This window comes from Rutidosis leptorrhynchoides, unplaced genomic scaffold, assembly GCF_046630445.1.
Source record: "Rutidosis leptorrhynchoides isolate AG116_Rl617_1_P2 unplaced genomic scaffold, CSIRO_AGI_Rlap_v1 contig109, whole genome shotgun sequence".
Lineage (NCBI taxonomy): Eukaryota > Viridiplantae > Streptophyta > Magnoliopsida > Asterales > Asteraceae > Rutidosis > Rutidosis leptorrhynchoides.
In genome coordinates this window covers 1-71,141 of record NW_027266365.1, presented here as the reverse complement: position 1 = coordinate 71,141, position 71,141 = coordinate 1, and the positions used below count along the sequence as shown (strand labels likewise).

The window sequence follows — 71,141 nt, the reverse complement described above, 5'->3', positions numbered from 1 at the left end:
TGACAAAGATATCAGAAGAAAATCAAAAATAAATAATGTGGATTGGAATTCATCAGGCAGAGAGCTCACCATTTTCATAAATGTAAACAGGATGGTTTCCGTAAGCTTCCTTAAAATACTCGAGAGCTTCTTCTAAACCCTCAGGATCGATGGGCGGCTGAATCAAACCAAACCGAATTATTAGCAAAACAGAAAATACAAGTTATAAGAGACCATAAAATTTTATTTCAAACTCACCCATACAGCTGACTTGACTGCCACCAGGAATAAGAAAAATAGTTAGACATGTGAATGAAAGAACATTTATTAATTGTTACTTAGTTTTGTAATACATATATGAAGAAGATATATATAGAACAACATACAGCTTAGCTCAACTCCCATATCCCTATAAAAATCTCTCACTTCCATATCCCAAGTGCTCGATTTGTCTTTGACATAAGTAGCAAAGTAATGTATGAATCCTATGAAGTCGCTCGAACCCTTAACGGATTGAGATTCTTCGTCGGTAAAAGAAGGAAGTCGTGAGCCCACAATTTTCTTCATAACGGTTGGATAATCCCCATATATCATTGGATGAGCAATCCTGCAAGTCAAGGTACAAAATCGCACAACATTATGATCCTATCCCATTTCACAGCCAAACAAAGGATAATACTAACTTACCATCCAGTAAAGAAATCCTTAGCTCGTTGAACTGCAATCAAATCCTCTTCAGAATCTGTTAAGGGGTAAAATCCAAATGCAAACATGCCGATTCCTATCAATCCATGTTGTACGCTCTGTTTCACCATTTTTCTTTAGATGAAATGATACAACGTAATTGGTTGAATTATATTAAAATGTATTTATTGGGAGAATGAATACCTGATATTGCTTCTTGTACAAGCTAGCAGCCGAAGCATGAGATAACAATACATTATGAACTACCAAGTATGGCTCGGATGAAGAGTTCCCTCTCGTACAGTTAAATCTTCCAAATGGAGCTGAACAATGGGTAGGTGGCACAAATCCTTGGTCATAACCTCCAACAGAAAATACATTTGGCTCATTCACAGTTGTCCAATGTGAAACTCGATCTCCAAACTCTCGGAAGCACGTATCGGCATAAGCTGTGAAGTCTTTTCTGCATCCAAATTTTGAGAAATGAAGATTTGCCTTGGTGATTACATAATTTAATTTGAAAAGAGAGAAGCATACATAATTTTTCTGTCAATCCATCCTCCATATTCATCTTCTAATGCTTGTGGTATATCATAATTTGTTAGTGTGACATGTGATTGAATTCCTGGATAATTAATGTATATATGCATATATATAATGTCAGTTTTAAAACAGAATGGTAAAAAGGATTTACTTGAAGAAGAAGCTATCTTCTAGCTAGTTGGTTCTAGGAACTAACCGTGGCTGATTAGTTCGTTAATGAGATTGTTGTAATATGCTACTCCCTTCGGATTGACAGGTCCTCGTCCATCTGAGTACGTGCAGAAAGTTAGAAGTGTATCGACTTCTTAATCACTACTTGAATATTACTCGATTGAATCCACACACGTGCTTGTAAATAGATAACATATACTTGGGATAAGCCTAGACCATGAGATGGAAAATCTACAGCCTTCTAAGCCTGTATCGACCATCAATTGCACATCTTCCTGCACAAAAGATATATAAAATGAATCATTAATTCTAGGGGATTAATTCATCTTGCTAGATGCATGATTTAAAGTTTCTTTGCGTAACTTGAATGATATTGATAAGATAATGTGACCTCGATCAAATTCATAGCTTTGTAAGAGTAATGCAGAAAGTATCATCAGAACTCAGAAACATATCTATGTACCTTGTATTTGTGATACTGATCACATGTTATGTCTCCAGTTGCTCCTTGTGAATATCCTAAATTAAGTTCCAAATAAAATAAGCATGTCAAGGAAAAGTATCTATCAGCATGAATCTCACTAAGAAAAGTAAAAGTAAAATTAAAATTAAAAAAGCGCAAGGGAAGCTAACAAACCAGCATGAACAAAAGTATCCCATATGCTCGGAGTCCGGCCATCTTCGTTGGCTGCTCCTTCCACCTTGCATATTCCCATTTTTTATCCATGAGATTATCATAACAGCATGAATGTACGTGTGTACTTACAAAAAGCATAGTTTTCAGGCCAAGAACAAAAGAAAACAAAATAACTAAGTAAATCATGCTATCGTGAAGAGACCTGATAAGCAGTAGTGCCGGCCCCAAAAACAAAATTGGAAGGGAAGTCGGCCCTCATGTACTCATCGGAGTAATGGACGAAACTTAAAAAAAGGATAAACAAAAAAGAGTGGTTCTGTTTCTTCTCCATTTTCTTCTTTTTCTTTATGATAATTAGCCACAACGATATCTTGACTTTTCGGATATACGTACTATACTATACTTTTCCTTGGAGAATGGCAGATAGAATTCCCACGTAAAAGCTACGTATGGAAAAAATATACTACAAGGGATTAAGGGAAATCATTAATTTCTTGGTATCTCATACAACTTTTTACAGGGGATTGTGTTTTTGTGGTGGCAGTTACAATTCAGTGTCACAGACTTATCATCATTAACGAGTGCGGGGGACCATTGAAATCTTGTATTTTGCTTTTGATCTAAATGAATGACACCAGACAGAGGCCTAGACATTTTTTCACTAAAAGACATCATATATATGTCACAAGTTTGTTGTCTTATTAAATTTTTCAATCTTTCCAATTTAAGGAAAATTCTCGTGAATTTGCCTAAACAGTAACGCCAATTCGCCAAGCAAATTAAGCATAATCCAATGATTACTATCAGTACGTTCTACCTCTCTCTTTTGGGAGCTTTGAATCTCGAAAAGTAACTACAATTCTGATCTATTTCTTCCATGCATGCATATTGAAGAGCTCAAGTAATTAGATGAAACTCTACGCGCCGAATTTTGATGTTTCTCATCTCAGCCTCTACTTGCAATTTCACGGATAAAAAATGTACTGAAATTTACAGTTTTTCCTTTTTACATTGCTCGAGTAAAATGGAATTGTAAACTTATCTATTTGCATAAAGGGGAGCAATTCGTATGTGACTGAATTTTGCAACGGGAACATTCCAAACTATTATACTTATTGAATTATATACATCCACACAGCTGAGGTATATTATTTTGTACCTATTTCCAGGAAAACAAGAATCTCGATTCACCAAATGAGAAAATATGGTTAAGAAAGATAGGCACATGTTGGTTCTCTCATCGATTAGAGGTAATTGAATTACTCAAGAAGCTCCGGTCAGCTTTGTTTTTCTCAAGTTCGACAGCTTTTTCCTCCCTACAGGAAATGAGAATACCAGTATTGCGAGAGCTTTGGGTATCTTGTTACGTCAAATCTGCATAGTAGAGGCCAAATCCTGAAAGAAAGTAAATCTACACCACAAATCGGACCTTAGGACTTTGATAATCGTGGAAAATTGAGTTTCAACATACACAAGCAAAGTCTTGAAAACTAAATATAATCATCAATGAATGTCACGAAATATTTATATTGAGCGTGAGAAATTACAGGTGTATTTCCACAAACATCACTATGAATTATTTTACAGCATCTTGTTGCTACCAACCATAGGAAATGGAAGAATTTTACTTTTTCCTAATTTGCAAGTAGAGCAATCAAAAGAGGAACCATATACAACAATTTGATCTGAGTTGCCAAGTAATCCGGATTTTATTAAATGATATAAAATAGTAGAATTCGGATGACCTAGATTTTATGCAACATTTGACTTTTATTGACAACAATAGAAGAGTTCAAAGAAAAATGGCTGGAATAGAAAAAACAGAGAGGAAACAAACGCCCTACTTTAGCCCCTTCACGATCACCGTCCCCACCACCTGATCCTTGTATCCCTAAAGCTGAGAGAGCTTAAATCATCATTTGTTGTACCATTTCAACTGTGAGGGTTGGTGTAGGGTTTTGATTATTTGGCGATGTAGTTGCAGTTTCAGTTGCAATTTGATCACCAGAACTATTGCTAATCGGTATGAAAGGCAGCACTCCCACAATTTTGTGGCCTAGTTGAGCAATCTTTGATAATGTGTCTTGGCTTCTTACAAAATTTGCAAAATTTCTTGATATAATTCGCAGCAATATGTGCAAAACTCTTGCAACTAAAGCACTATACTTTACTCATATCTCTGCCCTTGCCTTTCTCTTACGCCATAAAAGCCATGATATTGCTCGCTGATTTTTCTTGGTCAAGAGCCATCTGGGTGAGAAGACGTTGATTGTCATGAATCATGCAATACACTAAAACAGTCATCTAAGGTGGGAGATGGATTCCGGCCCATGAGGTTAGGCTAAGTATTCTTAATATCTCGAACAGTGTGCAATCTCAGAATATTCAGGCCATATTGTGTGAAACTAGAGAAATATTCTTGACTAACAAACTTCCTTGAGTATAATTAGCAATTTCACATTCCAATTGAAATCTTCTAGCCGAATTTGCTTGATTTTTCAAATAATCACATATAGTCTTAATTAGCATTCTATATGGATGTAGGTTAAGAACATGTTGAGGATCACATGATGAAATTATCGGTGATTTTCCACAGGGGAAATTATGTAGCTTCAGTAGGAGCGCCATAAGATAGAGTAAAGACAATTGCAGAAAGGTTCACTATGCTAAACTGAATGTTAATGCAATACTACTTCTTCTCTTCTTAAACTGGAAATCGAAAATGACTATGAGACTTGGTTTGACTATAACTAAAATAAGCTTCTTCAATAGACAATACTCATATTCTCAGGCTACACCTTCATAATAACTTACTAAAACATAATGTGATTAATCTGAACTGAAAAGAACAACAAAAGTACACTGCAACAATTTCCCCAACTTACATCACCATTTCCAGTTTTCCATCAACTTCAACACACATTTTATTCTCTAGTAGATAGATCTGCTCATGGGCCGATTCGGACCCTGAACCGAATCGGAACCGGCCCTGGTCAAACCTTGAATCGAATCTGTCAACTCTGTCCGGTTCGTTGAACCGGCCCGGAACCGGTGACACCAAGGGTCAAGGCCGGTTCGTTAATTATGGAACCGCTGAACCGGCAGTTCATACTCGGGTCGGGCCAGTTCACGAACCGCATTTTCGATAACATCGATTCATAGAAATAAAAAATATTTTTATCATTAGTTTGATCAAGTATTTATAATTTCTAATAAATATTTTCTTAAATTTTATTTAAATATATTAAAAATGTTAAAAGTTAACTTAAAATAAAAAAAATAACTAAAAAAATTAAGTTTGAACCTGAACCGATCATGAACCGACACTGAACCGACCCTAAATCGGACCTGAACCGTATGCGGATGGTTCATGTACGGTTCAAATTTTTCACGAACTGAAAGCGGCCCGAAACCGTCTTAAAATCCGGTTCATAGAACCGGCCCGGAACCATCTAAGAACCGGTTCATGACGGGTCATTGAAAACTTTACCCTGAACCGGAACGGGCCCAAACCGGTACGTGAGCAGGCCTACTAGTAGATAATAGATAAAATTGACTTCACTAATTGATTTACATCATCATTTCTAAACTAAATACCCTTTTGAATCAACCAAATCCATCAAGAACATCATAAATTAGATAATACCTAAAATGCAGAAATGACGAGCCAATGAAAAGCTAGCAAATTAGGAACTTCTTCTTGAAGAAAATTCAGTCTAATTGGGGATTATGGTGGTGTAGGTGACTTCATTTTGAGTCTATTCTGCGGTCTCCAATACTCCGCCAATTCCGATTTCGGCGTCAGGCAAAGAAGATTCGATTTCGTCCAGAAAAGTGGACGCATCATCAAAGGAATTTTCTTTTACTCATTTTCAGCAGACACAATGAGGTCCTTCAACTCTCCTCAATGTGAAATTTCATCATTCCCTGCAAAAATTGCACCAGTCTCACTAGAAAAGCCTCAATCGATCCTGGCCCTACTTCCTGCACACTGTTTGTTAAAATTTGGGTTTGGGCCCTTGGTAGCCTCGGCCCGATTAACACTCCGGCCCACTACTCCAATGCTGCTTCTTCTCTGTCTAATCGGCAACCACCACCAATCTCTCCACCTGCAACACCATTCCTCTGCTCCTCTTGTTTTTTTTTTTTGCACGGCATCTCCACCATGCCTCAGATTTCATGGAATTCACGCCACCACCATACTGTCTCTGATCCTCACCATACTTCAAGTTGTCTTCACTACACTCAATCTTCTATATATAATCTTGTATTTTAGTGTGTTAATCAATAAGTTCAATTTATTTCTCTGTATTGTATTTCCACAAATGTGTTGAATCAAAATTGTTCTTCAATTCTGTTCGTATTCTTCATTTCCGCTCCACAAATTTCAATATGGTATCTTGAGCTTTAGGTTCATCTTTTGATTGATCCTGATTTGTTTTTCTCTTCGCCAAAATTATGGCTTTTGATGTCAATATCTCAGTCAATTAGTCCTCGATTTCTTTAGATTTCACTTTCATTTTCGTAGCTCAGCTCTCTCAATCTTATTTTTTGCTTCAAAAAAAACCAGCAAACCTTCTCTTTGTTCTCCGTCGAGCTCTCTCTGTGCAACAGAGAGCTCCGACGCTCAACTTGTCGGAATCCAAGCTCTTCACTTTCAATTCATTAGCAGTCGCACTATGGCCGAGAGCTCTAAATGGCGGCGTAACACATCCACCGCCTCCGGCTCCAAAACCCTAGCACTCTCTGGCTTGTCTCTATCTGAAGCCTGCCGTGAGGTCGCCGACCTCCCTCTTACTTCCATCCAATCTGCAATTGAATCCCTCGTCCTTCAAGCTACTCACTTAATCCTTTCTGGTAACGGCTTTTCCTTCCAAGTCCCCTCTCGCTCCGTCGCCAATCAGCTCCACCGTGCGCAAAACCACCATCACCACCAAGATTCTCTTGCTTATCCATCAGCTCTATTGAAGAACATCCATGTCACTAAGCGTGACTTGTTCTATACTGACGATAAGCTCTTTAAGCAACAGAGAGAATCGGATACAGTGTTGGATGATGTTTCCTGTCTGCTTGGCTGGACTCGGTCTAGTCTCATTGTGGTTGCTGCGGAGAAAGGAGTTGTCGTTGGGAGGTTGATTTTCAGCGACAATGGTGACATAATTGATTGCACGAAAATGGGTATGGGAGATCAGGATATGAAGAATGGGAAAGATATGCTGGAAGAGGATTTCGTGAAGAAGAATCCAGGGTGGGTGGAGGAGTTAACGATAATGGTAAAGACAAAAAAAAAGGCTGAGATTCAGTCGCTGAGTTTGGAAAATCATTTGTTCAGGAGAGGTTCTTATTTCCAATCATTGTCATGGAACTTGCGGATGAAAGTTGCTCTAGGTGCTGCAAAGGGACTTTCCTTTCTTCATTGTGCCGCTGCTGTTTGGGACGATCTCTCGTCAGCTAGTGATTGATGCTTGAGCAGCTTTCTTGTTCAGGTCGAAGTATCTTCTCGACTCTATCTATTATTTTCCAATATTAGCTATGTGTTCTAGCTTAGTGCTATTAGCAGTATTTGCTTTCTATAGATTTGTTGTGCTGTGAATGATTCTTATGCTAAGAATCCAGCTATGTTATCACTCGTTTCCGAGTTTTTGTATGTTGCTATGATCCTTGTGTTTAGGCATAGTATGTTTTGATTTGAGTAGTATAGCTTGCTAAAATAGAGCGATAGGCTTTAATAGTCTCTATTTAGGATTAGCTGGTTTGTGGACTGGTTTTGTTGCCGATTTCCAAATGTTTGGACGGCCTGTTATTGGCTTGTTTGGATACTGCTGCACCTGCCTGGATCAGTTGTTGCTGCTTCGACTCTTTATCTGCGTTCTATGTGGACTGTTGGCTGGTTATTCTGTCTGATCTTCCAAGCAGATGTAGTGTTATTTGTGGATTGGGTTTGTTTGTCGTTTGGGTTTGAAGTGTATGCAAAATACTCGATGAATGGTGTCTATCGGCTTCACTGGATTGCATCTTGCCGCCTCATGTGTTAGGTAATTATTTGATAGTAGTGTTTTAGGCATCGAATGGATGGTTTAGTAAAACAAGATAATGTGATCATCAAAGAATGACACCCTTGTTGTTCAACTTCCTGATGCAATTTCCGCTACTACAATAATTGAAGCAAGTGCCCAAGTGTTTGTTTGAAGCCTTTTCACAACCTTTGGTCAGTTTCGTTCCTCGACTTCTTCATGTCCAAGCTCGACACCTACGATTACTCTCCGTTGCCGGCTTGAGGGCGGGTGTTAAAATTTGGGTTTGGGCCCTTGGTAGCCTCGGCCCGATTAACACTCCGGCCCACTACTCCAATGCTGCTTCTTCTCTGTCTAATCGGCAACCACCACCAATCTCTCCACCTGCAACACCATTCCTCTGCTCCTCTTGTTTTTTTTTTTTTTTGCACGCCATCTCCACCATGCCTCAGATTTCATGGAATTCACGCCACCACCATACTGTCTCTGATCCTCACCATACTTCAAGTTGTCTTCACTACACTCAATCTTCTATATATAATATTGTATTTTAGTGTGTTAATCAATAAGTTCAATTTATTTCTCTGTATTGTATTTCCACAAATGTGTTGAATCAAAATTGTTCTTCAATTCTGTTCGTATTCTTCATTTCCGCTCCACAAATTTCAATATGTACAAGTACCCATTTCTATGTTTAATTTAATTCAAATTCGATCTCTACATATTACTAGAATTGTATAGAACCGCTTGAATAGTTGAATTGTATGAATTTCGTTTCGGACTATGGAGCAACCAAATGAATCAACATCGTAATATAATATAATATAGAAGGAGGTGGGCCGTAGTCCAATTTATAATTATAAAAGATGATCGAAAAAAGCCAATAGCCATAAACCAAAATGCATGCAAATGCAACAAAAACCTAACTTTCATTTTCCAACACTCGTCAATCGTCATCCATCTGTCTAAACGTATACTCCTTCCGTCTCAAAATAAATACAAATTTTTTAATATAATTTTACATTAAAAAATTTGTATTTATTTTGAAACGAAAGAAATAGAAGTATTATTTTATCTTACTCTCCATTTCACACAATGCCAAATTCATCCAACACCATCTTCTTCTTCTCATAATCTTATTTAACTTCGCGGTCGGGTCAGATATGGCTGCCCAAATCATTTACAATTCTTTCAAGCACAATAAACCTTTTTCTTTTAAATCAATTAAATTACCAAAGTGAGAAAAATCATAACCACTAAACTGCTTTAAATTTTAATTGGGTATTCATTTTTGTCTATATTTATCTATACATGATGATCTAATTAACATAAAGGTAAAAAAAAAAACATAAAATTCAAAAGTGTAACAAGAGAAATATAGAGATTAAAGATCATAAAAGTTTCTTTTGTTTCTTCTAGCTACGATTTAATTAACCTTTTCCTTTCCTTTCTGATTATCATTCTTGTCGAGGACGAGCCATCCAGAGAGAGCTGAGTGCTCGAAGACGATGGAAGTATTCAGCAATGGCTAACAAACATCTTGCTGCTTGACGAGTCGTCAGGATTTGGTGCAGCCTGTGAAGTGTTTGGTGCCGTAGACTATCTGCCTGTAAGTTTTTTTTTTTTTTTCATTTTTAAGAAGAAACAAATTATAATTAATTGATGTCGGCAATTTACTATATACTTAGTATTCTAATTAATTATGCACAATGCATTGACTTTTAATTATTTGCTAATTTCAATATGATTCGTTGCTTAAACGTTTAGACAAAAGACTTTGTTTGTCAAATTAATAAAAGAATTCAGGTAATGAAGACATAATAACTCATTCAAATTAGACAATAGACGTTGATGTTCAAAACGTCTGTTTTAACAGTCGATGTGTCATTTTAGATACCTATATAGCCCATTAACCACATTAAAAAAGCGACTTAATTAGTTATGGGACACTTTTTCGAGTAATGCAACAGATTATGTGTTACAAATTAGTTTTTTTTTTAAAAGAGTGTACAAATTAGTTAATGTATATAATTTAGATTGACTTTTGATACTATTAAAAAAATTCAGAACTAAAGTGTTGAATTAATTAGTAGTAAATGAATTATACACCAAAATTACAAGAAGACGAGGTCGTATATTTTGAAAAACATATTTTGAGGGAGAGGTAGATTAATCAATTGAATATAAATTAATCGTGAACCGTAAGTACGTGACAAATTGTCCAACATGCTTATTGAAAAAATAATTCCTTGTTAATTACCCTCCTCTAGTCAATTGTAATCTAGGGACAAACAAGGCACATCTTGACTAAATTCGCAGTCAAAGTTAGAAATTTCAACAGTACCGACTTTATGTGCAATTGAATTGAGCATATTACAATGGAAGTTGTATTATTTATATTCTACGAGATCTATATTTTCCAAGGAACTCTAGCCTCACATTTCAAGATTTTGACCTACTATTGTCATAAATTCCAAAGCGAGAGAATTTATAACAAAGGTGTCGCTTACTAGCTATATGAAAATATCTAAAGTGAATAAGAACATTGTATTAGTATTCAATAATCTCTATAGATGTTGGTTTTTTCCTATCTTTGTTCTAGAAAATTCTAATTAAGCATGACTTATATCATACAAAAACTAAAATAAAGTCAGTACATGTATATATAGTTTGAATTTACTAATTAAGCTTTTAAAAGGGTTCAATGGTTGGTAAGTGTTAAGCGTGGAACTAAGATGGTTTGAAGTCAAACCCGTTCGTTCACGACCCGTAACATCAAATGTTGTAGTTTTTTTTTTTTTTAATTAAATGTTGTAGTTATTAATGGCTATGGATATCACTTCGATGTAATAATGCATGCATACATATATTTTCTCTAGGACCAGAAAAATATACGTTGTACGAGGAAGGATGCCACGTGTACAGATCTTTGATGGACCATCCTAGGCTATATATATTATGGTGGTCACCGGAACTAAACCTTAGATCGAGTTGATCACCTGAATTAGTGATTATTTAATGAATAGGATTCCAATATAGGTTGTCAACTTTCTAATTCAATTGATATAAGGATTTGTTGAGAATGAATTAGGGTAAAAAAATTGTGGAAAAAAAGCTTAAATAGGTTGTACCCAAATCTTAAATCAACAAAAGATTATAAAATTGTTGCTAAAATATATATATGAAAACAATTTAGAAATTACGATAAATTAATTTGATAGTCTCTTTCGTAAATTAAGTATATATTTTGTAGAACGAACTTCACCGAGATGGTTGGGAATTAAGAACAAAGAAAGAAATGACAATGAAAACCTGAGTTTGTACTCATCAATGGAATTTGGCTAGCTAGTGCTCGTGAGAGGAAGGAAGGTACTATGTATGAGCTTTGGTTTTTTGTTTTGTGGTGGAATAAGCATTTGCTTGTTTTAGGTAACTTTTCTCGTGTGATCTTCCTAGTTCTTTAACAGACATTACCCTATACTATTAATTTATACGTCTTTTTTCTTTTGTCTATAAGTGAAAGGAAAAAATTATATGAAATTATCTACTTCGCTAAAGAAATATTCAAGCAATTTTTCCATTTTCACCTACTCTTAAAGTACAAAACTAATTTGGGCGAACCTAAACTAATACCACCTTAAAGACGGAAAAACCTAGCATTAGAAGAAATGGAACGAATTAAATTGAAGTCGCTTTCGATGACATGACTAGAAATTATTTCATGATTGTTTGGGGGATATATTATTAGATATCATGTAACAACCAAAACCACATCACATGAGTTCTAGACATGGGAGTAGTTTCATGAATTGGGTTAGGTTTTCCCAAATTAGGCTGGATCAAGATTCTTTTCATATATGACCCACTCGATCATAACCTAAATTAAACCATCATCAAGTATGCATGCATGGAGGAAGATGGACCACTTCAAAAACTTTGATAAAAAACATAAAGAGTTATTATAAATTACGGGAAGAATTGGTGTACCTGTCGAACGAAACCTTCAAGTGTAGAGAGCTTATTCATAGCTAGAGCCATCTGACCCATGTAGTTAGCCATGTTAGGAGGGCAGCTCAATGAATCCGATGCAATCGTGTCCGAAAGTGATTGGTTAAGAGCTTCGAACCCTTGTGAAAGAGCCTCTTCTGCCTCTTGTGTAGATTGTTGTAGTCCGTATATGCCAATGAGTTGTTGCTCAGTTAAAGGCTCAATTTGGGTCGATATTATCTGTAAAAAAAATTATTTGACTTTATTGTGCAATGGGGAAAGAAATATTTTCCTTATCGAAGAATATATATATTTTCTTCCCTAAACAATAGTAGTGGTCTTTATTTTCTTCTTCCTCAGTTTATCTACATGGATTTCTGGCTATCTGTCCCTTAACCAAAAGTTATAGTAACATTCATGGGCTTTTATAGATTGACAACTAACCCTACCCTTTATTAGAAACTTTTATCTATTTATATTTTGTCAATATTCAGATTGATATTTGAATTATTTTATCTAAACTCACAGACAAATGTAAAAGACTAATTTGGATTATACAAAAACAATTATTTTGCTTAAAGGGTTAGTTAATTTGTTAACCTAATTTAGTGCTTAATTTTAACGTCTTTTGTCCCTTGTTGTCACATTGTAAATTAACTTCATTTTCATTACAAACCCAATTATTAGTAGGAAGTTTAATTTAAATAGGTTTTGCCCAATACAAGTCGTTTTACAGTTAGTTATCTTGACCTAATTCAAGACTAGTGACATTTCTGGTAATATAGTTTTGTCATCTTCTTCTTGATTATATTCTTTCTTACACTCAACTTGCTAAACTTTTATATCATGTAACACGTTAATTAAGATAAAATGTAGAACTAAACATATGGTATCACCAAGAATTAATATCTATTAATGTTTTTTATTCTCTAACGAATTAAAATGAAATGTCACTATAATATATGTGTATAGTTCGACATTGCTTAATTAATTATACATACCTTGATGAGCTCCGATGGTCGGAAACCACCTAACCACAAGAAGCAGCGTTCCACCGGAGTTTTCCAGATGCCGGAAACAATGTGAAAGACATCTGTCTTAATGATCATGCTTTTAAGGTTCATGACCTCATCGTAATGTGCCAAACTATTGTCAACGAAGAGCCTAAGCTCGTTTTCCGGCAGATGCTCCTGAACAGCAGCTCGGAGTTCACACATTAAGCGGTGGTGCTCCTCCTGCCACCTCGCATATTCCATGTCAAACACAGCGGCATCTGCCCTCAAACGAGAAAAATATCGAAACACATTAATTATTTATTGGAAATTTAGAAAAATGAGAAATTTATGTTTTGAGAAAAGAAATTAAATAACAGAAAGGAAAGGTAAATTATTTTGAGAGAATTAACCTGAGCTAATGTTGTTCATTCCAGGAGTAGCTAGACCACCTTGCTCTCCACCACCTTGTAACCCACCACCACTAAAAAGCATGCCCTAAAAAGGAAAGGAGCTCATTAATAATTAATATCTTTAATATTTTTAAATATAAGAGCAAATGAAGTGAGATTGTAATAAACAAATTTTTGTTTAAGAGATATTCAATTAATTACTTGTGCTCTTGCTCTTTGAAGCTCTTGTTCAAGCTGGGTAAGTCTAATCCTACTTGATTCTAACTGCTGAACATATGCCTGTAGAAAAAAAAAAAAAGAATTTTGACATTAATTTGCAATGATCACAGTGAATTTATTTTTAAAAGTTGATTAAATTATGGTAATTATTATTTACCTTTTTCCTAAGCCTACTTTTTCGTGCGGCTTCTCTATTTTGAGCAAGTCTGCGTAATGTCTGCATGATCAGAATTCAACAATAGGGATCATCACTAAATCAACTCACATACTATTATACAGTGATTAATTAATTTAATTAATCGCAATTGACACTATTTTTTCCAAAAGCTTAAGCTAGCAACAAGAAATGATTTACCTTGGGGTCAGGTGTTTTGGGACCTTCTTGCTCGGAACATGAAGTCGGACCCTTACGATTCCCTTCACGCTATATTTTTAACAAATTGAGAAATCATTAGTAATGAAGTATAAACAAAGAAATGAAATAAAAATTTAATTTTTATTGAAGTCAAATTATAATAATTAACTAAAGATTAGACCTTTATAGTTTTGGCTAAAGCAGCTGGTAATTCAGATGGAGGAAGAAGAATATTATTATTATTATCATTTTTCGGGTTGGCAGCCAACTCCATGGACGGCTGGTCTGATGGTCTCTTTGAACCACCACTTGTAGAACTTGCTACTCCTCCTTGTGACATTGTAGAAGAAACTAATTGTGTACCTGCTGCCTAAAATATTTTTTTTTAAAAAGAAAAATTATTAACTAACAAACTTTTTAACTAATTAATAATCAAATTGAGTATTGTTGATTGATAAAGAAATTTAATTACCCTATTATTAGTTTGTGATTGTGATGATGATGGCTCGATATGCATAGGCTGTGAAGGGAAGATGTTCAAAGTTGGAGGTCTCATACCTGAATTCTCTGCATATACCAATTAAGGTTAATATTGTCACAGAGATAGAAATAAATAAGAATTAAAAGATTCATGAGACAAATGTGGGTTTTAAATTTTAATCAGCTCCAGACAAGTAGTAAAAAAATGAAAGTATTTTCTTAATTTCATTGGAAGGAGAAAAGAAGATTTTCTCTGCTGCAAAAAGGATCTGGTCAAACCAAAAGTACTAGCTACTGTTTTTATGTTTATATCAGTTAGACATGCTTTTCCTAAGAACCAAACAGAATCTCTCACCCTTTGCAGAGTTTAATTAAGATTAAGATAATCCAATAATTAAAACGGTCACAAATTAACATAATTAACATACAATTAAAGGAAATGAGACATAAGAGAAGAGAATTAGGAACTGACTTTGTTGATCTTGAAGGTTAGAATTGGAATTATTAGGATGATGATCTTGACCATCAAGATAGAGAAAGAGTGCTTGGTCCAATTCTCCTAAACCATAGTTAGCACTAGCACCGCCATCCTTGCCACCTCCTCCTCCTCTAATTTAATCCAAGAAAATTATATATCAAAATAAAAACACCATGTAATTTCATATAGTACAAGGATGAAACCATGAATTAATTTAAAGTTCAAGGTCAAATTAATAAAAAGAAAAGGAAGTTAAAATTACAGGAAGGTGTTTCCATGGATGGAAGTTGATGAAGATGGAGAAGATGGCTGCATCATATTATTCATCATCCCATACTGATGAAATTGTTGTTGTTGTGGATGATGATGATGATGATGATGTTGAGATATTGATGATGATTGTTGTTGTTGGTCTATGATCAAATGATGTTGTGTATGATGATGATCAGATTTCATATTTGTAGTTGTAGTCGTCGTCATTAAAATTTAGAAACCTTCTTCACTCCGAGCTATAGCTTAATTTAATAATAGTACCATGACAGAAGACCAAATACACAGAGAGAGATGGGAGAGAAAGAAGGTTTATTTTGTTTTTGAGAATTAGAGGAAGAAGAAAAATATATTTAATACAAAGAAACAAAAGACAAACTCCTTTTTTCAGACCTCTTTCTCTCTCTAGTGTTTATATTATTCAGATTATTATAAACTAGGCTGACTTTTAAAAATCAATATAAATATATTTTTTTCAAGATAAAGATCCAAGTTTATAAATTCAGCTTTCCTCTCTGTTGAATGTTGATGGTTAAAAGTTTTTTTTATTCGTATAAATAAACTGGTTGTATATATAATCGAATCTTAATTAATTAACAATCGATAAAATAATATTTTTTTATATTTAATAATTTTTTTATCTCGAATTGAAATTATTATGATAAATTAATAATTTATAAAATAATAAAAATATATATTTATATAGATCTCGTTTAATATATAAATTACTATTTTATGTATATATAAATATTTATATATAATATAAGGCTCAATTAAGAATATTATGTAAATATAATTTATTATTTGTTGTTGAAACTAATGTTCTTTATAATTCATCTCTTATTATTTTTTGTACTGTATTTATGAGTTTCGGGGTAGTTTCTTTTATATTGTAAAAGAAAATTATGTAAGGTGACTGTTGTCGTTTTTCAATTATTTGATTGCTAGTTGGTAGTTCTGAACTTATTTTATTTTTTCTTAAAATATTATTTTAAATTTCTTCGACATTCATTTTATTGTCATATTTCAATTCACTAAATAAATTTTAAAGTTGTTGCATATCATGATCGTCATTTTCTTTTAAATTTTGAATTTTTATGATACTTATACATTAATATGTATATATACAATATATAGTATATTTGTAAGACAAGTTAATCATGTTTCGTTAAAATAAATAATTTATATATTAAAATAATATTTCGATAATTAAGATTCTTTTACGGGCTATGTTAATTTAAAAAAATTGGATTGTAAAATTTGAAAAAAAATTGTACTCAGAACTAAACTTGTCTAGTAATTAATGGTATTACTACTATGTTCTCTTATATTACCACTATGATCATGTGACAATTCAAAATTGATCTTCAAAAGTCGATATAATCAAATGTGAAATGTCTTGAAAATCATTGAACGATCAACTAAAGTTACCTATAGATTGTTGAAATATGTCAACAATGTGGTGATGAAGTATTTTCCCTCCTTCCTTTTTTTTTCGTGATTAACCAAATATGCATTTTGAAATTCTTTTAGGTACTAACAATTTCTAAAATTAAATAGTAGTTATAGACAATGTCGTAGGATCGTAGTTAATCAATATTTTAAACATAAAATAATTTAATTATAAACTGACTTAAATTGATTCCACCACCTTTTAATTATAATAAATATAACATGTTATTAAAAGAAATTAAATAATTAAATTGTCAAAAAAACATATGCAATTGTAGACAATTTGTTACACCCCAAATATTAATTCGTTAGACATAAAATTTTAAATTAATATCATATATATGCATGCATCAAATAATAAGACGTATTATTAGAACGAAAATAATATCATGACATTACGTGTATTGTTATAGTATTATATTAAAAATTATATATATAAAAACTAAATTAAAATTTATCTAAGAGTATAATTTGTTGAAGAATTAGAGTGTGGGGTTGTTTTTTTAATCGAAAGAAACAATTGTTTCTACGAGCTTCCTTGTTTTTGTAGGTGGAAGCTGTACTTAATTATATATATATGAGAAAAATCTAACTAAATAAAAAATTAAAGTGAAAGAAACAAAGAGTGAGAGAGCTGAGCGAGAAAGAAAAAACATCAGCAGCAAATTATAAATATATTTGTAAAAAAAAAACCTAAATATTTTAATGGAAATTGATTGGGAGTAAACATGTGTAGTCTAATCGAAAATGGAATTACCGGTTTGAGTGTAACCGGAAATGGCATTAACAGTTTGAGTTTGTAATCGGAAATGGCCAAGTTAACTCAATTCCGTCGAGAAATCCCGAGGTAAAATTAACCATGAATTCATTCGTTTTTAAGCTTAATTTTTACATAAAAATGATCGTGAGACCACGTAGATTAACATATATCTCAATCGGACAAAACCCCTAATTTACATATGTATGTTTCTATGAGGAAAATTTAAAAAAGAGTGAGATAAAGAGACGAGACAAATCGAAGGAAATTTGCATATGTATAATAGAGTGATCTATTTTGGTGAAGTGAAGGAAGGGAGTATTAAGCTTTATTAGCTTAATTAAAAGTCCTTGATTTTTGGTAATGATTTCCATCTCTTTGTAAATATGGTTTAATTTCTCCATTACATCACCGATATTAGATTTTTCGACTATAGTCTTTTGAGTTCTTTGGAATTGTATAATTTATGAGATGATTTGCTTTAGTTGTTTTATTAAGTTAAGGTTCATTAATGAGACGCCTGCACTTCGGCCTCCTTATGTGGGCCTAGTGTGGGGCCCATTGATACCTTTTATCCGTTGACTTCTATTGTTTTGCGGAAATCGAGCCCTAGCCATGCCTCGTAACTTGATCCTGCTTAACCTGAAGAGAAAGAAAATAATATTTCGAAAAACGTAAGCTATATTGCTTAGTGAGGTTTTTCTTTGAAAAGTTTTTCTTTGAAAATATCATTTAGTAAAACTTGAGTTCATAAACATCATAAATCACTTGTAGTTATAATTCCTCGAAACATTATAGAAACTTATATATATTCCTCGAAATAACTGTAATAATAATTCCTCGGAAACATCTGTGAAACTAATATTATACCTCGAAAAATTCATAGAAAAATATTTTCCCTCAAAAACATTTATCGAACCCTTTTACTGAAAAACATTAGGAATTACAACAGGGGCGGCCTATTATAATATCCTAATAACCTCGACTTCCGTAAACATGAAATTATTAATAAATTCCATTAGATAAACTAATGAAACCGTACCCTCTGATCAGACCGTAAACATGGGGCCGCATAAGGACCAAGTACTAATTTGGATTGGTCGCCACAAAGTCGACCAAATCCCCCTCGACCTCGAATAAAAAGTTTTGGGTTCGCATATATATATATATATAAAGCAACAACTTGCTTTAAACCTCGTCGTTATTAAAACGTCTAACATTATTTGGGGTCTTTAAAAATAATTCTCTTCAGTTTTTAAAGTATAATATATATAGCTATGCCGTATTTTTTAATTAAATCGTAAACATCGATACGTTAATAACTTACGGCATAGTAATATATATATATATTTCGTAAAATACGAATATATTTTATATAATTAAAAAGAAAGTACACTCACAGTCGTTGAAGTCGTGTACTCGTGTACGTCCCTCGTAGGATAGCTTGCCCGATTCTGCCTGAAATCGATACTAACGTTAATAACTATCGAATTCTACATGATAAAGAAATTCCGAATATTTGAAAAGTCCGATGCTAACTCGCTGTTAGATATTACATCTCGTCTCAATCTGCGTGAATTACCGTCTTAATGACATCGATAATTTATTAATTTGAGATTCTCAATTAATGACGTCGAAATAAAATTGATACGGAGAATTCGTACGTCTTACTTGTTAGATTCTACACGATTGATTAGTTAGTTAATTACTAACGGAAATATTCATTTAATTCATCAATATTTATCTCAAAATCATTTCTTTAATTTAACCAAATATTTACATAATAGAAAGCTATTTAAAAATTCACATAATAGTCCAAATAGTTTAAAATAATATTCCGTCATTTTTGCATAATTTTATAAACTGAGATATTATTTTAAATAATTTTGAAAACACTTAATTACATTTGAATCGTTTCTTATAACTTTAATTAATTCAGAAACCAAAATAAAATAAAGTTGTTCTCCAAAAATTCTGACTCTTTGATATTATGTTTAAAATAATATATTTAACCTACTGTAAAAATTTCATAGGTTCGGAACATATATTTTAGGTTATATTAGGTTCGGAAGATAAATTTTGTTCGGGTTCTGTAAAATAACCAGAATAACCTTTGACTTAAAACTGACGCGTTGGTAATTTTGTAATTTTGTAAAACAAGGAAGGGTATAAACGTCCTTTAACACAGGTGCGGATAATTTTAGATTAGACCGATCTGTTCATATTGAAATAAACCAAATTGAACTGAAATAAACCGAAAGAACCGATTTTAATTATGTGGAAAGACAATTTTAACCTTTGACTTTTTAGTTGATAGAAAGACTCGCGTTAACATTTTTGTAAATACTTTAAAATAGAAGGACAATCTAGTAAATTACTCATATGAACTGATTTCTACTCTCTGCTATATAACTGATTGAACCAACCGGTTCAATCACAATTCATTCCTTCTTCCTCCAGACGGCGTACGATTCTCTCTCGTCGCCTCCGTTTGCTTGACGGCGATTACGCCGTTTCCGGCGACTTCATGCCTTAATCTATATACCAATCGACTCTTCTCGACTCAAGGAACACGATTATAAGGTTAGTTTTCTCCAATTTAGTCTCGTTAATCTTTGATTTGAATTCTAGGTTTCGATGGGAAATCTCAAAACTTCGATTTAGGTTCTAATCTTTTAATATGTTGTTCTATGATGATTGGAAATGATTTTGACGTTGAAATCGAGTCGAAATAAGCATTAGAAGATGCTGAATTGATTACCTCAGTGAGTCCGTCCGTCTCGTTTTCTCGTCGGCCGTAACAGAGATGGAGTCGACGTAGCTTCAGGTGTCCTCTGGACCATCAACTCGGGTTAAACTCGACTGACTCAGTTAAGACCCGACCGTGACTCGGTCTTGACTCAGTTGGTAAATGGTCTCCGATCGGTAAGCCTCTTTGACCAAAAATGTTCCTCACCGTCTCTAGTATAGCATAGTTTGGTTTGGGAGAATTCTGGAAATTTTGTATATTGGCAGTGTGTTGTTGCTTGCTTGGCTGTGGAACTGTGAATTCAGTGTTTAAGCATCTCTGTGAGCTTGCATGTTATTTTTTTCTGAGAATTGTATGGCAAGATGTAATTTGGTTTGATGGGTGTCGGCTGAAATTGTTTAGACTAACCTAGATGTATTGAATGTATATGAGAACAGATTTCAACTTAATTGAAAGGCTCTTGTTGGCTGCTACTGTGAGTTTCAGAATATTGACTTAGTTTTTAGAGTAGAGGTATACTTTAATTCTGGGCAGTCATTTATGTGTGGCAGAATTGCATGTAACAAAAGTGTGTGGCTGCCTGATTTTTACTACACCTGTCTAGACTTGTTACAGCTGTGTTGGGCCTTATGTTGGTGTATGTTTACTGCCCTACAAGTGTCTTTAGCAGTGCTGACTGGTTTGTTGTGCTTTGTGCAGGAGTTTTGGGTCAAAAAGGCTTCATTTTCCCCATGGTTTGGCAGCTGGAAAGTGGCAGTTTGTGGCTGTCCAAGACTAATTATTCAAGCTGGCTGGATTGCCGTGTAATAGTGTAGGCTTACATATTTCATTTTATTTAAAGCATTCCTAACATGTAACATTAGGCTATTGAATATAGGATTTAGTTTATATCTTGGAGTTGTATACATCAAAGTATTATAGAAATTTCTTGTAAACTATTATCTTTAAGTAACTTAGAATTTTTTTTTTTATAGTTGAATGAATTTCTTTTTCTTTGTACCATTACTATTTTCTTTTCGAAGAAATTTGGTCAAAATTAAATAATTTTTCCGACAAGTTTTCTTTGGAAACGTTTATTATTTGTCGTTCGTCTAAATCGTATCTACTCGTCAATCTTACTTCAAAAGTAGAAATCACATGCGTCGAAATCGAATTTTTATTAAAACTATCGCCACGTCGACAAAATTTACACGCAAATCTAAGCTCGATTTAACGAGTCGTTACAATTAATTTTAAATTAAATTGAATTAGTAGATGATTTTGTGATTTGAATGTTTTATATGTGATAATTTTTTATTGATATATTGATTTGCGTGTATTAAAATTGACATTAAGACGTATTTCATGCATTCACGATATTTTGTATAAAATTATTGGTCGATATTAATTATCGCAAATGCTATAATAATATTAATGTTATAGGTGACGAGATCGAGCGGATGACCAAGTGTGAGTCATTTCAGCGCTATAATTTTGATTTTGGAGGAGCTAAGTACCGTATATAAGATACAACATAATATAACGGTTTTCTAATAAACCGTTGTGTTAAGTATTTCCTTGATGATAAATTACTATATTATATGATTTGATTTGATTTGAAAAATGGGTTATAATTTAGTTCGAGAAAATGCGACATTTTAAATCTATCTTATATATTGAAAACTTGAATTTGGATTTACATTGATTTCCGAATTATGATTTGATATGATAAATTATTATATTATATGACTTGATTTGATTCATCCCGATTTTTGAGTTATGTAAGGATTTTGAATATATCGTGATTTGATTGGCATATGTGTAGGATACGGCCGTATACCGATTATAAGACTATCTAATTTTGGGTCCTATCATTTGCTATCATTGAGAATAGAGTGATCGATCTGTAACGATGACGGGCCACGGTGAGGCTAATGGTTACGCACCTAAGCCAAAAGACGTAGTGACGTGTCGTTACTCGTACCTAGACATGTTCTAGGGAGCACGTGCCATAAGAATCATGCCATGATAAGCAATTATGATTTTATTGAGATTTGAAATCAGATTTATATTGTGATTTACTTGGCTTATCATGAGATCGTAACAAAATAACTTTTTGAAATTGATAATTTGAGAACATTAAATATTCTTTCGATTATTTGATAAAACTATTTATGACATTTCAATTAAGATTTTATAAGTGTTTTGGAGATAATCTTTGGGACATAATTTATTAGACTATTGTTATATTGCATTGTATATTATGTTCGGTACTTACTGACTGGCCTCACTCATCCAAAAATATATAATTTTTTTTCAAATTTTGTAGGACTAGGATCAATACTCTAGCCTCGTCTATTTGAGGACTTGTTCCGAAAGCTTGCGATCTTCCTTTTTGGTATATCTCCCATGTACATCAGCCGTTTTGAGTTTGTAAACTATCAATGTAAATTCTAATCTAGTTAAACTCCGTGTTGATAGAATTTGGTCGTATGATTTATGATTTCTGGCTTTTGAGTTTGTTATGGGCGTAGATATTATAATGCCGATTTTTGTTTTAAATCGAAAATCGTTATATAAATATTTAATGAAACCATGATATTAATTATATTTGGATTTAACTTAATATATTAAAATTTGTCGTGATCTCGAGATCGAATGGATTACGATATCGGTCATGACATGAGATTTTGGACCGTGACACAACTGACGTGATATTACCCAAACTACTATTAATAATAATTTCCTCTTGAAAGAAAACATTATTTTTTCTTGTAGTTGAGGAACAAAAACAGCTTTTCGATGGCGGATGTATATGGGCGTCCTCCAGTCCTTCCAAGTTCGCGTTCAGCGTTTTCAATTACATTTCAGTAAATGACGGAAAAGCCCTCAAACTTTTACAATATTTGCCATTTGAAATTTCCATGCAAACTTACACGTAGCTCGGTCATAAGGCGGCATCTGTTCCGTTCAAAGAGCTCCCTCTCCATCTATGGCTACCGCTAAATTTTCCTATCTCTTTATTTATTTATTTATATTATTATTTAGAAAAAATAAAATGTATTTTTCTTCTTATCATTTAACTATATAAAGACAATAATAATATCATGCCCTAACTGCCTTTCTACCACTAAATTTGACTTTACATATTTTAAAAGTGAATAAAGAAATTAACCGATAAGTACCATTTAATAGTCTGATTGGCCGTTACAATTCGAGACATAAAGAAAAATAAAGTACTTATTCTCAATCCCGATATCATATTGAAACTCGTGAGTTTACTATTTATATCTTAGAAATAATTCGTCTCAACCAACTATATTCGGATCTATAATACGAGTAGTATGGTCTCCTTTTAAAATTCAAAGAGTATATATATTAATATGGTATATTTTCAGCCATTCTAATTTTATTTTAAAGATAGTATTTATTTATTGGAAAATGATAGAATAGTCAAAGGAATTTTCATTTCTTTAAAAAAATAAAATAAAAGGAGTATATATATAGAGTAGCAGGAGGCAGCTGTCAAGCAGGGGATGAAGGTAGGACAGTTGACCAGGAGACACGTGTCATGTTCGCTTTACCGTTCGATTGTGATGTTGGAGGCGTTAGGAAGAGGCGGGACCCACATGATCAGGTGAAAGAAAAGAAAAAAAAGAAATTGCGGTCGGATCGGACGGCTGTAAGTAAACTTTGATGGGACCCCCTCGAAGTGGGACCCGGCCGCCCACTTTTCCTGCGATATTTTAAGCTTGCGATTGTTAACCACTCTGAAAATGAGGACTTGTCTTGTGTTTGTATTGTTTATTGTTTACTTATAATTTAAACTTAAAATAACACATAAATAATTAATTGAAGAGAATAAATCTTTATTTATTTAACCAACTTGTGAATAAAAATATTCTGTTATATGCCTAGTCAAGAGTTTTTAACATATGGAGTACATGTTAGTATTCATTATTTAAGCAAATAAGCTTATTATTAATTATCGCTCTTTTTTATTGAGGATAACTAAACTATCATTAGAACACAAAATTCGCTTTAAAGAGGAGAGAAATATTTGGCCGGTACACTTTAGACATTTCGTTTTAGATTTGCGAACGGATCGATGGTCGATGATAGTACCATCATTCTTAATTTGTATGAGTGAAAATATAATCATCGAATAGAGAAATATAATTAGATATTAGCTTATTTTTCCTGCCATTTCAAAGGTAAAATCTAATTATATAATCATAGATTAGCGTCTGTGAACTACTTTCTTCTCAAAATATTTTCACGCAAGGTATCGATCATTACCCAAATTATGAAAATAATGACAATTAGTATTTGAGTAAATAATAATTAAATTTTACATAGTGAAGGAAGAAGGAAAGGAGGAAGGGAAAAAAAGAGCATATATTACATTAAGACTCTTTTTCATGACTAAATTGAAATGATATAATATATTTTTTGAACTCATAAAATGTCATCTATCTTGAAATAGAAAATAAATTTCAAACATAAAAATTAAATAATATATTTTTAAAAATTTTTGGTTCAAAATTCATTGTTGTGCTTGAGATAAAATATGCACGAGTAGAAAAAATTATTCGCAAGGTTTAATTACCTAGAAAAAGAGTCTTTCTAATACATGAGTCACTAGGGAACTTATTATATATCGAAGTTAAAAAAAAAAAAAAAAAAAAAAAATTAATAATAATATGCCTCTATCCACATTTTCACTAGGATAGATTTTGCTATTGCTAAGGGAGTGGGCGCCCAGATAGTATCCCGGTTGCCCACTAACTTCTTGTAATTATTCTTGTAATTATTGTTAATAATAATAATAAAAAAATAATAATAATAATAATAATAATAATAATCGAATGAATTGATACTACAGTATTTGCATGATCATTTTTGTCTAAGACTATATTTTTAGGGGGTCTACTTACGACAAATAATAATTAATAATAATAATAATAATTTCATTAATACATATATACTTTACGTACTAGGTGATGAAGTTGATTACTTTTTTAGTCCAACCAATGAAATGTAGGTCACATCGAGGATTTGTCACAAGGTAAAGATAAGCAAGTCAAAAACATGAAAATAATGATCATGTATAGTCTATTCCAGTCTTTTGATATATAGATGAGATCATAGTCTAAACATTATTGATTCACATTTTGCAACAAATCATATACTATATGATCACCTCATGACCTAGCTAGCTACGTAAACGCATTTGCTCATTTTGGCTACCTATATATATACGATATTCATGCAATAAGCACACGTATATGCAATTCTAATCATGTCATCAGTACGGCCTATACAGGTATATATTATTTGTGTCCCGATCATGAATATACTGTATATACATAGATAAGTTTGAAAATAAGTCGGAAATAATATATTCCAAAATCAATTCGATTGTTCAATCGATCTCTGCTCCTTCAATTTATTTTGGGGAGTCCTCCTCTGGAAGATCAGGAAGGCCGAGGAAGAACTCATAGCCAGTGGTATATATATGTGGTTTAGGACTTATAATGATATCACTTTAAATGTCAGGGTTTAGAAATTACCTAGCTTGAACTGCTGGACTCATCTTGTAGCAATTCTTTAGATTGTCCGTCTAGGCGGGATGGACCGCCAACTTGTTAAATTTCGGGTGCCACATGTCAACTTGTCATTGGTCGAACTTTTTTTTTATACACGGGACAAACTGAAACACAAAGGAATACATGACTTTAAAGAGAAAAGAACCCGCAAAAATACAAGAGGAAAAAAATAAACAAATTCAAACAATCTTCAAGGAAATTTTTTGTTTTGTCAATTACTTCCAAATAAGTAACGTCCTGCCAGAATTAAATCATTCTTGAGATCCAAATCAATTATAATTTTTGCTTATTCTTCAATACTTGAAGTCGGAGGACGAAGGATAATACAACATTAACTGTTTATTACGTCTCTTCAAATCTGAATCCGAATTCACAGGAGACAAATTCGAATCACCTCCATTTAAAAATCAAAGAAATGAGACCCATTTCAGGAATAGTATGTTGCAAGATTTAACGGGGAAGAGGTATAAAGATATACCATGACATTCATAACATTAAGATTTAAAAATCGGTTCAGCAACAAGAGAGATAATAATCTCGTGAGCATCATCTAACATTGACAAAAAGTACCTATACCATATTTCATCGGATACTCATGTTGATTCAAGGTTCAAAGCTTAGTACGCCACTACTACTTCCGTAAAAAAGAAAAAGAGTACAAAAAAAAATCTATTTGAAAAAATATTATTTAGTTTCATGAAAGTTTATTGACTTTAAAATTTTCTTTATTATTATAATTATTGTTTTGTGGGTGTGCTAAACTTTTGAAGGACATATTTTGACATGATACGTATGTCATGACTCTCAACTTTGTCAATTTTATTATTTAAAATACTCACTAAAAATCCTTGATAAGATCCCTCGAACCTAATTAATGATAGGACTCGATCAAAAAAAAAAAACATAATGTATATGTTTATAATTCAGAACGATGTTAATATATGTATCTGATGATACATCAATCAAATAATACATTGGTATATTCACAACCCCTGTTAATTTTTCTATGTTGTACAGATATTTATAGAAACATTCATCCAAACAAAGTTTGGATTTTCTCATAATCAATATGAGTATATGACTTTAAGGTTAATTTATTTTAACAAAGTTTTTTTCTAGCAATTTAAACAAATTATTTGATCTGAATTTTACAATTCTAATTATGAAAATAAAATGAGGAGAGAGCAAACTTAAATCATATGACAGAAGCAACAATCAATGAATAAATAATACACGCCTCTAGATCTCTTCACATTTTTAACATTCTAGCTTGAGTTGTCCGAAAAAATTCTAACAATTGTTTTGTTACTTCCGTTTTGTTTTCGCTCCATCTATTTTCCTATATTTCAAATACAACATAAACCAATAAATATAATTAACCTTTGCAAATCAAACAAATCCTCAAATACTCGAGCATCTGTTGATCAAGGACGAAGCTATTTTAGCTATTTTGTAATTTGGTAGGACTATGCCTCATCAAAAATTTTTAAAAGAATTTAACTACTCCACAAGTATATATACAATACTTTTAAGCCTGACACATAACACGAGCAAGTGGCGGGGTGGTCGAATGATATGCTTCTCTCCTTTTTCTTTTCTAAATTTTAATCTCTTATAGTTAATTACTTCTTTTTATTATTATTTACAATGAATTAACATCAATATATTGTATAAATTTTTATTATAAAACCTTAAAGTTTTATCATTTATTAATTATTGTATACTCGATTTTCTTTTAAAAAATGATAAATTTTAGAAATAATTGTCGGTCCTGCACACTTTTTAATTTTAGCTTCGTCCATGTCGATTAAATTAAATGCATGCTTATTTTTTGACGTTCACGAATGCTGATAAGTTCATATATATTTTTTTTTTCACAATACATATTTCTTTATACTTTTTATTTTGTTTTAAAATAAATGATTTTATGTTTAATTTAAATTAAAATATATTAAATTTTTTTTTTCATTTTCTTTTATGCCATTAGCTTAAAAACCACATATCGGAGAGGGAGGGAGGGAATAATAAATTTAGCACCTTTATTATATAGACTATGTTACATGTGCGATATGTAAAATAGGAGTCGTATAAATATTTTCATCTACACTTCTCGAAGTTGAGGATTCTTGGATTTAGTTCTAACTATTCAAGACCAATAATGTAATATTCTCGAGAAGTTTGATCAACTTTCAAGTTCTTATTTCTCCATATCTTGCAAAAATTACATATTCGCCAGTTGGAAGGCCAAATATCATATATATATACACTACTTGAGTTCTAATTTCAAGACCAATATATAGTAAAGAGGAGGGAAATGGATGAAGAAGAGATGTTCTTGATCATAATCATCTGATGAAAATCTATAATTTTTTTAATGGTATTTAGTAAAAGTTAAATTAAGTCAAAAAGAACAGTTCAATATTTAAACCTATCACAACAAATCAGAAGATAGATGTGACGATCTCTTGTATATAGAAATTTAGTAAATATGTAAATAAATTATAAGATGAGTTTGTATATATATAGGTAGCTTGGTTTTTGAGATTTGCAGGGAAATGTGTGTACATTCTTTTACAGTTTAAAGATATATATACATATATATTATAATATTGAGAGGTATTATAATATATATAGATAGGTAGTATTATATTAATTGTTTTTAAAATTATTTATTTTAGATGTTTTTTATTATAAACTAATTGATTGAGATAGTGATTGAACACTACTGATCATCACATTCAGTGTACACCTAACTTTTTTAGATTAAAATGTTCTATATACAAATTAAAAATTCAATTCTATTGATGGATGCAACCCCATTTCAATTATTCCTTTGGTTTTAAACTTGGTTGACTTCTTATTTATATGATATTAACTAAGTTTGTTTTGGTCAACTAGATAGTGTATGTATATTTAACATCATTAATTAATTATGTGATATAGTACTGATACAATGATAAAAAATAAAGTACGCGGGTCATTTATATATTTTAATTTTCAAACGAGTTTACTGCAAAATTATTTCAATTTTAGATTTGATCAAGAGGATGATTGTGTATGAAGTCAAAGTATGACTTATATCTGGGATCAATACACTTTTGAAGTTGTCAATCTCAATTCTAGAAATTCAAAAACGTCGTAATTCCTGTGTTATCATGGAAACTTTGACGATTAACAAGAAGATTTTACTTGTTTAAACATTGAAAAATTATGGTTCATTTATGATTAAACAATAAATCAACCCAGAAGAAATGAGTGATATGCAAAGAAAAATACATGTATATACTATAATTGATTACTAGTGTAAGGCGTGCCACAAGTCGCATGCTCGTGCTTGATAATAAGACATTTATAGTATCATTTTAAGATTGAAATAGGAAACTCGTCCTCAAATATATACATGCTTACAAATTATGTGCCAAACAATTTATGTTCTATAGTGGCAAATTTTGAAACTCGGCATTAACTTGAGTTTAAAGAAACCTACATAGAACTTAGTTATGTTAACTAAGCAATGAGCATGAATTATTTGAAGATGCAAACAGAAATATGAATGCCCCGTCCATTGCGTCTGCTTGTAGGCTTAGTATTAGTCTCCACTTCTTTCCATTTGAACTCCGTGCTTGACAACCTTGAGTACAATAACGCAAGAAACTAATCAAATTTATCGCAACCAAAGTGCACTTACCGTTGGAAAAGAATTAACTTAACCAACATATTTTATGAATAAAGAGCAATGGCATATATATGAACCATCCCAACTACTCACTTTAAGCTCTACAAACGTGATAGTGGAGTGTAGAGAAATATTCGATGTAGATCCCGCTAAGATGCATGAAGCTAATTATCTATGGGAGACAATTTGTAATACCTAGTGAAGGCATTGCCTCTAAGATGCATGAAGGCATCTGAGCCAATAGTTCCACCTACACAGGGACTTGGGTCCTTATAGATATTGAATCAGCAGCTAGGTTGCATGTTTCAAGACTGAAAATAAACTACAAAATAAAGTGAAATAAAAGAAGAAAATAGAATGCGAGACTAATTAAGAACAAGCTTTTTGTCCAAACACTATATATAGGTTGTTTGGGTCATAATTACTAATTATTTAACAAAGTGATGATATTCCAAAGATACATATAAAAAAAAATTAAAACTAAGGTAAAAACTAATTGTAACAAATTAAACTTGATTTAAAATGTCTCTTAAAAGTTGAGAGTGAGAAAATATTGTTTCTGTCTATTTTTATTTGACACATTTTAGGATTTTGTCTGGATTACAAAAAAAAAAATAATGATTATGATCAATGTGAAAGACTATCCTTCCACTAAACCATTTTAAATTTTACAATAATAAATTTTGATTTTTTTTTTGAAAACATAATTGAAAAAAAAATTGTGAAAAATAATAGAATAATATTTAATTGTGGACAGGTCCTAAAAAGTGAAGGAAAAATAATTAGTTGCTCTCACACGAATATCATTTTTTTCTTCTCCTACCGATTAAGAGTTGCCACATAAAAATAAGAAAAATTTATAATATTTTGAGTTAAGGGTTTATTGGTTTGTTTGATCTTTATTTCAAGATCCGTATTAAAATTTGAGATATACGTATAATTTTAGTACTTTTCTCTCGGAGTTCACCATCCTATTATAAGATATAGTGATGTGTCTTATTTTTATGAATCCCGAAAATCGAAGAGTAAAAAATATGTACAAACAAATATGATAATATAATAATATTTTATATTTTTTATATGTCTATATCCTATTGGTGGATACATTTTTATTGGTGGTAAGGAAGCATCGATTAAAGTATCTTTCAAAAATAATTTTTGTCAATGATCCATAGACAGAGTGGTTTGTAGAAGCTTACTATGTATAGTATAGATGGTTTCGATATATGGCTTTTTTTTTTACAATCTTTTCGATATATGGCTCAATATAAGCTATGAGTGCCTTAATTCTAGGGGAGGGCCAATATGTATGGGCCTTAATTTAGTTCTACATTTTCGAGAAAAAAAAGTACTTCAATCATGAACTACCCCCTCTTTTCATTTATTTATTTTCATTTTCAAGTTTCTATTGTATAGTAAATATTGATCCAAGAAAAAGAGAGAGAGATAGATCCCTCATTCGGGGTTTTAATTATCTGTGAAAGTTTTCACATGCTCTATTTCAAGTATACAGTATATGCGACTTTTTGTTGCAGATTGAGCTCCTAATTTACTATGGCTTCAATGTCAACTGATTTTTGAACAAAGATTTTGAACAAAGTTGTGGACAAAAGAAATAGAAATAGCGTACAAAAGCAGTTCATGAAATCCTGCCTCGATATCAAACGAGATCAATTTGGATTATTCATGTATATCTTATTACTGACCAAATCAATTAATTTAGACCAAAACCAATTAAATATTCTCACCGTCCCAAAATAGATGTAAATTTTCAATACAAATTATATGTAAAAATTTACATCTATTTTAGGACGGAGGTAGTATATATGACCCATAATGCACACCCCTATTTACAGTTTACAACTCTTGAAATTTTATTTGCTGTTGCAATAGAAAAATCACAAATTTCTTTCCCCTAAAAGGTGATATGAAAAATATTTAAGGAGTACTCATGATATGAAAGGGAAAAAAAAACAAAGGTAGTTTTCTAGGCAAGTTAATTCAAACAGGTTGACGTAGTTTGAATAAATTGATTGATTTTCATCTGAAAATTCCAGACTGGTAATTAATTTCTACCCGTCAACCCAAAAGAAAGAAAGAACATATATAGTAGTAGTAGTAGTATATTACAAGGAAGGTGCCCTAAATTTTGAAGTTGTCTAATTATGATTTCTTTGTTTTAGGATGTCTTGGGACTATATTAAACCAATGATTGAAAACAATTACGGAGTATTAGATTTCTGTGTTTCAGGAAAGGAAAAAAAAAAAAAGACTCGCCCAATTCTAATTCAAAGGAAAACAATTGAACACTTTCAATTATTGATAATTTAAATATTACTCCTATATTAGATTTAGAGCTTCAGCGTATATATAGCTTTCCAATTCTTATTGCGACTGATTTATTTAATTTTGTTTCCAGTATAATATAGTATTTGAAAGATATGGAATAGTACTAAATCACTCAGGTTCAATTCTAACACGCAAGGAACCTAATTTTCTATATATGAAAATTAAATTTGACTTTATTTGGTTTGTTTTATTTCAGGGAGAAACAACTTCATATATATATTTGTTTGAAGAAATTAAAAAAAGAAAATTAGCTAACATGAGATCTTTTAAATGTTTACAATTGTTAAGTGACTATCTACGAGATTTGATCGTTGATAAACAAAATTCATATGTAAAAGAAGAGTTAACTTGTATATATATATTTATGTATTAATAAAAAGAGACTGAATTATTATTGATTGAAGAATTAAAAATGTTTAAGCTAATTATTTAATTATTATGGACTTAATTTTATTTCTCGGGATGGTTAGTTGCAACTAATCTAATAACAAGAAAGTTTTTGTTGTCAGTTTTTGCAGTTAGCTTGCTAGTATTTTCTTTTATATAAAGAAAGAATTACTATTGATAATTAAATTTAGTGGTCGAGTTTGTCCGCGTCCATTGATCAATAGCTCTCGGATGAAAGACGTATCCTTCAAATTAGATAAAAATCGTTGGTATTATTGATTGACATCATCCACGAACAAATTTTCGAGACGAATTTTTCGAGACGAATTATAGAAAATAAGAAAGTTTGACAGCCAATAAAAATACAAACCATTTACTATTGATGCATAAAGTCAGGTGCAAGCAATACCAAATAAAATAAATTAAACATTTAAACTAAAGTTAGCTTGCTAGTATATTGTAACACAACCAAAATTAAACATTTAAACTAAAGTTAGCTTGCTAGTATATTGTAACACAACTTTTTTTTTAAGTAAATATTGCAACACAACTTGCTTTTAGCTATCAAATAGTAAGATAATAAAACATTAAAAAAGAAAATGTAAGATAATTACTTTTTAACTATAGTCTTATATAGCATGCCTAAGTTTGAACGAGACTTTCACTTATATACTGCAAATTTGAAACTTTGAAAATTCATTTTATGTAATTATGTTGACCATTTTTTTACCCACTTCCGAAACGCATTGATCGCAAACAAGTTTTCTAGATAACCTAGGCCCAATAAAGGCCTAAATATTCTTAGCCCAAACTCATTGAAGATAGGCCCAATATCTGACCCACTGTGAAAACGACTTGTGCACGTTTTTTCTCGACAATTCTTCAACTAAAGAGAAGTCATCATCATGGCTCATTATTCAAAAAGTAGTAAAAATATACTGTATATTCCGGTGAAGAGGCTCATTAAATAACGAATCATGTTCTTCTAATCATCATATAATCTAAATGGAGTCTTTTTCCCGCTCTAATCCCCATTTAACCCTAACCCAAATGATCGGTAAATGATTGAAATGTTATGAGTCGTCTCAAATGGGATACAAGTAAATCACAATTTGTTACATTAATCTATGTTATCTTGTAATTTAGATTTTGCGAAATTCTTCATGCCGACATGTAAATTGTGCGATTGATCGGCCATTTCAATACCTCATTCGAGAATCTCGAACATGTGGAGAGAAGACTGATTAGCATTTGCTAGAAGAAGGCAATGGACACCTATGTTTTTAACGTAAAGCTGTAAAAAGGGCTTTATTCTGTCATTCTTGATTGCCAAGTACACTACACACTGATTGTAACCATTGACCCTAAAACTCCTATTTCCTAACGAGAGAGAAGAACTAGGAATTAGGAAAACAACAAAAGAAAGAAAAGAGTTGTGGAATCCAGACTGTAAAGTAGTAGGAAAGTAAAACTAAATAAAGAAGATAAGGTATACACTCCAGACAGACCTAGGAAAAATACAACAATATTGTAGGATTCCTAGAATCTCTCTCTCTCTCTAGGACTTTGTTGCAGTGCAGAGACAAGGCAATGGCATGGAATGTGTACATATATATAAGCGTGCCATTGCCATTGCCATTGCATTTGTTCAGTCAAATAGTTTGCTCATTCAAAACCACACAGACATTCTTCCATCTTACCAGCCTTTCATTTTGTCCATTTCCATGCAACAGAAACAAAACAATACACACACAATGTAACACTAGTTTTGGATTATAAACTTAGATAAAATTAATTCTCAGATTTTCGATAATTTTTTCCCTAATGGTTATAATTTTGAGTTAGAGTCGGGCTATCTTCACAAGCTGAAGAATTCACTTTCTGCAAAAGTTACTGCCAACAGCATTCAATAAACTAAATAACATTCTATCAAGCATTTAATGTCCATCGTTTTGACTTCAACATGGCTCAAAGAGAGTGTATTAATGGATCACATAGTTGATAATGATAGAAACTATAAGATTCAGACAGGAAAACACATGTTCGTCTCTGCCAGGTTCATAAATACTGTATCAAAAAAGGTCCAGAGGATCTATATTCTACATAAAATAAAGATAACAATCAATGTAACAGAATCTTACAAGCAAGAACATCAGACTAATTTTGCTCCGAGGCCAGGAATAGGCAGCATAATAATAAGATTACTAAATGTTAAAAAGTGTTTCAATCACCATCTTACACAAAATTACAAAACATGGATTGATCACCGACATTAAACTTGATTCCACAACATAAATAAATTATCCTATGAACGACAAGAGAGAGAGAACATATAATCCCACATGATAATAATACAATAATGCCACAAGCCCCATCCATCAGTTCCTACTTCTACTAACTTAAACATGACCGGGAAAAGAAAAAAAGGGGAAAATCCGCTGCCTTACCGCAATATCGAGGCCTTCTCATCATAGCATGCAATCAGTCCTAGCTGGCAATCTCCTGAAGAAGTTAAGGGGAACAGAAGGAAGCTTGTGACGGAACCTCGGGTGTCGTAAAACGTAAAATCCAGTGAGAAGTGCCACGACCTGGAAAGGGGTAACGTAGAGGACAATGGCAGCTATCAAACAGAATATGACAAAAAGAGCAGTGGCTCTCGGGTCACGCCAGCTCAGCAACGACTGAAACCTCTCTCCCTGTGTAGCTAAATCTCCGACCACCGTCTGAATTCTCCCAGCAATACTCCTCAGCCGGTCGTACCTCATTCTAACGATATCCGAGGGTCGGGATGTCGGGAAAGTGTCAAACTCCTCGTCGAGCTCGTCGGGATGCGCGGAATCAGCATAGGAAAGACGAGTGTCCATGTGGGGAGGATGGCGTGGCCTCCACCGGTAGTACCACACTCCGATCAAGAAAAGGTACAGGAAGATCGTCGGTAAGATCAGTTCCGGATACAGAACCAGGATGACGAACAGAATGTGGATCAGCACGGTGGTGATCGGATTTTTCCAGTTGCAGATTTGATCAAACCATTTACCGACAGCAATTAAGCCACCCAAAACCCCCATGATCCTGAAAAAGTTAGCTTTGCTTCTCCTCATACTCCACATGTGAGAACCAACATCCAGCATATACTCTACTACCTCCTTCCTCAGTGGCGGCTCGGCTCGGCTGAGCCGCATCGACACAATCTGAGTCGCTTGATGCCTCAAGCTATCGAGCTGGCTAACAGTCAATGGATGGAGATAATGCATTTTCGGTAACAGAGGATGTGAGTACATGTGCATCATATTCAGCAACGACGAGCAAGTGAATCTCACAGCCAGATGAATCTCACCCATTTTCTTAACACCATTTGTATGTAAAACCAGAAGAGGATACGAATGTGTGTAGACACGATCTGTTTCGAGTGTGGAAAGACGAATCCTTACTTTTCCGATTCTCGTATCCTTTGCTCCTCCAGCTTTATCTCCTCCTCCATGCAAATGACAGTTATCGAATACGCCAACAGTAATAACCGTGCAAGGATCGAAAACCTCCCATGTGTATTGCTCATTCCACTTAGGCATGAAACTATCGATAATAGTCCTCGTACGGACCCATTTCTGGCCATACTTGGCTACACAGTAAGCATCAGTAGTCCCTCTACCATCTTTTGTCTTCATTGGCATAAGACCTTGAGCGCTCAGAATACCGACTTCCAAAACACCAATGCTGGGTTTCCACAATTGCTTGGCTGTTGGCCTGAGATCACTACTGTAATGTGTGGATTCGTCGAGAACGTGATAACCACCTTCTAAGCAGATTCTCAGATGGATTCTGCTAGCAAACTTGATTTCCTTCTTTTTCTCTCCTTCCATTATAGCGTGCTTCTCAAGATTATGCCATTTTGTATTGACTGCTTGTGGTCCAATCTCCGGTCAACATACTGTAACGGAATTGCACACCTACCGAGAATTTCATCCTTGTTAGGTGCTACTCTATCTTCCACACTCAGAATCAAAGGCTCCTCAAATGGTTCCGCTGCAACAAACATCAAATCTTCGTTCCACATGGGATTAATGTTCCTAGCCGGGGAAATTCTAGTTCTCAAAGCCTGATTTCCAAGGATGGCCTTAACGTAGACTTCAGGATATCTACCTTTATCAGTTGGTTGCAAGTCCTGAGCTTCAATAACGTTAAGCCTTAAATACCAGAGCTTGGGAGAGAGATATACCTTTGACCGGATATTGGCAAGGCCATCGGTTCCACTAACTGTGGCTGCATCGGAATGCCACGCTTCTGGAAACGCCTCGTCGGCCTGCGTACCCCACCAAACAGCTAACATCAACTCTCCTTTAGCTTTATCCCCTTTGCGATCCTCCAATCTATACCACTGTGGTGCAAGAGGACTATCCGGCGGGACCCTTTTCGGAATCTCATTCAAATCGAACAAAACCCGACCGATGAAATCATCCTTCACTAAATCTTTATCTTTCACTGTAACCTCAAGCACCGAAGCCTGAATCCTTTCCTTTGAGAAAGCAAATACCTGACTCCACTCAGGATTCGACTTCTTCTCGAAATGCCGGGTGGTACCTTTATAGTTACCGAGTTTAACTTCGGTGTAAGGATCACAACTTCCTGTAACATCTTTTCCAGGTAAATCCTTGGCTTTGACGACACGAACATAGAGATACTGCATTTGCTCGACGAGATCATAAGTGCTCGTGAGTCTGTCTCCGGTGACCTTCATTCCCCCGAGATGGGGCTTGGTCTCTTTAAGAGCAAAATCTTCCGGTGGTGGCCTCTGCATCTTTTCAATCGATGTAGACACACTCAAACAGCTAAAGTTGAAATTTTCGAGTTGATCGGTTGAATTAGTGTAATTCTCTGCTTGCTTCTTGTTTTAAATTTCAAAACTTTCTTCTCAGAAACCTAAGAGACCAAACAAATGAGCCGTTAATTAATAATTAATTATAAACAAAGTCCAGCTAAATACTCGGGAAACTGAAAAATAGGAAACAAAACAACATTCAAACCGACAAGCGTCAAGCCCGAAATAAATAAAATGTACTTATAAAACACAAAATGGGGAGTGTGAAGATAAAATCAAAACGACACAGTTTTTAGAGACGTCTCTAGCTAGATCTTACCAAATATATTATCAGGTGAACAAAAAATGAAAACTTTTAATTTCCCTTAAATTAACTTCAGATCTGAGAGCTTGAACTCTTCAAAATCAAAAAATAAGAGACACCAAGTAATCAACTTTTTCTTAGATCTAAAAAAAAGGGTTGGTGATTGATTGATATATATGAGCTGTTGAGCTAGTGAGAAAATGTAGGAGACATTACACGATATTAAATCAACTGTCGACGTTTCTCGGAAACCAAACAGGACAAAAACAAAAGAAAACCCACATTTGGGTTCCCAAACTCCATTTCTAATCTACCAATTTATCAGGAACCTCTAATCATAAAGAAAAAACAAGACTTTACCACATTTTAGAAAACCCAAAAGGGTAAAAATAAAGGGTTACCTTCAACAACGCAAAGGTTTTAATGAAACCCTAGCGCCATTCATTTGAAAGCGAAAATGAAACCACTTTTTCTTCTTCCTGGTTTATAGAGAGAGAGAGAGAGAAAAGGAGAAGGGAAAGAGAGTGAAATCAACGAGAAGATAAGCACGCAGCAAGAGGAAACTATTATTATTGAGAGAAGAGCTGAGCCTGGTGATAGCTTCTACTTTCTAGAGAGAGAGAGAATCGGTGGTGAATCTGCAAAATAATACTTTCTCTCTCTTCTCTGTGTCTGTGTGTATCTTTTGCTTTTTCTCTCTTTTTTTATTTTCTCTTTTTCTATCTTGTCTCTGTTTGTATATTTGTGGGGACCCCACTTTCGTGCTTATGAGGGTGACAACATAAATTCTTTCTTTTGCAACACTATAATAATACATGTACAAATAATATAATAATACTCCTCCCATCAAGTCTCAATTGGCAGCCCCTTAAAAAATAAAAATAAAAAGTCTCAATTCATGGCAATGGTTGGATCGGTCCAATTTCGATTCAAAATTGACGGTTTACGGTTTTTAAATTTATGAAACCGAATTGATATTGTAATGTTTATAGAATTAAATCGAAATTATAAATTTATGGTTCTAATGATTATGGTTCAGTTCCATATAATATATTTATTTTTATAAAAGAAAAAAGGGAATGATACTGTGAAAAAATTGATTTCAATTCAGTTCTGAAACCATAATCACGAAACCGATTCGACCCGATTTTAGCTCAATTCGATTACGGTTCAAAACCGGACCGTGCCCATATCAATCGATGCCTATGGGGCTAAGTAAACGGAATAGATAATTTATAATGGTGTCCCTTTATTATAATACATGATCATTTATTTTATTATTGATTTTGAATTACATAATAAAATTGTCTTATTCACGTTCGAAGAAGATCGATCCATAACTTTCAGAATAAATCTCATTTCGATAACCACTAGATCAATGGATCCTGAGTTAATCTATAATTATCTTAAGTTAACTTTTAAAAAAAAATCATTTTATAAAATTACTTATCTTGGACGGATTTAGGTCATTTATGGATTTTACAAAAAATGCGATGGATATATAAATAAATACCTATTTAAAAATATCTTATTATATTAAAAAAATAATTTATGCCCTAAAATATTATAAATACATAAATAGTAATAATTAAATGGGTGGCGAATAACCGATGATACCCATCCGTTTTAGGTTTTAATTTTTTAATACAACGGATATCTGAATAATTCAGATACATTTTGCGTTTGTCGTATGTATGAAGTATATTTCGTCTTGTTCTAGATAATTTATATTTTTTTATTAAAAGTAACATAATATATATTTTGGAATAAGACGAAGCACGCTCTAAATACACAACGAACGTAATTAGTAGTAATGCATAACAAAGAATTATTTAAATCTAAAATTAATATATATTTTAATATTCTGTAGTTATTCCCTCACCCTTGTTAAACCACACGCAATTAAAAAATATTTTAATCTAAAAAATAATTATCTTTCTTTAATATTCTGTAGAAATCTTAAATATATATATATATATATTTTGAAGATGAAATCTTAAATATTTTGATTTGGAGAATATTTTGTTAATTGAAACACATTATTGTATCCTTAATTATTACGACATATTTTTATTGATATGTCATAGTCACTACTATATATGTACCGAACTATTGTGTTCATCTTTTATTTTACTTTGTCTTCAACCTCAAAGTTGGGTTGGTTTTCTCCACATTTTGGTCTAGCTGAGTCCGTAGACTGATTTTAAGGGAAAAAATTTAGGTGTATTTTTAAAGAAATATATTTTCATAGATATTTTATATGTAATCTTTTTTATAAAATAATTATATAATATTTTTATTTTAAAAATAAAATTTAAATGAATATAATCAAATATACAATTATTTAATATAAAAATATATAAGGTACGTATAGAAATAGTTATCGACTCAAAAGAATGTTTAGTTTTTATATTCTCAAATCAAACAATTACCTATTTTAAAATAATGTTTCATCTTTCATCACCCATGTACTTTTAATGTCATGGTAATTGGTACGAGAACAACTATTTTGTTTTTGTGAAATTGTATCTTTGTTGGTAGTATTTAATATAAATGAAGTAAATTTGAAACTTTTAAGTTTTAATTATATCTATAGAGTATATGATGATCAATGGATTGTATTCTAGATTCTACAAAAAAAATGTCTTGTATTCTTAATCTTCTTGTTTTTTTTTTTTTGAGAATATTGTATTCTTAATCTTACACTATATTTAATGAGTAATTTTGATATGCCCTCAAAAATTTTACTCAAAATTCGAGATCATGATATTTATAAATAAATATATATATATATATATTTAAGTATAAAAGAATAGATACATATCGTTCTCTTTAAAACTCGTTTTACTTGAATAGGGAAAAGGAGGAAAGGGCGCTAATTAAGATCATCTATCTATAACATAAAAAAATTGATACGAAAGATCTAACGATATTTATTTAAACTAAATACTCGATGCCGATTCATGTATAAATATAGTGCTATGGCCCTATGGATATAACAAGTCCTGGGCATGATTATGGGGTAAATTGACTTTAGAAAGATTTGAATAAAAAAATATTAAGTACTTTAACTATTTTTAATTTTTTAATATAATTTTTTTTTTGATAATACGTATAAATTATATTGAAGAGATAGATTTAATCACTAGTTATTAATTTTAAGTAAAAAAATTAAAATCATTCGATGTGTCTTCTAAAAGAATCTAATGTATCTAAATTTTTAAGAGAGTCTCTCAATTTTTATTTTTATTTTTAAATATAGAGAGTCTCTCAATTTAAAACTCATCAAACTCATCAACTATTTTCATGCACAAATTTCATTAGGAATAATGAATGTACATCTTTATTTTTATTAATTGATGTAGTATGTGATGAAACATTGTATCATAGAGTATTTTGGTTTAGATGCTTTGTTAGTTGGCAATTTTGGAGCGACGTGGTTGCTGGTAAAGTGGTAATCTCTTGTATCTTCCTAGTGTTTATTTAAGATGTACAATATTAATTTAAAGTCGTCATCAATTTTTACTTAATCTAACAAGTAATTACAAAATGGAAACATATTTGAATAAGGAACCAACTGCTGTGATTTGTCATTGTCTAATTTTGCTCAAAATTTCTTTATTTAGATTTGATGCTTGACCACTATTAAAATGTAATAATAAAAGTTTGTATTTTAAATTATTGACAAAGACGGGTGTGTTTATTGACACGCTAAGTTTTTGCTACTTATACAGTAATTATATTAAATTGACAAAAATACCCCTATTTTTCAATTGTTCTCTCATACAAGTCAGTTTTGTTCCTTTCAAAGTCGAAAAATCCAAAATTCTTATCTCATCTCTCTTCATCGACTCGACCTCCACTTGACCAAGCTAAGTCCGCTTGACCGTTTCTCCTTTAACAACAAACTAAACTCTTCCATTTTGTACAATCCATGTCTGTATGTTTTATACCAACTCTTTCATTAAATTTCCGTGCTCGTCGTCGCTGCCGAATAGACCCATCACCACCAAAGCTTAACTATCTAACATTTACAAATAGAAGATATTGATTTTTGTTTTTAATAGAAAAATAAATATATAGAATTTTATTTCGCCGTTGAGTTTGGACGGGGTTAATTTAATTGAAAGATGGTAAGGAATGAAAAAATTAGTCAATCATCCATATGTTTTAGTTCTATTTCCTTAACTTGTTTCGACTTAACTTGTTTCGACTTAATTTCATGAAAGGAGTTCCATTAATGAAGATTTGAAGAATTTTATTGAAATTGGAGTCTATAATGAGTTTGTGTGATGCAATTTTTTTGACGTTCGATCGATTTGTATTTGACTTTTGACTATTGATATTGGATTCCATAAGTGTGTTCGGATGCAATATTTTCATGTGAAAAAGTTCTGATTGTATAATTTGTCTTTGTATTTGAGTTTGAAAGGAAAAAAACAAAAATCTTTTTATAATACAGAGAAATCAGTTGCAAGAAAGAGATATATTTATCAGTCCACTATAATCACCGTGTGAGTAGCAAAAACATCGCCCACAAAGACAGTTATTTGGTTAGCTTATATAAAAACGACTAAACAAGACAGCCATCCTAAAAAACTTCAGGACAACAATCTTAAAACTGTTACTTAGCGCAATTCATGTCCGCATATGACCGTAGGTACCTGAACTTTTGATAAATTTACAGTCTGCCACCAGGACTTCCAAATACTACAAATAGATACCTAAATTTTGAATTCATTATTCCTTATGTCTGTTAATACATGTTTTTTTAATTTTTTTTCATACATTAAAAAAAAAATATTTAATCAATATTAATATACATATAAATATCTTCTTAAATATATCTAAAAAGCTAAAAAAATTATATATTAACAGACGGAAGAGTATTTTATAATACAAGGCAATTAGGTACATTAATATATCATTAAAATTACCTCCCGTAGATGATGAATGTCAAATCCGTATCAACTGTTCAACGTTGTATGATTTCCGTTACGGTAAGTATTCAATTAGGATTTCGAAACTATTAAAGTAGCAAACTTTTATAAAAGTTAAAAAGTTTTAGACGGCAAATTGGTAATGATCAAATTAACTAAAATTCTTCTTTTCTTTTTTTTTTACTAACGCTTAATAATAGTGATAATTATTTTTATTTCCCTAGTTTGGGTTGGGGTAATTGGTTCGCACATGATCATTAGAGTGAAGATTGGGATAATTAATGATTGCTAGTACTTACTGTAGTATATAGACTAGCAATAATTTCCTTTTGTTTTGGGGTGATGCCTATTGGTTTGTGGACAATTTCTCATGCCTAAATGGTCCTCGAGGCGGGCAGTATGTACCCACCATATTACATACACAACGACTTGAAAAAGGCTCGTCCTTCATGGTCTGATCGAATATTCATGTCTGGCTTTCCTAGGATATTCGGCCATTCACGGCATTCTTATATCATTGACAGTAAATTGATAAAATAAAAATAAAAATAATAATAATGAAGATTATAATTTTAATAAAAAGGAAAAGGGAGTTTAGGACTATCTATTATCTTTCGAGAGAGCTGGAGACTGAATATGGTTGAGTCACACGATCACATCAACGGCGTGGATACTATTTTAATTACAAAAAATATGTTGACTTTTCAAAAGGTAAGAGATGAATTGGAGTTGATTTTTGTTACATCCGCTTTTAGAATCAAAATAAACAATTAATATAGAATGAAGAAAATATATGAAAGTAAAATGGGAACAAATATGTAGCTAAATGCCGTGTGAAGAGTAATAAAGTGGCGTATCTAGCTATGAGTATATGCCATGCTCATATTCAAATGCCTTCAATGAAAATTTGATATTTTCAGTTTATTTTTCATCACTTTATTAGACTGAAATTTGTGTGCTTTTTTATGTATGTATGTGACTCGGGGCTAGATTACACGTATCGAGACTGATTGGGGTCAAATTCTGGCAAAGTTAATGGGATATAGTTCATTCACACACAATTACGAACGTAATAAAAAATACTAATATGCATATAACATAAGTCTTAAGTATCGATTCTATATATTGAAAAGAGCTTTACATAATTCATAAATGAGTATTTGTATATAAAGATGTAAAAGAGCTGATTGGTTTTAAATTAAAATGACTAAAAACGATAAACAAACAAATAACAACAATAAATAAAGTGACAAATTCAATAAACAAATTATAAGATATAATGGAGAAAGTATTTATAGAATTATATAATTTTGATTTCTCAAGCTACACCTATTACGTCTAATCTCACTTTCATAAGTCTTATAATACAATCTCGCACGCTACCAAATATTCAATTTATTATAGAGACATCCGTCCATCGTACGATAATCAACTCTCAACAATTTATATCGATTTAACAATAATAATCGTTATTGAAGCAAACAACATGAAAATTCAGCGATAAAATTATGTCTACGAATCTTTTAGGTATATCTATATTTTAATAAGAAATCAATTGAATTAATTAATGAAATAACTCATGTTCCTAATTCTTAACTTTAATTACTCTCTCAAATTTTATAGATTAATCACTCCAATCAATAAGCATTAAGCACAAGTATAAGAAAACATATACGAATTGATTAATTGCATTTTATATTGGTTTTATAATTTGAAATTCTCGTTTATTTTGTTTGTTATCATGTAAATATTTTTTAGGGATTTTTTCTGAATATTTTTTTAGTAAATTATAAAGTCCTCGAATTTCAGCATCTAAATTGGTGAATCATGCACCAAGATGTTGGTGCAAAGATAGACTAGAATATAAGTATATGGTATCGTGATTTGAACAATAAACTCGAAATTTTGTTGGCACTGGCAGGCGCAAGCGGCGGTTCAAGATAGGCAGCTAAAGGCCGGCCGCCATCAATCATGGAAGTTGTGACTTGTGATCAGCATCATGAAATTGCTTGGGTGAACTAGTCCCACTACACAATATCAGGAGTACACTTGTGCCTAACTTTGCCTTCTTTTGTCAATAAAGTCCCTCTATTCTCTAGTGCTAAGTGAATGGTCCTTGATATTAATTTGCTGGTTGATTTGGGATGGACAGGGTTTATTGAATAGTAATGCAAGAGGATGCAAATGATGATTAGTGAAATCAAAATGGAGTATTAATTAATACGAAAAAGAGGCCTCGATGAAATATGTCATTAATGAATAACATTTCCTGATCGAATTCGGAGATATACTCAACGATGAATATTTCGAATTCAATTTAAACAAAATAAAAATGGAAAAAGTAAATTACTTAAATTGGAGTAGACATGTGATGTCGAGTCCATGGCATGTTAGATATTGTTGGTGGGTTGATTCAACCAAATGCAGAGGCTGCTTTTTGAAGTTAATTCCAGATTGTATTTAAAACAACTTTCACTACTGACGTCGACAAGAATCAAATGTTGGTGCACAACAGTCGTTTTTATAAGTGAGAACATATTTGACTTGATATAGAAAAAATAGAGAATGTGACCTTAATAAGAGTAATACTCAAGCATATACTAAAGAGTTATTGAGAATTTAATTGACCTCTGCATCACATCAGTCTTCTTCAGTGTGCATCTCTGGTTATTTTAATTATTCATTGGCCCACCCACGGCCATTATATAGATAGATAAATGTATTTTCAAAAAATAAAAAAATAAAAATTGAATATAGCTTATAAATTGATTTTTGTATGGGATAAAATTTTACTTTAAACTCATCAAAATTCATTTATTTTGATAAAAAAAACTAAAATTTAAAAAGATCATAAGTATTTCGAATACCCAGAGAATGCATAGTAATTATCAAAGTAATTTTTTTTTCATTTATGAACGAAGAATATTAAGTTTAACACTTACTTACCATATATTGATATACTGTATATACCTTGCTCTCTTGACACTCATGGAGGACGACCGACAGACCGACACCAGACCGCAGACTTATTTTTCATCCACCATTTTACTTTTGTTGCCCAAAAAAAAAAAGTTAGAACGAGTCTTGTTCCAGTATATCACTATCTAGTGATAGTTGGTCGATTCTTCTATAGATTAATCGACAACATTTTAAAAGTCCCTAAAAGTGTTTGAAGCCAACCCTCTCAATAAACAAAAATTATTATCTTTTTTTCCGAACAAGATTAAATCTAAATTACTGAAAGTACTATCATCATGTACATTTGAGCTGTTCTATTGCCCAAGTTTCAATGGAAAGTAAAAATTTCTAATTTCTATTTTTGAAACTAACAACTAGTATGAGTAGTATCTTTAGCTGGATAGGAAAATGATTACATTAGCAATATGACAAAAATCACTACCTTGTGAGTCTGAGTTGTGAGATTGTCTTCATTTCATCATGAACATATAAAAGAATCTAATTTTCTATGGAGTAATATCAGAAAAAACAACTTATTCAAAATGAGTATAGATTTTAATATCAAAACAAAAAAATATTCAATTTAGAATTTTAATAAACGTACTAGTATTATTAGTAATTAGTAATTACATATAATCATCAAGTTAATTTTTTTTAGAAATATATCATCATTTTCGTTAGTAAGAAGAGTTATTAAGAAGGAATAATCACATGTAAGAAGTGAAAAACTTGGAACAATTTCCATTTGGAGCAATAACTGTCGACTCAATTTATACCGAACTTTTTACATTGTCTAATCATTACCATTCTGGTAACTGTTAACTATACGCACGGGTGCATCTGATCACAATCTGTTTCCTCACTCCCTCCCTTTCTCTCCCTCTCTCGATCGATCAATACATCATCATCGTTTTCAATTTCATCATTTCACAAAATCAACTCTCTGCATTTTTCAAACTATGACGGAGTCCAAGGATCCGAATACGGGTCCGAATACGGGTCCGATGATGATCCACCCTCGCCGGGAGCCATTCGAGCACGGTCTATTGCCAATTCAGAAACTCGTCTTTACCGACCCGACACAGGCCCTAGGATCGTTCAAGCAGAAGCTCGCCGAGACTCGCCGGGTAGATTCAACCACACTCTCTGAGTCGCTTCAGATCTCGGTCGACCATGCTCGCCTCATCCTCGAAACGCTCTCGTCGGTGCTCCACTCAGAGTCTGACCCGCTCGTCCGAGCTAAGCCTGATGAAATCGATGCTGTAGGAGCCGATGTCAGAGATCTGATTCTCTTTATCTATATTCAATCGTATAAAAGGCTTTTGCCCAGGAGTCACAAGGATTCTGCTGCCGTGGCCGACGTTTGGCCCTCCACGTCTGCATTCGACGGTTACTTATCGGCGCTGTCGCCGCTACAGGTACTGCATTTCGAATTATCTGTCGAATGCTAACTGAAAATTATTTAGCGATTCATTGCATTGCGTAGCTTCAGGTGTGCTAGAATGAACAAGTCTTCTGCGGCATTTCATGTGTTATAGGGGTTGAGTAATTGTGTTAATTTTGGTCTGTAACATCTGCTCGATTTAGTATATGATGATAGAAAATGCTACTTTTCTCTATAAAATTTTGGATTTTTTTTGTTGGGTCAGCTAGTATCAAAATTAGATTTTTTAGCCTTCGTATGAGCATTCCTAGTCTAGTCAAGAATCACTTTCTGGTAGTGAGGCATTGCTCGTTTTGGATAGGTTCTGCTATTCTCTTACTGCAAGTGTGACTGCCTTTTTTTGAGTTTTCGGATAATATAATTATGATTATGATAAACATATTAGAATGAATTTGTTTTGAGTTTGAGTTTGATATTAATTTATTGCAGCTGGTGCGTAGTAATAGTCGTCGGTTTATGCCATCACAAGCAGATGAAGAGGCTCATCAGTTATCCTACCTGCAAAAGCATCTGGATAATATTCTGTCCCTATTGGGAGAACCTGTCCAGAGTGAAGGCGAAGAATCTCTGGTTCGTGAACATTACTTTCTCATCATTTATCAACCATCCGAAGGTTGCTGATTTAACCCAAGTTTCTCGTGTAGCATTTGACAGCATATGTTAGGCTTAGGCTTTTCTGTTTTTCTGGATGTCTTAAGGATGCTTTATGTGGTTGAAGGAATGGGTGTTGTTTATTTTTATCTTCTTCTGCTCAGATTAATTTTGCTGCTTCATAATGTTTTAGGTTTTGACCATGGAAGGATTTGATCACCTTGGGTTTCTGTTCCAATTTGGTGACAAGGGATCTGAAGGAATTCCCTTAAGCCAAGCTGCTCCATTTTTTGCGAATTCAGATCCTGACATGCCTGCTGTTCCTGTCCCTGCTGTGCAAGTACATGATTGGATTGTACAGAACATAACCACTGCTCTGGAGCATCTCAGTGGTGTTTCTGCAAAAGAAAATGGGCCGTCGAGCGTCTCCGATCAGGACGTCGCCATGACCGATGCAGGTACTTGCTCAGCTAAGACCTCGACAACAAGCACCCGAGGTCCAAGTTTCATCGAGGGAATCTCTAAATCGTCTTGCATGAAACAAGCTTCTGATCTCAAAGGTTCTTCTGTAAAGGTAGCTTTGATATGTAAATACTACACATTTACCAAATGCATAAATCTTGCACTCTGTCCATATTATTCTTGTCTGAACATTCCTTTTGATTGTTTGGCCTATGTTTCACTTTGCTTTCTGAGCTGCTATTTTTCTCTTCGATTTTAATTTTAATGCCTATATCCTTCAGAGAATGTCTGATTCCATGTTTCATAACAGGTTCTTAATTGTCACGATTCTGTCATTTACGTCCTAGCACCATTGAGATATGCCACGGTCTATGGATGCTCTGACACTACTATAGTTCTTGGAGCGGTTGGCAAGGTAAGGACAAATATATTATTTTCATACAATTGGGAACTTTGGCATCTCCTAGTCAATTTAACTGAAGATACTTTCCCAACCCTTGGACCCAGAAGTAAAACCCTCAGAAGTTTTGATTCCCGTTCCTATATTTTATATTTTACTCTGACTCTTACAAATTATTGTTTTCATTGATTCGGAATTAATAGACCGTGTATGATGTAAGATGAATAATGTGATTCATCTTATATACAATAGGAACAAATTTGAGTTGTGGTTTTCAAACAGCTGATATACCCTTCTTTCTCTTTATTTTCAATGTTGTCTTCTCTTAAACCTTAGCCTTTGTCCTTTTATGCTGCCACGTAAAGTTTCGATCTCAGAGCGTGCTTCCAGGAAAAGAACCATGAAACTACTTCTACAACTAACAGCAACTTTGCACATTTTTTATTTTTGTTTTTTGTTCTTATGCCACAAGTGTCTCTGACAATTTTTGGCATTGCATTTAACTGATCAAGTTTTCGATCGTAGGCTGTCAGAGTTGAACATTGCGAGAGAGTTCATATTATTACAGCGGCAAAGCGAGTCTGCATTGCCAATTGCCGGGAGTGCCTATTCTTTTTAGGGGTAAATCAGCAACCTCTTGTTGTTGGTGATAATCATAAGCTGCAGGTGAGTTTTGTTGTTTGTCTTTTACATGCTAGTTGAAGTAAGTTTGGGGGAGCTTTGCTTATACTATTATGCATTATTTATATTTGTATTAGAAGAAGAAGATTTTACGAGACCTTACCTTATTAAGCCGTAAAGTTACGAATACATGCTTAAGGGCAACTTGTTCTTTTCGTGTGTTGCTTGAGTCCTTCTTGAGAGTGAAAATAAGTATTTTGAGTATGATAGTGACAATCAATTAGAAAGCACATCAGTATTTGATTATATTTAACATTCATCACGGCGTATATTGATTATGGTAAAAGGTTGTGCAAATTTTAAGGTTTAAACTTATATTATTGAGACTTCTAAAGTCCTTTCTCACAAACATCTACTCTACAGGTTGCGCCATTTAATACATACTACTCCAAATTGGAGGATAATTTGGCTGAAGTCGGCATTGACTCGACTATCAACAGATGGAATGAGCCATTGGCATTGGCAGCTGTCGATCTGCATGATTCCATATCTCATCCTGCTGGCGTCTCTGATGTTCAAGCTGAGTCAGCTGCACGCCTAGACCCTGACCAATTCACCAACTTTTTGGTATAGTACTTTTTCTGCTGAAATTTTTCTTCTACTTTGACATTTTGTTCTTTTCAATCAATGTTACTCCAATTTCTTTTTAACCTTTTTCACTTCAAAGTATCCATTTCTCAAAGAAAGAGCGCTTCTATTTTATTTTTTACAAAAAAACAAAAGTTAACTAAGAATCATCCAATCTACGGTTTCCCTTTCGACTTATTTGCACAAAACACGGAATTTTTTTTATGAGTAAGTTCAAAGTACACACAATACCCACACTTCATATTGTTTGAAAAGTAAGGAGTAGGTCTCAAACGACCAAACAAATGCACCCTTAATGTCTTTGTTGCTTGATACTCAGATTCCAAATTGGTATGGAGCGGAATCCTCTGGATCCACAAAAGACAACCCGTTCCAGCTGCCAGACGCATATATGACATCGCAACAGAAAAACGTAAGCCAGACTGTGAGATGCAACATTACACATTTACTTTTAGAGTATGCATGCTTAGTGGAGTTGTTGCTTGTAAGATGGCTGATTTATTAATTATTTTGTTAACAGCAAACTAACTTGGTTGAAATAAAGCAAATGCTTAAGGAGTTGCCGTTTGAAGAGAATCGGAAGCGGGAGTTATCCACTGCTCTTCATTTGTACTTCAAAGACTGGTTATATGGTAATGCTATCCTGACTTCATTGCCCAGTAACACATAATTTCCAGATACACGACCATTATGTTTTGGACATCCGAATTCATCATTTTCTGCCATGTCTAGAAATATCGCATATTCTATGCCAAGCTATGGCTCAAAATCATTTCTCTCAAAATTTTAAGTACCTTGTTGTTAGTGTTACGTTATCTGCTTTTGAAGAATTCTGATTGGGTTGTTCCAATGATGTGACAGCTTCTGGAAACATCCGTCAACTCTATTGCTTACAAGGCGACTAACACCATAACGAGAGATATGTTACAGAAGCAAAAGCAAGCTTTTTGGTGTTTTCTCTGTTTCAGGCCTCTCCGAGAGTTTTCATTGTTGCAGTTTGGCACAGTACAGCAGCTGATAAAATCAATCCCTCGTAACGTGAAATATTTCATCGATACACGGTATCCGATTAGGAATTATATTTACTATTCTCATTGTAACAATTTATTATTTTCTTCTTCTTTCGGGTAGAAAAAGAAAAGGGAAGAACGAGAATCTGATTCTAGTAGTAATGTCAGTCTCGTGATTTTTATTTTTATTTTCGTTTTCTTCCTCCATTTTTCTTTCTTTTTCACCCTTTCGTTGAATTTATTAATAGTGGGATTCCGGTTTCAACTTTGCTTTGTTATTTCCATTAGTGTAACAGCTTCACATTCGACATGATTTTATGTTTGCGTCCTATATTTTGATTATTAATCACAAAATTGTGTTGCTAAATAACGTAATATGCTAAATATCAAACATGCATATATTAGATCGGACATATAAAATTTTTCCATGCATATTATAGGAACTAAAATGTTGTCATGCATAGAATTTCTAAGTTCACTCATGCATAAAATTTATTCAGGCTTAACTCTGTTCATTAGAAAAATACGTGAGAAGCATGAAAACAAGCAGGAGGCAAGAAAGAATTAAAAGGGACAATTGTATTAATAAAGTAGGGTAAGAAAGGACTTCAGCAGGGAGATCCTATATTGCCGTTATTGTTTGTTCTGATAATGGAAGTTTTAACTCGGGTGCTATTGAATACTCCTGACAATTTTCGGTTTCATAGAGGATGTGAGTCTTTGAGATTGAATCATCTGTATTTTGCAGATGACTTATTTTTGTTTAGTATGGGAGATGAGGCTTCGGTGGTATGGATGAAGTCTCAGTTAGATCGGTTTCATGGTTATTCTGGTCTGCAAGTAAGTGATGAAAAAAGTTGCATTTACTTTAGTGGTGGTCATGTTGAAGAGAGCGAGAAGATATTGCATAGTTGTGGGTTTCGGATGGGAAGCTTGCCGGTAAAATACTTAGGTGTCCCGCTGATATTTACAAAACTAAAGAAAGAACACTGCTCTAATCTTGTTGAGCCGGTAGACACTTGATTGAGAGCCTGGGCAATAAAGCATTTGGCTTATGCTGGAAGGCAGTCATCGATGCGAAGTGTCGCTCTTTTCTTTGGACGGGTTTGGATTCGTCGAGGAAGAGTTTGGTGACTTGGAAATCAGTGTGTAAGCTGAAGTAGGAAGGAGGATTGGGTGTGCTGGATTTATAAGTATGGAATAGAGATGCGGTGAGTAAACAAGTGTGGGCTATTCTTGCTGAAAAGGAGTCGTTATGGGCTGTTTGGATCACTGAAACAAAATTGAGTAAGTTGAGTTTTTGGGGTATTAGAAAACCTCCACGTTTGAGTGTTGCGTGGGGAAATCTTTTAGATCTCCGATCTGATTTGAAGCGGTTTTATATGTATGAGCTTTGAATGGATAGTAAAGCATCTTTTTGGTTTGATCCTTGGGGAGGGGGGCTTTACATGATCAGTTTTCGGCAATTCGTTTTACTGATGCTGATATTGCAAAAGATTGCAAAGTGTACCAGGTACTTTCTGGAGATCAGTGGCAGCTGCCTGACCCAATAAGCCCAGACATTGTAGAAGCATGTGACTTGGTCAAATCGGTCCGAATCAACACGATGCCTGGTAAGATAATGTGGACAGCCAGCAAAACAAGTAATTTCTCAATCTCATATGCCTATGCAGCTTTACAGGTTAAATCCTCGATTGTGCGATGGATGAGATTAGTGTGGGGTAAAGGCCCTAGTCCACGACACAATTTTGTATGTTGGTTTGTAATTTTAAACCGATTAGCTGTTAAAGCAAGAATTTATAGGTGGAGAATGTGTGAAGACACTATTTGTCCTTGTGGTTATAGAGAGGAAACAAGGGACCATTTGTTAATAGAGTCATGGATTTTGCTAGTATAACAAGGGAGCTGAAACCGTGACTGTGGGAACTTGAATGGTGGTGTAGGAAGACGAAGGGGATATCACAGTTGGCTGTACTGAGACGGCATATCTTTTGTGCAACCATCTACTACATTTGGAAGGAGAAGAATTCTTGTGTTTAACCGTCAGCCGGTCAACTTTCGGAATGTGATTGGTGGCATAAGAGAGTCGATTTTGTGGTACTCGTCTTGTGTTACAAATACAAACTTTGATAGAATGATAGAGCAATGGCGTATTGTATAGTTTAGCGTCTTGATACATATTGGTTTTTGCATTGTATAAACTTGAATCCGGCGATTTGCCATGGTGAATAAAATTACTACTTACCAAAAAAAAAGTAGGGTGTTAAGCATAAAACCTCATCGAATTATGAAAATGGATTTGCAAATCAGGAAATACATTTTTTTTAAATAATCTGAGACGAATCGAGTTAAACTAAAACTTAGGATTATAATTTTTTTTTTCATTTCTAAACACGGTATTAAGGATTGATAGTCTTCTCTCTTTGATTGTAGGATTAACCCCAATAAGAAACCAGTGCTTGAGTTGGTAGTATTAAGAAACATGTAAAAGTACAAGAAACCGAATGTAAAAGATAGATTTCTAAAATGTATTTGTTTTTCAATCTTATTATGAGCTTACAATTACAAATACAGTACAACTAATAAATAAAGGTAAAAATAACCGTTTAGTCCCTGTTCGAAATGTTTTTGAACTGTTTCGTCTCTTGAAACATAAAGTTCACTCTTTCATCCCAACGTTTACGCAAATATGATATTGTTTGGTCATTTTATACTAACGGACGTTAAAAATTGCTGATCTTTCACTTCTAATTAATCATAGCATGACACATGTACATGACATGTAAATAAATCCACGTAGACTTTCTTACATGTTTTTGATTGAACCATGACTTAATCGAACCGATAATTCTGAAACCCCAAACTTATCAAATCTCATCCAAAGCCGAGACGCGCTTCCAGCATTCTTCTTTCCCTTCAATCCTACTGCTCCACCATTCAAAATAAATCCTAGCTTCTTCTATACTGGAACAAAGACCTATATCGTCGAATTTAATGTGTTCGAATTCAAATTCAAATTTTTTGGGTTTTATTTTCAATTCACATAAAACCCGGTTCGTGGCACGCTTGATGTTTATGTGGGTGAGGAAGCTATTTGGGTCTCTAGAAGATATCTTCGTGGGTCTATTTTAGTGTTATTCTGGGTGTTTTTTGTTCGTGCTTGATGTTGTTTGGATTGACAATTCATCTGGATTTGGCAAATTGTTTGGTGATTCGATTTCAAACCTAACGGAGAGCCACAAAGTAAGCTTTCTGCATTCATAATGAGTTTAAGAATAATGGAAATTGGTTCATGAAAATTTGGGGAAGAAGAAGACATAGAGCCACGAAGTAAGCTTTATCAAAGTCGTGCTCTTCTTCATGGCTTTCCAGCCCTTAGCTTCTTCTAATATCGAAACAACACTTGCCAAGATAAAATACAGATTAATAAGAACCCTACAACAATAATTAGAGCAATCCCAGCCGGAGAGCATCCTAATAACACTATTAATACAGATAATTGTCTCGTATTCAACTTGTAATACATAAGTCTTTTAAAACTCTATTCCTTTACCTACAGAATTGTATTCATATTAGGATTAAGAATCTATACTCATTTAGGATTAGGAATCTTAGTTATCTTTTCTATAAATATAGATTTGTACACAACAGTTCAATGATCACTTCATTCAATCAATAAAATCATCCTTCAATCACTTTACATGGTATCAGACTAATATCGATCCTAACACTCCCCAATCAACTTTTTTTGGAGAGTTGACTCAATCAATCATGGCTTCCTTTTCATAAGAGGTCTTTCAATTTTCAATTCCTTTAGAGAGTTGTCTTCAAATCATCATTCTTGGCATCCTTAAAGATGTCAAAGTCAATCGACATAAGAGAATAATATATAGTCTCTTCATGTTTCTCAACTTCATATGGAGATTTAGTTTTCTCCTCACTCATATCAATCAATTCAATATCAGTTCACTCAATATCACACTCCTCAATCACGAGTCTTTGTCAATGGAGTAATTTAAGCTCCAATCAAATTGTCCTTGTCTTTTTCGTTCGCATTCACAAAAGAATCCGGCATCATCAAATCAACAAACAAAAAGCTCGAGGAGAAAGCTGTCAAATCCACGATTGATTGTCATGGAGCCACTCAAGCTACAATCAAATTGTCAATGTCTTCCTCGTTCCGATTCAAGGTTCGAGCCAATCCTACAAATTCGCTACATCATGTTCCTTCTCAATCTCAACTCGCTGACTTGTTTACCAAGGCATTGGGTCAGGCTCCGTTTCACTCTTTATTCCTTTATTGTCCAATCTGAATGTTCGGCACATTCATCTTGCGGGGGGTAATACAGATAATTGTCTCCTATTCAACTTGTAATATATAAGTCTTTTAGAACTCTATTCCTTTACCTACAGAATTGTATTCATATTAGGATTAAGAATCTATACTCATATTAGGATTATGATTCTTAGTTATTTTTTCTATAAATATAGATTTGTACACAACAGTTCAATGATCACTTCATTCAATCAATAAAATCATCCTTCAATCACTTTACAACTATAACAAACCCATGGAAGGGATAGGTGTGGCGCTTGATTTTGTTGACGATCCCTCTCTCTCGACATATATAAATCGATTTCTGATTTGAAAATCCTAGATCTTTGTTTTAATAATTTAATTCACATCATAAAACGCTTTAATCAATTCTTGTTTTGATTGAACGAGTATATATTACTTTGAAGAGAGAATAAGATTTGATTTTTTTTTTGTTTTAAATTAGTAGAGTGAGGAACAGAAAAAATGGCTGATCAAAGCAGATTGGAAGGGAGCCAGCCTGTGGATTTATCCAAGCACCCATGAAAAATTTCGTATGTATGTTTATATGTATTAATTTGGGTTTGGAGAATGTCAATGAACTGGTAGTGAAGAGGTGTTTTTAATGAATTAATTAATGATGTTGGGGATTAAGTATCTTGATTGCTTATCAATTCAATTCCATTTTTAATTGGTTCGGCATGGTTTGTTCGGTTTAATCGATTTGGTTCGGTTCGATCCTTAAGCCGGGATAACAAGTCTAAATGGATTCTTTTTACAAGTCATGTGCACGTGTCACGCCATGATTGGTTAAAACTGACAGATCAACGATTTTTAACGTCTGTTAATGTAAAATGACCAAACAGTATCATATTTGCATAAATATCGGGACTAAAAAATGAACTTTATATTTCAAGGGACGAACAGTTCAAAAACGTTTCAAACAGGGACCAAACGGTTATTTTTGCCGATAAATAAATTTTGGATCCTTTTACTCAAAAGCTTATGGATGAACAAAATGTAATTCAAGCGATGACTGCATGTGTACGCACGAAATAGCTTAAGAATGGGATGAAAGTCTCATACATACCTCGAAACACTCTTAGCTAAAAGATGTTTTTATGCATCCCAATTTTCAAGTCTAAAACTGAGTAATAACATTTATGAAAGTTCGAAATGGAAAAATACAAGGAGGTATTATTCAAATACTCTTTTCGTGAGAACTCACGAAAGCATGTTATTGCAAGAAAAAGAAAATTACTGGAGATAATCATTACATCTCTGGAAACCGAAATACAGACAGTAGGAAATAGCCATCCCCGTTCTCCCATTCATGTGCAAATTGCAACATTTCCATATCAAAAAGATTAAAAATTTATTGTTCAGCAGGAGTTCTCTTCTTCGTGGTGTAGGGGTAGTACTCCTTGCCATTGTCAACCCTTGTCGTTTGACCTCCGGCATCGATCAAAGCAGACGTAACGGCAAGAGCTGCCCCAGCAGAAAGAGCAGATGAGATGCTTTTTCCTGTAAAGATGAAAGGCTTAGATAGAGGTCAAGTATTAAAGTAAGGATGCTTCTTGAGTTTCCTTTACTCTCAATGTTTTCACTTTAGAGTAGAATTTCCTCTAGAAAAACATTTTTCAAAACAACAAAATCTGAAATTTTTTCTCCTCTCTACTTTCTACTTTTGCTTATTCGGAAGAAGTTTTTTTATGAAAACGTTAAAAAAGCACAAAACAAGGCAATGCCGCCTCGAAGATTCATATGAATAGACACTATAGTATGGTATGTAGAAGAGCACAGATTGAGATAGCCTCTTTCAGAAGGAGGAGTCCAGAGGCAGCCACCTATAAATTCTAAGATAGCCACTATATAATAGTATAATACTAGTCCATCAAATGTATCTTGCCATTCAACCCTACAGTTAAGGGAAAGTATTTGGCCCTTTGAGCTAATTAATCAGATTCTAAGTCTACTAATCGTCAATATAAATAAACCATCTGCACTTCACAATGAGTCGAAAAATACACGACCTCTTCATGTTTATAACATTAACAATTTAAATGCAAAACACTATACCACTGGGAAGAAGAAATTGTCACCTTTATAACCAAGAATGGTTGAACCAGCAGCAAAAGCACCAACGGCGCCGTTAACGAAGTCCCTTTTCGTCCTATAATGCTCCACCAGTTGCTCAACACCAATGTAAACTCCTCCGATAGCGGCGAAAGTCAGTCCGTGGTTACCCATCATCTTCAGGGTCCTCAACAAACCAGGAAGTGCAACACTCCTTTCGACACGTGGCACATCATTCCATGTAGCAACGACAGTTCCCCAAATAGTTCCGGCCGCTAACCCCATTGTTGCGCCCTTGATTGTTTTCATCATTGGGGTATCGTCATCTTCCAAGTACCTGAGTTCTGCTGCATCTATGGGGTTCGTCGAGTCCATGGATTTCTTCTAGAAGGCACTGAAACAATAACAAATACATTGATCAGAATACAATTTTTTTTTCCTTCAGCATTTCTCGGATATACTCCGTATATTACAAATTCACCAACATTGATAAATAATGAGTAATACAGGAGGACACATGCCAATTCCACAGAAACCAAATTTCGATCTAAATCCATTAACAATGACCCAAGTCATTACTTGTTCTAATTATACAGCTTAAGCAAAGTAAACCCAATCATAGATTAAAAACGACAGCTGAAATCAGGTTCTAATCAAGGTTACGAACGGAAATCTACGAATAATGAGTCAGATCAAGTGATCGCTAGCTGGCCAATACAACCCTAAATTACTTAAATCGTCGATCAGACAACAGGTAAGCAAGCATCAAAGAGTGCTATTGATTAGAAAAACAGGGGAATTACCTTATTTTGATGGATAAATTTTGGTCGAAAGCGAGCGAGCTCTTGGAAATTGTCTCTGAGTCAGTTAAGCGAAGTGGATTTTGTAAATTTGTTTGGGATTTCATTTACATTCATGAGCTCTGCTCTCTCTGGTACTGAACGAGAGATAATACCCATATTGCCCTCGCTATTTTTTTTTTATTATTATTTTGTTTTACTTTTTGGGCTTACAAAATTGTTTCCATCAACCCACAAGGGCCCAATGAAACAATTAGACCCACAAGGGCTTAAAAAAATATATGGTAGAAAAAATTTTGGGCTCCAGACAGTGGTCTTTTTTGACTAGTGGTCGGGCCGGCCCGTGCAAAGTTAATTTAAATCGTAAAGTCAAAAGTGGTTGGTTGATTTGATCCGAATGGCTCATTTGAATGGTAGTATTGAATTGGTGGGATGTGGACCGGTTTTAGTTAGTATTCGGGGTAGTTTTACGAAAATAATAATTCGTTTGAAAAGTAATATTGAATTGATCGGATTAACGAATCAAATCCCTTTGAGCATAGTTAGAATCGCAGGTTTTGGGCATGGGATTCAAGTTTAGTTCATCGATATATCGGCCGATAACAAATACTTCAATGGAGGGAAAGAAGTGGACCAATGGGTCAAAAAGCCCGAAACATAGGGGACTCAAAAAGCCCAATGTAAGGCTCCTTTCACTGTCTGCTTGACTCGACTCATTTGAGTCATCAGCTACTCTGATTTACACCCGACTCGACAGAAAAGTAACAGAAAAAGGATTTTTCCGGGAATAGAAAATGCCTACGCCGGAGGACATTCGTCAGCTTCCCATCGACATAACCTTTGCTCGTCTTGGAGGTAATAAAGATCGGTAATAGCCGGCATCTCTTTCCCATTTCTGATTTCCACGTTTCACAGTTTTAGCTATTACTCGATTTTAATTTCGATTGATAATATAATGATTGGTGATCGCAGAATGGTTGGTTGATCGTAAGAGAATACCCTCTGATTGGAGGAAACGAGTGGCTGCGATTCGAGCCAAAATATCCAAAGAATTCTCGTCTCTCCCCAAAGATATCGATCCTTATTTTCAGACGCTAGACCCTGAAGGTGTTTGATTTCTACTTGTGGAGTTGGTTTTTAATAAATAGATAATTTAAATGACCGATATTGTTTACATCTGATTTATAACTTGTTTCTGGAAATTGTATTTTAGGTATTGGGTACTTAGAGGCAAAAAAGATTTATGATATTTTGCTGAAAACAACTCCGGAATCAAGGAACATATTCGGCCGGCTATCCGGTGCTTCGGTAAGGCAATTGATTCTCTCTTTGTTCATATAGTAGTGTATGCATGTAGCTGAGATGGTTATCGCTGTTGATTAATGCATTCAAATCATTTTAGGGTGCTTGGGAGGCAATTATCCGTGCCTTTGAGAAAGATCATATATATCTTGGTGAAGCTGCACAAATCATAATTCAGAATGTCAACTATGAAATGTAAGTGTGATGAGAAATTCTTTCTAATCTCAATAAATGTAGAACAATTATAATTTGTTGGGTGTCTTGGTATATGATACATTTCTTCAAAATGCAGCCCGTATCAGAAAAAACAGGTTCAGAAGATTCAGCAACAACTGGCAGAACTTGAGCGCAAGGAAGCTGACATAAAGCGAAGTGCAGCTCTGTCAGCAACAAAATATGTCGAGGCTTGCCAAGAACTTGGATTGCAGGTTATATGCATTCTACTACTCTATCTAGTTTTCCCTTCTTACACAAGTTTTATCTTTTAATACTTTTTCTTTATTTTTACAGGGGAACAATGTGAGGCTTGAACTTTTAGAGACTGCAAATTCTCTTCCAAGCACGTTTAGCAAGATCTTAGAAGTAATAAACAGTGAGTCTGTATCAGGAGCAATGGAGTATTATTCCAATTTTGTGCGGGATGCTCACACTGAGAAAGATGTAAGGAAGAATTAATGTTTAGTTTTTCCATCATATAACTGTTTCCAAAACATATGGTTAGTTTTAACGGTGCAGTTAAAGGTTGGGCATAGTTTCTCTGCACTGATTTAACATTTAAACCTATTGCAGAAGCCACCATCAACTGTCTTATTGAACCTGAAAGACATTCGTGAAAACCCACCATCTCTGAATGTTTCCGCAGCTTCTGAGATCCTTGATTCCTCAACTGTTAAACCAAGTCTCAGTGAGGCGAATGATGGGATAGGGAATATGGAAGCAGGTACATTTGACATTGACTGGGATATAACAGTCGATAGTGCTCAGATTGATTGGGACATTGGTACGGTGGAGGAAACAGAAGACTCTGGTAATGGTTTAGGTCCATATGAAATTGTTAATGCTAGTGATATCCCCCAGAATTCTTCCAGTGAAGATACCGTTCCTCCTGAGACATCTGCGTCTGAAATTGCTTGGGATGTTAGTGTTGAAACGCCTCAAGTTGATGTGATTGATGACGTGAGTAGTGTGCCAAATGTTGACCAGAACAATCAGAATAAAAGTTCTGCTGCCTTAACTCAAAACTCTCAAATCAAGGAAGATAGAAGTCAGCTTTTGGAAACAGAGTACCGGAACAAGATTCTTGATGATCTGTACGAGGTAGGTGCTATATTTTTGCAGTCCATAATACGTCTTTGCCTTTAGTATGAAACAGTTGGGTTCTGATGGTTGATTGATGCATACATGTTTTCAGATCAAGGCGTTTTTATTCCAGCGATTGGCAGAATTGAGGAATGTCGATACTTTGTCATTGCAAAATCAAGTCCAGTCAGTTGCTCCCTTGGTTCTACAGCAGTATGCTTCTGATGCGATCGAGAAAATGCTATCTGATATTTCTCAGGCTATTTCCTTGCTTACTAATAGGAAAACACGAGACCTGATCATGATTCTTAATTCCAAAAGGTGATTTAAGATCATTTAAGTTGGGTTTGACATTAACTGTTCGATTCTTCACCGTTTATACCTTTGTTCTTTGTGTCTTAAATATGAAGCATCTTATGTAGTCATTTCTTTGTTTATTACTATTATTGTTCTAATCTTTGTGGCTTGGGTTTTCAGATTTCTAGACAGACTAACAAGTCAATTGGAGGAGAAGAAACATCATGAGGTAAAGTTGAAAGAGGGTTTGAAGGATTTGGGTGCCAAACGTATGGAGCTTCAGAATTCTCTGTCTTCTTTTTGGCCAAAACAAGTAAGATTTTTGTGTTTTTCTTTTATATAATTTTAACTTTTAATAGCATTCCTGATTTTCTTCTTCTATTCAACTGTGCTATGCACTTTTTTTATGACTCGAGGATTATTGGAATCGCTGTATTATTAACAGAATGGAATAAAATTTCATTTGCAGGAAGCAGCTCTTGCTAGAACCAGAGAATTGAAGACTCTATGTGAGAGTAGTTTATCGTTGATGTTTGATGGAAGACCTGTTCATATAATTGGAGAAATCAATGCCTTGTTAAATGCTGGCATCACCGCTGCTTAAACGCTTGGGGTAATATAGGGAGGACAACTAAACGTACCTTTCGCTTGTCTATCAAAGGCCTTTTGTCTATTTTCTCATACATCAGAAATTAGGAGTTCCATATCCTAGAATTTATACATTGGGATTGTGTTGTTATTGTAAAAGCATGTTGTTTTAACTAACATTTAGAGGTCATCATCGAAAGATTATGTATGACAATTTCCATAGCAATGTTATATTCCAGGAGTTGTGGCTGTTGGTACTTTATCGATATCTTTTCGCTTTCTATTTACTATGATGAATGCATAGTTATCACTGTATGATAGCTGTAAAAAAATGATATATCCTCTCTAACAAGTCAGTTCTGTCTCGCAGTTGCTTTGTGGATTTGATTGCATTCTTCTGAGGATTAAATTAGTCACGGTTGGCGGCGTTTGCAAACCTCGATTTCAATACTCATTTTTAGATTTCAAATTGATATTGAAGAGTAGTTGGTTTTAATATTCATGGGTGAATCTATTTTCAATGTATCGGTGTTTGATTATATATGTCGATCTCAAAGTGTGAGATTATTTCCTGGATTTGGATGTACTATTGGGGTTTAATTCTAAGGTGTACATAAATAGTTTCTTCAAAGATTTATGTGTCATCATTTCCTTCATATGTGAAAAGAGGAAGAAGGATGAATCTAACTTCTTAAGGGAAAAGAGAATTGGAAATTTTTGTGCTCCGAACAAATTTCTCCATAAAATTTGCATGTAGATAGATGGTAACAGTAAAATATTGAGCTTTGTTTAAAAGTGAAAAAAATTCAATTTTCTATTTAGTCCCTAAATGTCTTGGTTATGCATAGTTTGATCCCTATATTTGTTTAATTGGTCAATTTACTCCTAAATACGGTTCAACAAATACAGTATGTAGCCTTTTGATCATTAATAGTGCTGGAGTCGAATAACATTGCATATCGTCAAGCATCTGAATTCAAAAATCAAATCTAGAAATAGCTCAAGTATGTTTAGGTCAATTACTAATTCTAAAGCGAAAGATTGGAAATACAAATCAAACTTAGTCTCGAAAAAATCAGTTTGTGGTACTAGTTATTATTTCTATCAGGCTGGAGAGCCAATGAATCCGGTGTAGGAAGAACGGAATGACCTTTCAAATGAGTCAGCTTCAGGACCATCACTCCCCATTTGTGACAGATGTGTCAGAGATCCGACCACTTGAGACATCGGCAGCCGGAATTTCTTCTCAGCCTGTCCAAGATAAAGTACATCAATTTTCGAGATTCGATAGAATCACAAAACAAAATAAAACAAAGTAAATGTAATCAATACTTAAATCTTCAAATTAATGTCTATATAGACATTGCATGCAATCTGGCTACCGTAAGCATTCTTGCTTAACAAATTAACCCAAATAAATTAATACCCTTTTTTTAGTTGCAAAGAATGCTACATAGGGACATGAATTTTCTTGAAATACCTGAATGCAGAACAAAACGACATCTGCAAATCTCGAGAGAGTCCTGGAACAGAGTGTGCTTTTAATGACAGGATCAACCATCTGCTCTAGGCACTCAGCATCATGAAGTCTTGATGAAGCCCATTTCACCAGAGATTTCTCTTGTCTAGTCCGAGAACTGCCTCAGTTAACAAAGAGCAAAAACATTACAAGAGAACATGTAAGGTTTGAAAGTGAGTACATCATTATCCTATGTCGTCTTTACCTGTCAAAGGGTTTCCTTCCAGTTAACAGCTCCAAAAGCAAAACTCCAAAAGCATAAATGTCACTCTTTATATTGTCAGCCTCATGCTGCCCATGTTCCGGTGAAACGTAGCCAAAGGCAGTGTCTTCAGACGCAATTTCAGAAGCCTGTTACCGATTTCAATGCAATATTAGATATATGCTTCTATTGCAGTCGAGAATTGGTATTTGTGAGAGTTTTTACCTTAAGTTTGGTAAGTGGTCTCAAGACTGCAATCCCACTGTCACAGATGTGAGGAACCATTACTTCATCAAGCAGGATGTTAGAAGCTTTTATGTTTCCATGGGCTACTGGGGCCGAGAACTTAGAGTGCATATAACTTCCATTTGTTAAAAAACAACATCAGAGTTGCATTCATCAAAGTATGAAAAGAAGAAGAAGAAGTCTGATATCCATTTAGATGATGAATTAAAAGAGTACTTACTCCAAAGCACGAGCGACATCAAGTGCAATATTGAGGCGGATTTCCCATGACAGTGGCTCGAGTGAACCGTTGTGCAGAACATCATTCAGAGACAAATTTCTGATGTATTCATAAACCAGGAGATGCTGGCCATGATCCATAGAATAGCCAACAAGCGGAACAATGTTGGGGTGCCTCAATCTGGATGCAGTCCAGACCACATCTAAGAATTGTTCTTCTTCTTGGAAAGAAAGAGACGCCAAGTTGATGATCTTCACAACCATGATCTAGCAAATAGGGAAATAGTTTGGACAATGTTCAGAGTTATAAACAATTTGATGATTTATGTAATTACAAAAATGTGCAAGTTAGAAGTGTACTTGGCCATCAGGGAACTCTGCCTTGTAAACAGGACCAAAAGAACCCTCTCCAATAAGATGTTCTTCGCTGAAGCTGTTTGTAGCCAGTTGAAGCTCTGCCACAGTATAAACTTTTGCACTTACTGGAGCTTTGGATTTCCTTGATGGACCAGAGAAACTTCGCCTCGACTTTTTTTCATCTCTGGTATGCTTTTGTTCATGCCTTGCATCATGGATAATAGAATTAATAAAGGTTCCTTGGGCCTCCTCTGGTGAATTAGAGTAATCTGCTATAATTGTTTAAAAATCCAGCATAGGACTCAGATTAAATCATGAAAAATACAGACAGTGCTTTAAAAAGAAAAATGCAGCATGAGAACTAAGATTATATCATCAACATTCAAATAATGAAGATTTCGCACCTCTTGTGGTACTAATTGGAAGAGAATTTAGAATGGCATTACTATTGTCTCCATGCTGATTCTTGGCCTTTCGGGCACTGGATTGATAGTGTACTATGGCGAATATCGCTGCAACAGCAGCAACAAGAACTAATGCACCGACCAAAGAAGCAATTCCCCCAGAGCCAATCTTTCTCTTCTTGTGTTTGGCAGCTGGGATAGAGGATGGATGGCTCTCAATGGCACTTGACTGAGTTCTTGGCGGGCCACTGATATTCCGATCAATAGGCACAGTTTCTGTAGGGAAATTCCATGGTGGGTAGTCTCCTCCAGTGTGAAACTTATTTCCTCCAATCCTGTTAGGAGCCAGAACTTCAATATTGGTATGATTACAGGCAGGTAATATGAAAATGCAGCAAAAAAAATGATCCGTAGTTACCATAAATTTGCTATATACTGAAAATTATTAGGAAGAACACCGCTGAAATTATTCTCTTGGATGTTTCTGCAAGATGTCATGTGACTGTGAGTAAAGCTTGGTTAAAAATATGTCCAGGAAAGAAAGAACTATATATAGAAAATCATACAGATCATATAGGGGAAGATTAGACAAGTAGTCTACAGAGCCGGTAAATTTGTTGTTTTGCAAGAATCTGCAGGACATGAAAAGGAAAATTTCTCTAGGTCGATTCAAACGACAATGAAGAAATATGACTAGATGTAAAAAGAGGAGTCAAGGTTGATATCAACTCACAGTCTACCAAGACTTGATAGAGATAGAAAACAGCTTGGCAAATCACCCGAGAAGCTGTTAAAAGACAAGTCTCTGCAAAAATCCAACATATTTCAGTTAGGATCTTGACTTAATCATACATGATCAAGTAATATTAATCTGGAATACAAGTTGAGGTTATGCAGATGAACAAAGAAGAGAGTTTTCAGTCCAATAGATATACATACATCTCCTTTAGATTTGGTAAGCCAGAAAAAATATCACCGATGGGTCCAGACAACTCATTATGACTCAGATTTCTGCAGAATTCAATTTGGGGGCTCAATGATGTAAAAACACATAGAATATCCATTAAAAAGACGTCAAGTATAGACAAACATACAGGATTCGAATATGTTTTAAGAGAGACAATGAGTGAGGAATGCTTTGGCTCAAGTTGTTGAATGCCAAATTTCTGCAATTAGGACAAAAAACAGAAGAATCAAAATTTCTCAGGTTCAATGGCAACGCATAACATATGGAATCAATCACCACCACATGTCTAGGAATCATACATGTGAGTGGCATTCAATGGCAACGTATTTGGAATGTCACCCTGGATTCTATTGCAGCTAAGATCCCTGATCAAACAAAGCAATTAAATAAACTGATGTAACATGCTAACATTTATAAATTCTGTGACATGAAAAAACCAGTCACTTACAGATGTTTTAAGCTCTGGAAATCAGAGAGATGGTATCCGAGAGATCCAGTCAGGTTTAGTCCACGAAGTGTTCTGCAAAATGCCATGCATCGCACACAAACACAGTTAAGTTTCCGAACAATGACATGCCATGCATTGCATCAAAAACTCAGGATCTGAAATTGACAAATAATTTATTACTAACATGTATATTACAGAGGATCCAGCGCATGAAACTCCTTCCCAAGACTCGCCGCACGGATCGACACCAGCATCTAATCTCCATCCTTTTAGCTCTACCGGTTTGTTCAATGCTTTATACAGTTCTTTAAGAGCCGAGACTGCAAAAGTGATAAAAAAAAAAAAGTAGTCGCACTAGCATTCAAGACAATAGTTCAACGTAAAAGTAATAATCAATAAATCCAGCAAAATCAATTAATTTCAATGAGCACGAACTGATTGGCTAATGAGAAAAATTGAACTACACGAGAACAAAAGGATTCATGAGAAAATTGGAGCTATTGACGATTCTTATTAGCTTCTTTCTATTTCAAATAAAAAAAAACAGAGTAAATGCGTAATAATCATATGTTACTCATGCGTAGAAGAAGAACATTTGTGCGAAAGCGAACGCAAATAAAAAATCAAGATCGTTAACTTACCGTCTAAAGGATCGGTGAGAGCTACAGACTCAGAAGCAATCATTAGAACGAAGAAACTGACGGTGCAGCAGACGTACAACCAGCGATTTTCCATGTTCTCGGGAAGATCGTCGTCCTGAAAAAGAAAGAGCACGAACGAGAAAACAACAGTCAATTGAAGTCACGAACGTGAAAACAACAGTCAATTGAAGTCGAATCAGATGAAAATACTACTTCGAAGATGAAGGAAAGAGTAAAGTAACCTGTTTGGTGACCGATAAAGTGAAGGAAGATGAATGAAATTGGGGGAAAATCTCTGCAAATAATCGGAGACGAAAGAAATGAACACAACAAAATTGCTCGTAACTCACTGAGCTTTGTTTATGTCGATTTGCATTCTACAAACGACGTCGCACTTTGTTTATGTCAAGAGTGGGAGGAGGGAAATCAGCGTGTTTGATCATGCACTAACCAACTACAAATACCATATTATTAGCTTTGGCGGGTTCCACGTCAGCAGGATTATTGGACTTAAGAAGTCAAACCTAGACTGGAAATGGTCAACCCAATTTCGATGAATCGAAATGAAACAGTAGGCTAGATCGATTTAATCGATCAATTAGTTATAAATCAGTTTAATATACTGAAATTGATCTTTTGTGAGGAAAGATACTCCGAATCCGCTCAAATTTGGCCGAACCGAAACCAACGGAACTGGACCAAATCGATTGATGACGGTCCAAATTTTAAATCAAAATTATTTTTCTGCTTTTGTCTTTCTCCGCTTCTTCTCTCATCACAAATGACGGAATCCATGAATGGAGGAAGAGAACATGAAGATGATTACATGGGAGACCTCTCTCTGTTTCTTCCTCCTGAAGAACCATCCACAACATCAAAGCTCTCTAAATCCTCCTCCAAAAAGGTAAAATTTCTCTTACAATTTTATTTAGTTTTCGATGCAGCAAACCCTAAAACTTACTTATGATTACTGATATTAGAGACTTCGAAACACATGATTTCGGAAAAGTAATTTTAAGAATGCTAGCTAGTTCTATAAATTGTTCTGGTGTTCTGGGAGCTTAGAAGGGTTGATTATGCTGTTTTCTACAGACCCCAAATGATAAAACCACAGTGGCCGAGTCCTCGAAAAAGAAATTCAAGGCGATGAATTGGCAGGAAAGGCGTAAAATTGAAAGAGAGAGGAAGCAACAAGAAGAGGATGGGAAAACCTTAGTTAGTATAGAGGCACCAATTTCACAATCTAACATTGGGTTTAAATTGTTAAAGCAAATGGGTTACACACCTGGTACAGCACTCGGAAAGGACGGATTGGGACTGGTTGAGCCAGTGGGGCTCGATATTAGACGATCTCGAGCTGGGATTGGACGAGAAGATCATGTGAAAGAGAAAATGAAAAGAGTTGAGATTGAAGCTCATCACATGAGGAGGAAGGAAGAGGATTTGATGGAAGATTTCGGGTCTCGGCAGAAGTTGCAATGGAGAAATCGGAGAATCGTTGTGAATTTCAGGAAGGCAAAGGCAGCTCTTGACCAACTAGAGAACAGGGAAATAGTGGTAGAGAAGGAGGAGGACGAGGACGGTGGAAAAGAGGAAGAGGAAGAAGAAGAAGAGATAACCGAAGAGGTATGTGTTCTTACAAAGTTAGTGTTGTTATAGTATGTATTCACTAATATATGTTAAGAGTAAGATAGCTTTGAACCGTGAACCTTCAAATTGGAACACCATGGATTGAGCTCCCTTTAGATAGAAAAATGTATACAATGCTACTGACATTATAAAGACATTACCCTTTATTGTGAGCTATGAAAATGTATACAATGCTGATAGGTGTTTTTTTTATCTCTCACCCTTCAATATAGACAAATGCTGGATAAAGGTCATAAAACAAATGCCCATCAGAAGTGTCTTCAGTTATGTATAGACCTATGGCTTGTTTCTATGTATAATACTCCGTACTATTTAAGCGTAAGTCGACCTCTAGTCCTCTACTGGAAAAATGGCCATATGGGTGTTTAATTTAAGCACTGATCTCATTGGTGTATATATCAAGTAAACTATAAATATAGCAGAGTCACATTTGTCAGTGTTGTATGCATGTCAGAAAGACAGAAACTGCTATTTTTCTCTACAGGTTATTCCTTCATAATGAGAAGATTGTTTTGTTTCGTTTTTTTGGATTGTGGAAGTTCCTAACAAAATTGCACCATGGTTTTGGAGCAGGATTTGCAGGACATATTAATGAAGCTCAGAGACGAGCATCTATATTGTCTGTTTTGTGGATTTCAGGTAAGTTGCTTCTATTCTGTGACATAACTCAATAACAACATCATAGTGGTCGGAGCATAACACTAAATTCCCTAACTAATTTCAGTACGAATCAAAGGAAGCAATTTCATCCAACTGCCCCGGATTAAATGAAGATGATCACTAGATAGAGATGACGACTGAAGACCTCTTTCTCAAGCTATGCGCCACCTCATCATATTGTTTGTTTAGTGGTGGAAAAGAATAGAGTCCAGAAGTATCGTAGATCCTCTAACGAACTGAATACTGAAGTAGTAGAATCAGATTTAAGGAATTCTAGGTCTGATATAAATGTAATCTAACAATTCAAGGTCTGATATAAATGTAATCGAACAATTCATATGAACTTCATAAAGAGGTAATAATGTGGGAAGCAATTCATACCGACATCCTTGTTTCCATATTTCAACGTCTGACTTTTCTCGAGATATTATTAATGTTGGCATTGTGTGCAAGTCATGGAAACAAGCTGCAGATTTGTTAGGTAAAGTAATTATTCCTCTGGACATCCCATGGCTGACTGTTGGCCAAACGGTTATCGGGGTAGAATTTCATCTTAGAATCATAGCGTCCATGTTCCATAGATGTGGGGAGGACTGCCTTTTAAAAAAATATTGTTTAAGTAGGAATAGATTAGTATTCTTGAATTACTATTATTATCAGAGGGTGGAAAGGGATGGACCCATTCTACTTCATGAATCTGCTTATGAAGTTACCTTCTTGAACAAGTTACCGTGTCTGAGCTAACTTGTAGCTCAGGGAAGACGACCAGCCACGAAGTGGCGAATTATATACAGAGGATCATTGCTTCAATTCTGGCTTATGAGTGCACTAATTTTACGAGGAAAGATAAATACAAGGCACTTGCTGGAAATGATGGGACTGTGGTTGAAAAGCCTTTAACAAAGCCAATAAATTAATGGGATTCTAATTTTAAGTTAAATAATTACACCTTTTCATTTTATACTCATGACGTGTTGATATCTATTTCCTTTTTCTTTTGTTTTTTTTTGTTTTTTTTTTTTTTAATTTGTATGATTTCCTGGAAAAAATGAAGCATCCAATTAAGGGAATGAAGGATCCATCATTGCATAATTAAAATTTGATAGGGCTAGGAAGGTCAAATAATGTAACATGAAGGACTGAAAGTGTACTTTCTTGCTTTCCCTTTTCGTGATGCAGGCAATTTCCCCGAGTTGTAGGCTTGTTGATAATTTCCCTCAGGTATAGGGTTGTTGAGCGAGTTGTAGGTTTGTTGAGATATTTTAGCGAGTTGTAGGCTTGTTGAGCTTTTTTGCTTTTAGCGAGTTGTTGTTGAATTTTGAGCGCTTTAAGCGAGTTGTAGGCTTGTTGAATTGTGAGTGCTTTGAGGATTCAGCAAGTTTTAGGCTTGTTGAGTGCTTTGAGCGAGTTGTAGGTTTGTTGAGCGTTTATAGCGTTGTAAGCTTGTTGAATTGTGAGCGATTTAGGTTTGGGCGAGTTCTAGTATTGTTGAGAGCTTTATAGAGTTGTTGAGAGATTTTAGCAAGTTGTAGTTTTGTTGACTGGTGAGCGTTTTGAGCGAGTTTTAGGCTTGTTGAGCGTTTTTGCTTTTATGTAGGCTTGTTGACTGTGAAGTGCGCTTTTCTTTTAGCGAGCTGTAGAATTGTTGAGTCTTAAGCACTTTGAGCGAGTACGTTGTAGGTTTGTTGCGTGATGGTTCATGATTGAATCGGCCAGTATAGTTTTTTCATGTTGTATAGTATATCGTTATATTGTGTTCAATATCATCTATGGATTGTTCGTGTGTAAGATCAATTGTTATTGTTATTGGACTGGTTAAGAAAAAATAGTTGGAGAAATGCAAATGAACCGGTTTGACTACGAACCGGATCGATCAATATACTAGGCCATGCTTATTAAATCGACGCCAAAGGTGTTGTTGGGGTAGAAGTAACCCGACCATTTTGTCAAAAGTGTGAATGATCTTATCACTGCACTATGTATCCAAAAATTTCAAAAGTTGGTATATAGAACACGTGTTCCTAGTCAGCAACCTTTTTGTGATGTTGAAACGAAAATAAATCATGGTTCAACGTACAAAATCCGCAAATGGAATACCATAATATTGAAAATAATATCATATGGATTTGATTGTGATAGTCACATGTTATATGTTAACAAAAATTTACACGACAGGGTACGTAGTTCTATGAATTAGTTCTATGAATTTGTTGCTATTAATTACTTCCTCCGTCCCAAAATAAATGCAAATTTTTCAATGTAAATTATATGTAAAAATTTGCATCTATTTTGAGACGGAGGTAATAGTTCTCAAACAACAGGGTAGTTCTCAAACAAAATGCAAGTTCACGTCAAGGAAAATGGATTGAGATTTTCATTTAACAAAGCTTTGAAAACAAGTTTAACTACCATACATTTTCAAACTTAAAATAAAGGAAGCTAAGCTAAACTAATCAAGTAGAACAAGCTCTTCGTCTTCCGCCAAATTAAACAAAAGGAAGGTAGCCGCTAAACTAAACCTTCGTCCCAAAATATTTCTCATTGTTTATATGCATTTTGCATAGGAAAAATGACATATATTTCACATACATAAATCATATGTCATATAGATGTTTGCTAAACGTAGAATTAAGCATAGGACTGATATACTGATTGTATCTAACATATTCTAGGATTCCGATTCAGTAAACAGTTGGTGTCAAAATTTTGGAAGTAGAGAGTGGGAGATAATCTGCTTGGTTATATTTTCTACAGCCATTATTTTTTAAGCATTTTTC

General features: G+C 34.0%; 8 protein-coding genes across 8 annotated transcripts in view; 3 read left to right on the top strand and 5 right to left on the bottom strand.

Moving 5' to 3' along the window:
- Positions 1-5,661, bottom strand: part of LOC139881069 (beta-glucosidase 11-like) — an 8,609-nt gene extending 2,948 nt beyond the window's left edge. The window contains exons 1-11 of the mRNA XM_071865608.1: positions 5,605-5,661; positions 2,217-2,276; positions 2,015-2,078; positions 1,841-1,896; positions 1,577-1,652; positions 1,403-1,474; positions 1,201-1,288; positions 868-1,126; positions 667-782; positions 368-586; positions 70-179 (exon numbers count right to left, since the gene is read on the bottom strand). Coding sequence (XP_071721709.1) covers positions 70-179; positions 368-586; positions 667-782; positions 868-1,126; positions 1,201-1,288; positions 1,403-1,474; positions 1,577-1,652; positions 1,841-1,896; positions 2,015-2,078; positions 2,217-2,276; positions 5,605-5,646 — 1,162 coding nt within the window. The 5' untranslated portion in view covers positions 5,647-5,661. The remainder of the gene's footprint in view (positions 1-69; positions 180-367; positions 587-666; positions 783-867; positions 1,127-1,200; positions 1,289-1,402; positions 1,475-1,576; positions 1,653-1,840; positions 1,897-2,014; positions 2,079-2,216; positions 2,277-5,604) is intronic.
- Positions 5,662-9,485: 3,824 nt separating this feature from the next.
- Positions 9,486-15,270, bottom strand: LOC139881068 (bZIP transcription factor TGA10). Its single transcript, XM_071865607.1, has 11 exons — positions 15,215-15,270; positions 14,947-15,083; positions 14,495-14,561; positions 14,176-14,335; positions 13,995-14,063; positions 13,797-13,856; positions 13,622-13,699; positions 13,421-13,505; positions 13,017-13,288; positions 12,016-12,255; positions 9,486-9,635 (listed from the first exon to the last, which is right to left on the bottom strand). Exons 1-11 carry the CDS (start codon positions 15,268-15,270, stop codon positions 9,486-9,488), a joined length of 1,374 nt encoding a protein of 457 aa, XP_071721708.1.
- A 19,378-nt stretch (positions 15,271-34,648) lies between these two features.
- Positions 34,649-36,978, bottom strand: LOC139881062 (FT-interacting protein 3-like). The gene is given in 2 exon segments (XM_071865600.1): positions 34,649-36,081; positions 36,084-36,978. Coding segments are annotated over 2 exon segments (2,325 nt in total). The 5' UTR covers positions 36,976-36,978.
- Positions 36,979-46,157: 9,179 nt separating this feature from the next.
- Positions 46,158-50,269, top strand: LOC139881064 (uncharacterized). Its single transcript, XM_071865602.1, has 9 exons — positions 46,158-46,616; positions 47,072-47,212; positions 47,427-47,807; positions 48,006-48,110; positions 48,621-48,761; positions 49,140-49,343; positions 49,684-49,776; positions 49,885-49,996; positions 50,226-50,269. The coding sequence occupies exons 1-9, from the start codon at positions 46,158-46,160 to the stop codon at positions 50,267-50,269; spliced, it is 1,680 nt and encodes a 559-aa protein (XP_071721703.1).
- A 5,795-nt stretch (positions 50,270-56,064) lies between these two features.
- On the bottom strand, positions 56,065-57,140 carry LOC139881067 (outer envelope pore protein 16-3, chloroplastic/mitochondrial-like). The gene is made up of 2 exons (XM_071865606.1): positions 56,792-57,140; positions 56,065-56,213 (listed from the first exon to the last, which is right to left on the bottom strand). The coding sequence occupies exons 1-2, from the start codon at positions 57,138-57,140 to the stop codon at positions 56,065-56,067; spliced, it is 498 nt and encodes a 165-aa protein (XP_071721707.1).
- Positions 57,141-58,359: 1,219 nt separating this feature from the next.
- LOC139881066 (CDK5RAP3 protein homolog) lies at positions 58,360-61,067 on the top strand. Its single transcript, XM_071865605.1, has 10 exons — positions 58,360-58,420; positions 58,538-58,672; positions 58,779-58,873; positions 58,968-59,062; positions 59,160-59,295; positions 59,378-59,527; positions 59,657-60,184; positions 60,279-60,487; positions 60,644-60,776; positions 60,933-61,067. The coding sequence occupies exons 1-10, from the start codon at positions 58,360-58,362 to the stop codon at positions 61,065-61,067; spliced, it is 1,677 nt and encodes a 558-aa protein (XP_071721706.1).
- A 1,088-nt stretch (positions 61,068-62,155) lies between these two features.
- Positions 62,156-66,097, bottom strand: LOC139881065 (protein STRUBBELIG-RECEPTOR FAMILY 2-like). Its single transcript, XM_071865604.1, has 16 exons — positions 66,055-66,097; positions 65,598-65,733; positions 65,414-65,485; positions 65,265-65,330; positions 65,093-65,164; positions 64,938-65,009; positions 64,732-64,803; positions 64,565-64,630; positions 64,417-64,482; positions 64,011-64,333; positions 63,598-63,845; positions 63,239-63,504; positions 62,998-63,133; positions 62,776-62,921; positions 62,532-62,688; positions 62,156-62,302 (listed from the first exon to the last, which is right to left on the bottom strand). Exons 1-16 carry the CDS (start codon positions 66,095-66,097, stop codon positions 62,156-62,158), a joined length of 2,088 nt encoding a protein of 695 aa, XP_071721705.1.
- A 738-nt stretch (positions 66,098-66,835) lies between these two features.
- LOC139881063 (uncharacterized) lies at positions 66,836-68,488 on the top strand. The gene is made up of 4 exons (XM_071865601.1): positions 66,836-66,958; positions 67,147-67,680; positions 68,278-68,343; positions 68,429-68,488. Exons 1-4 carry the CDS (start codon positions 66,836-66,838, stop codon positions 68,486-68,488), a joined length of 783 nt encoding a protein of 260 aa, XP_071721702.1.
- The last annotated feature ends 2,653 nt before the right edge of the window (positions 68,489-71,141 follow it).

Bases quoted from the DNA above. Each gene is read 5' to 3' on its own strand.
- LOC139881064 (XM_071865602.1), top strand. From the start codon at position 46,158: ATGACGGAGTCCAAGGATCCGAATACGGGTCCGAATACGGGTCCGATG. The intron at 47,808-48,005 runs GTAGCTTTGATA...GTTTCATAACAG, and splicing joins TCAAAGGTTCTTCTGTAAAG to GTTCTTAATTGTCACGATTC. The intron at 48,762-49,139 runs GTGAGTTTTGTT...TCTACTCTACAG, and splicing joins GTGATAATCATAAGCTGCAG to GTTGCGCCATTTAATACATA.
- LOC139881065 (XM_071865604.1), bottom strand. From the start codon at position 66,097: ATGATTGCTTCTGAGTCTGTAGCTCTCACCGATCCTTTAGACG. The intron at 65,734-66,054 runs GTAAGTTAACGA...TCACTTTTGCAG, and splicing joins TCTCACCGATCCTTTAGACG to TCTCGGCTCTTAAAGAACTG. The intron at 65,331-65,413 runs GTAAGTGACTGG...TTGTTTGATCAG, and splicing joins TTCCAGAGCTTAAAACATCT to GGATCTTAGCTGCAATAGAA.
- LOC139881063 (XM_071865601.1), top strand. From the start codon at position 66,836: ATGACGGAATCCATGAATGGAGGAAGAGAACATGAAGATGATTACATG. The intron at 66,959-67,146 runs GTAAAATTTCTC...TGTTTTCTACAG, and splicing joins CTAAATCCTCCTCCAAAAAG to ACCCCAAATGATAAAACCAC. The intron at 68,344-68,428 runs GTAAGTTGCTTC...AACTAATTTCAG, and splicing joins GTCTGTTTTGTGGATTTCAG to TACGAATCAAAGGAAGCAAT.
- LOC139881066 (XM_071865605.1), top strand. From the start codon at position 58,360: ATGCCTACGCCGGAGGACATTCGTCAGCTTCCCATCGACATAACCTTT. The intron at 59,296-59,377 runs GTTATATGCATT...TTATTTTTACAG, and splicing joins GCCAAGAACTTGGATTGCAG to GGGAACAATGTGAGGCTTGA. The intron at 60,777-60,932 runs GTAAGATTTTTG...TTTCATTTGCAG, and splicing joins CTTCTTTTTGGCCAAAACAA to GAAGCAGCTCTTGCTAGAAC.
- LOC139881068 (XM_071865607.1), bottom strand. From the start codon at position 15,270: ATGATGCAGCCATCTTCTCCATCTTCATCAACTTCCATCCATGGAAAC. The intron at 13,700-13,796 runs GTAAATAATAAT...TTTTTTCTACAG, and splicing joins AAAGTAGGCTTAGGAAAAAG to GCATATGTTCAGCAGTTAGA. The intron at 13,506-13,621 runs GTAATTAATTGA...TTTCCTTTTTAG, and splicing joins TTCAAAGAGCAAGAGCACAA to GGCATGCTTTTTAGTGGTGG.
- LOC139881067 (XM_071865606.1), bottom strand. From the start codon at position 57,140: ATGGACTCGACGAACCCCATAGATGCAGCAGAACTCAGGTACTTGGAA. The intron at 56,214-56,791 runs GTGACAATTTCT...TCATCTTTACAG, and splicing joins AACCATTCTTGGTTATAAAG to GAAAAAGCATCTCATCTGCT.